The 71,425-nt window shown below is 38.2% G+C and overlaps 5 protein-coding genes across 15 annotated transcripts in view; 4 read left to right on the top strand and 1 right to left on the bottom strand.

Annotated features, from left to right (window-relative positions):
• The window catches only part of LOC140951355 (DNA repair protein XRCC1-like), a 16,758-nt gene extending 16,511 nt beyond the window's left edge, over positions 1-247 (top strand). Inside the window, exon 20 of the mRNA XM_073400621.1 lies at positions 1-247. This exon is cut by the window's left edge and continues 1,543 nt beyond it. The gene's annotated coding sequence lies outside the window, so the exon portion shown is untranslated.
• A 4,400-nt stretch (positions 248-4,647) lies between these two features.
• LOC140951332 (uncharacterized) lies at positions 4,648-15,106 on the top strand. 2 transcript variants are annotated; one of them, XM_073400598.1, is made up of 2 exons: positions 4,648-7,461; positions 12,005-15,102. In XM_073400598.1, exons 1-2 carry the CDS (start codon positions 7,362-7,364, stop codon positions 13,129-13,131), a joined length of 1,227 nt encoding a protein of 408 aa, XP_073256699.1. In that variant the 5' UTR covers positions 4,648-7,361; the 3' UTR covers positions 13,132-15,102. The 2 variants fall into 2 exon arrangements, with proteins under 2 accessions (XP_073256699.1, XP_073256700.1); XM_073400599.1 differs by lacking the exon at positions 4,648-7,461 and adding an exon at positions 10,643-11,826 and having other exon boundaries at positions 12,005-15,106.
• A 12,709-nt stretch (positions 15,107-27,815) lies between these two features.
• LOC140951322 (uncharacterized) lies at positions 27,816-34,873 on the top strand. The gene is made up of 2 exons (XM_073400575.1): positions 27,816-28,966; positions 31,521-34,873. The coding sequence occupies exons 1-2, from the start codon at positions 28,891-28,893 to the stop codon at positions 34,385-34,387; spliced, it is 2,943 nt and encodes a 980-aa protein (XP_073256676.1). The 5' UTR covers positions 27,816-28,890; the 3' UTR covers positions 34,388-34,873.
• Positions 34,874-40,226: 5,353 nt separating this feature from the next.
• Positions 40,227-55,323, bottom strand: LOC140951326 (probable ubiquitin carboxyl-terminal hydrolase MINDY-4). Of its 4 annotated transcripts, none has more exons than XM_073400583.1 (20): positions 55,131-55,323; positions 53,270-53,349; positions 52,521-52,545; positions 52,070-52,130; positions 51,426-51,667; positions 50,622-50,688; positions 49,041-49,204; positions 48,670-48,780; positions 48,131-48,219; positions 47,590-47,691; positions 46,851-46,914; positions 46,113-46,178; positions 45,891-45,961; positions 45,170-45,233; positions 44,312-44,398; positions 43,536-43,619; positions 42,894-42,997; positions 42,710-42,798; positions 42,417-42,492; positions 40,227-41,765 (listed from the first exon to the last, which is right to left on the bottom strand). In XM_073400583.1, the coding sequence occupies exons 2-20, from the start codon at positions 53,335-53,337 to the stop codon at positions 41,723-41,725; spliced, it is 1,677 nt and encodes a 558-aa protein (XP_073256684.1). In that variant the 5' UTR covers positions 53,338-53,349; positions 55,131-55,323; the 3' UTR covers positions 40,227-41,722. The 4 variants fall into 4 exon arrangements, with proteins under 4 accessions (XP_073256684.1, XP_073256683.1, XP_073256682.1 ...); XM_073400582.1 differs by having other exon boundaries at positions 52,070-52,142; positions 53,270-53,353; XM_073400581.1 differs by having other exon boundaries at positions 52,070-52,142; positions 55,131-55,322.
• Positions 55,324-59,567: 4,244 nt separating this feature from the next.
• Positions 59,568-71,425, top strand: part of LOC140951330 (muscleblind-like protein 3) — a 27,716-nt gene continuing 15,858 nt past the window's right edge. The window contains exons 1-3 of one of the 7 annotated variants that reach the window (XM_073400590.1): positions 59,568-59,707; positions 66,481-66,697; positions 71,007-71,177. In XM_073400590.1, coding sequence (XP_073256691.1) covers positions 59,640-59,707; positions 66,481-66,697; positions 71,007-71,177 — 456 coding nt within the window. In that variant the 5' untranslated portion in view covers positions 59,568-59,639. Of the gene's footprint in view, positions 59,708-61,286; positions 61,455-62,833; positions 63,018-64,650; positions 64,670-65,003; positions 65,158-66,480; positions 66,698-71,006; positions 71,178-71,425 lie in introns of those variants that run through there. The other 6 variants (XM_073400593.1, XM_073400591.1, XM_073400595.1 and 3 more) reach the window with 6 other exon arrangements.

Genomic DNA, 71,425 nt, shown 5'->3' on the forward strand with positions numbered 1-71,425 from the left:
CTGTATTAAACAGTCCTTTCTCGCTTGGCTGTTCCTTCTTAGTGTTGTATACAAGACAATGTTACAAGGTGGTCCTCTCTAGTTTGGATGCATGCAACGTGATCATTTAATTGAAAGCTTTCTAAGTGGTACTTCCTTTTGACATCGTTCAGTTTATTGTACTGTACAAGATGGTTCTGAAAGTTAAGTTGATGGAATAAATTCTAAAACGTTTAATGGCAGCCTAATAAAAGCTACCGTTTGTTTCCGTTGTTTTGCTGTGGTCAGTGTTTGGTATGTTTAGTCGAGATGAAACCGTAAAACAACCGAAATACAAAGAAAAATGCATTTTAATAGCATTAATGTAAAAGCTGCTGTTTTGTAATTTTGCTTTATGTCATTTTAATGTAATGACCGTCTGATCATCAACCGAAGTGACCTTGGATATTTTTTTTTGTAGCAGAGCCACTCTCAGCGATTTTGAGGGTATTTTGTTTATTATGCTGCAGTTGAAGGTGGCTATTAGAAGCTGTGCACTGTACTAGTGAAATACTAAACTGTAAACAGCCAAGTAAAAGGTTTTTGAGCATTGCTTTTTATTCTGATGCTTCTGAGTGTGGTTTTGTCTTCTAACTGTGGGTGGAATCGTAAATTGGGATCTTTTATAATTTGATGCTATTAAGAAAAAGAAGAGAAAAAACTGTCTGTCAGCAGTAACAATAAGTTTCAGTTATCAGAGTTTGCCTGTAACCTAATCTCCAACACATCCCACTCTTGTCATCAAGTGTTTTATTTCGTGTTTTTGAAAAGTTAAACTATTATTCAGGATCACGACACAATGGCGAGACCATCAGGCCGGGTATGTTAATAGCCCACAAAATGGCAACGATCTCAGCCATGCTACGACATCTCACGCAATCCATTTATCTTTCTTCTTCCTCGTTTTCAAATCTCCTGTCATTTACTATCATGATTCTAGTCTCGTCTTTTTGCTTTGCTTTTAAATTAAGAATATCGCGCAAGTCTCGCCATTTTTAACGACCCTTTGCCGATAAATGTAGTACAACTTGCCGGCCTTATCTTCTTGCTTATCAGGAAACAATCACCCGTATCTCACTGTTAGGGGTTTCCTTAATCTCTGCAACAGCTTATAGATTAAATATCCCAGCGACGTGTGGTGGACTGTTAACAAAATGGCCGAACGTTATCACCTCTGCTACTCGGGTTACTTCCTGTAACTGAAACACGCGAAATCTTCGCCTTAATGTCATTTACTGCAATCTTCAGCTATTAATTTGTAGTTCCTAAAATATGGTGCCATTTATATCCACTTCCGCGGTGAATTTTATTTAATCGGAATTTGTAAATGTCAAGAAAGAAACGTGATTAGACTGGGGCGCTCCTAATTAAATGGCAGTACTGTTGACTTCCTAGAATATGTTAGTAAAACTTAACTTTTTATCATGGGCTTACTTTATACAGAATTATCGGGAATTCAGATTTATATATTAGAAGATTAAAAAAAATAAACTTCAATGGGATGGCTTATTTCTTCAATGTGCTTTCAAAACGCTTATAAATTTTTTTACGTCATAGCTTTCTTTAGCGTCAAAGAATTTCTATATTTTTATCACCTTACAAAAAAAAGAAATACTTTATTCTCAAACTCTCTTCCATTATTTAGAATACTCAATTCTGGGAATGATTATAACTCGGTTTATGGTGGTAATTGAATAATGCATTATAGAGTCAAGAATATCACACATCCTTTGTTATATTATTTAAGTAGATTTTTGCCCAGAAAATGTGTTTTCCCTTCAGGCCAGTCACGGAGTTCACTGAGTTCCAATATTGTCATGGCTTTAATATTAAACATTTGGTTATGGAATAGGCTGCGAATACAGCCGCCTCTCCTTGCTCCTCACCGCTAAGGACGTTTCGCCTCTCCCTGTTTCTGGCCGCTCAGAGGAGAGACGGCTGTATTCGCAGGTAGTAGGGGAAAGCCATTGTTTAAACATTTGATGCGATTTTCCGGCACAGACTCCAAATTTTAGGATCACTTTAATTACATTGTGGTGAATTATCCCACCAGCAGGCATTAAGAGCTAGAAAAACAGTGAGGAACGTAGTTTTAAAGTGTTAGAAATAAACAGTGCCACTGAAAAAATTGTGCTTTGAATGTTCAGGTTAAGGTTTTCATTCGTAGCCATTCGAGCACCTTGAACATTGTAATTAGCAACCCACGGCAAAAAGAGACACTGCTCCTATTTCAGTAAATTTCATCCAAAAACGTTAAAAAATACAATGTGCATAATACATAAAATGATAGATAAATGTACCTCCATCGCAAAAGCTTTTGCTCACTGGCTTTTATTCAAAATGCCTTATCTTTAACTCGTTACTTTTCAGTAAAAATTTAGAGTGATGAACTTGTCTTGTACAACATAACATATGCAGGACGAAAAAGTTATTTTTTTTGTATTGTTCCATAGACCGCCTTCAGAGGCCCGGCGTGTTATATATAAAGCCACTGTTTCCGCGCTCGGCCCGCCTCAAGCAGACTGCATAAGCCGGCCGGACCACCTTGTACATGCTGTACAACATTACGTTGAGAGGGACTGCTTAGTGGCTTTCATCTTAAATGTCGGTTTCGTGTTTGGGTCGGAAAGACTGCGAAACTCTGCATCATAAGAAAGCTGTTACATATTAAACTGATTTGAATAACTCAGTACTGCGTTGAAAATTAAACTGGAAAAAATCTTGCTTGAACAATTTTTTGAGGCGAAAATTCATATATAAAAAAAACAGACAGCTGTGTTTAGATAGGGAAGATAAAAACTACAAGGCAAGCCAAATGAAACTTACGAAAACTGACGACATCATCGTCTTAATTTTTCTTATGCTTTTCCCATTGTAAATATAATACTGTAGGTTCGTGAATTTGGGAAGTTCTCTTTTCTGCGATCAAGAAATATCGGGTTGGGCTATTTTTGCGATAATAATCAGATATATGATGTTTAAAGCCGATTTGGCGCTCGGGGCAATAAAATGTTTTCTAATTTTTAATCTGAAAATTACGCAGAATATGTTTTGGGTAGTAATGTAGATTTTTGTCCTCCTGAACGATCTAACTTCCACTCTGAGTCCTGTTGAGTACGTAGGTTCGACTTTTATTAAGGAGGTTGAAAATCTAAATACTACCCATTTGATAAAAGTAGTAGTTTTCTATACTTACTATATGGTACTATTAATTTCTCATTATTTCACAGGATCAGTGAGATTTTTATTTTTCCTGGGGAGTCGAATGGTTAAAAAATACATTTTATTGGTATTTTCGCCCCTTAACATACCAAAAAATATTTCTCTATGCTTAAGTTGTATTACACCCTTTTTATGTCAACAAAAGGTGGGGCTTAGCTTTTCTCTCGTTTTTTTCGACATAAAAACATTTGTCGGTTTCGGTACTCAACGACTTTGTTGATTGATACGGATGATTGCAAGTTTCGTTGCGGTCTTTGACAGACTTTGAGGGGGAAATTCCATATCCTTATTACACTAATCAGGTGGAGAAATAGCGTTTTTAAAAATATGGATTCGAAGTAAATTGTCATTGCAAACAGTTGCTTTTTCTTCCCGCTTTGTTTTTCAGATGTTTCAAGTTGAGTTACGTTGTTTTCTTAGACGCTCTTATCAATGCGGAATTTTTAGCGCTCGAACCATCTTGACCTTAAATAAGATTACCAAAGAGAGATTACAGTTAGAAGGTTAAAAGCATCCAAAAACCGTTAAAAGAAAGCCTTTGTTGAGAAATATGGAGACCGCAGTAAAGGTCGAAGATTACGGCCTTGAAAAAGCACCGTTTAACACTTTACGCGACGACTATTTAGGCGACATTTTAACGCATCGCGAGCGTGTTTGTAGTCTTTGTTCCTCGTTGTAAAAACAGCCACTTAAACTGTTCTATTTAGCAAGGTCGGGTTTTTCCGTTTACTTCTCGTTTGAGAACTAGTCTCATGTTACAGCGCTAGGAAAGTGCACGCTAACTGAAAAAAGTGAATGCATTTTCGATTTTATTTTCGTGTCTTACCAGAAAAATTAGTCGCAGTTTCTCTTATAATTTGTGCTGAAGTTTGAAAGCCTTTTTGCCTGAAATTTTGGATCTGACATTATTATAGCAGTTATACTTGCGTGCATTGTGAAGAACATGAGGGTCTTTTCGTTGACAAGGCGGCGAAATAGCTAAACATTGGTTATCGCAAAAATCTGACAGCCCTCATCATAATTGTCAACGCGTTTTACCCAGCTCACGCGAGGAAAACGCGAATAATATGACTTTAACACGCGAGCGGATGTCTAAAGCTTGTTTACATCTATTCAATACACCATTAAACCAAGCTGCTAGTCGTGAAGTAAGTAGCTAATATTTGCAGCTGCCATCTTAAGCATATACATCGGACGACATCCTGGTTTAGTTAAGAAGAACCTGTATCAACTAACTCTGTATTATTGGCTGCACTGTTTGCACTGTGTGTGCAAATCCAAAATATATTTATATTTATATATATCTTGATCAAAAGCGTTATGCTTCTGATCTCGAAATTTCTTACAATTGTAAAGATCCGAGCGCGCTATTTTTTATTTTCTATTTTTTCGCCTGTGGGAAAATTCAACATATTTCTTGCTTAACTCATTCTCTATTAACATGTGAAGTTATTTTCGCTTGTCGGCGGTCTTTCTTGAATCGCACTGAGCAAATTAAATGGGTAATATATCTTGTGATTAGTTTTGTATTGGTTTGCTTGTAGTTTCGCAGGGGAAATTGTTGGTATTAGGCATGTGGATTTTTTTTCTAGTGGTTCGTATGATGCTGATATCATACAAAGCTAACACGAACTCTATGTTATTCTTTATATCTAGGTCTATTTGTTTTATTATTTGGCATTTTCTGTCGTCACTGAATCGATTTGAAGAGTTTTTATTCTCAATCCATTGAATTAAATATTCAGTTGCTTTATAGAGAGCGTGCCGAGGCAAATTTGGCATGAGTCTCAGAATAATTGAAATGAATCCAGCCGCAAAATTAAAAAACGCCTTGAGATCTTTTCATTACAGCTGGAAGCGAGAGGTATAATGACATCGTGGAGACTAAATAATTTGTCGGTAATAAAGCTACACCAGTGAGACAGAAAACCTTCGTGTTTTGAAAAAAACATAAACATTTGGCTTACTCCAAATTTTACGCCACGCCTCTAGAAATTAAGCTATTGAATTTTTTATCGCATAACATTCAGTGTTTCTAAAATTATTAATGCTGGGTCTCGTTCAAACCCAAAGCTTTTGTTTGTTATAAAACGGTTGTACCGGTTGCCGTAAGGAAAACATTCATTTAGAAATCTTTTAGTCCTTTCTTGGTATTGACAACAATCACTGCATGACGCGACTGCTAAAGAATAGAAAAACATTTAGCCTTTAAAAACGTAGCTGAATTTCCCTGTGTCTATTATTCCAAAATGAGCATGCTATATTTTGTTATTTTGATTGTTTCCCCATTTTCTTTGTTTCAAGATGTGTGGTTATTTTTTCACCATGGGGGCCTTCCATGGAATCACTTGTTCTTGCTTGGAAACCTCCTGCTTCACAATAAGAATTTAATTCAACGGGCCGTTTTCTCTGCTGCCCCAAGAAACAGAAAAACACCTTCGAATGTACCCCCAAAATAAATTTGAAAAAGTGAAACGTTAAAAAACCCTTTTTCAATTAAAATATATACTTCCCGTTTTATTTTACTGCATAAATAAAGGTCGTAAAATTTTCAGCCCTGCTGTTATTAAAGAAATTAACATTTGTCAAAGCCGGCGCGTCCATTTTCTTTTCGCGAAATGTAATAAAATTGCTTTTATGTCGTCTATTATTGTGAATATTTTCCACAGCGCAGAAACCGCATAGTAATATATTCTCGCAGAAAGCGTGAAAGTCAATCATTTTCTACAAATGTGTAATTCCTTGTGAATGGTTGCAGTAAGCAGTTTTTAATCGTGTAATATGCTTAGAGAAAATTAAATTAACTTCAGTGGCCAGTGAGATAAATTTTCTGGACGTGGTTTAGGTTTTTTTTTTATCTTAAAATCTGCTAAATATTGCTAGCAACAGGAGGCCCGACGCATCTATTTGCATAAACCGTCTTGTTCTCGCTTACATTTTAATGAAACTCCTGCTCGAGAAAATCAAGCCAATAGATATTAGCCGTTACGTTAGCGTTGTTAGAGGTACCACCGTTACTAAGAACAGTAAAGATATCAAAGACAGAAATGAATTAAGGGAAGATAAATTGCTTTTTAGTGGCGCCTTAGCGCTCGTATGAAGGCATATTTGAATCGGGCAGGACAATCGCCTTACGCGAATTAAAAACACTGTTCATATTCTCCTTTAAAAATTAAACCTAACAAACATGAAATACAAACAGTAAATGAATCCCAACTGCCAAGTCAAATTTCATCTCTTCTTGTTTCCTTTGTTGCGCCGTTCGTGCTAAGTGAATTTAAAATTCTTCGTGTTACCCATAAAAAGTAAAAAAAGAAAAACTCCTGGCTATTTTTTCATTGCAAATGTAATTGTAATGACTCGATGGACACCCAAGCTCGCAGAAACAAAAGATTTAACAGGGTCCTCTGTCGTTTACGAATTACAATTCCATTATCAGAAAAAATACTACTACGTTTTGTTTGCTGACTGAAATAATTGGCTTTCGCATTTTAGCTCCTCCTCTAACACAACTTGCGAGTCCGAAACATCGAAAGTGGTAAAAAATATCATGCGTGGGATATCCTGACGAATACAACGGCAAAAGTGTTTTGTTTCAACGCGGTTTGGACACGCAAATGACTTTTCTCAAATCCGCAGGATGAAGGAAAATTTTAATTGGGGGGTTCAGCGTAAATTAAACGTGATTCTTTTCTTTGTTAATGTTTGTTGTTTTTTGATTTTTCTATTGTTAAACTGTGTTTCTGACTCAACGTTGGGCCATCGGATGATTGATAGGTGCTGTACATTATAAATTAATTAACATTGTTTGGAGCGTAACAATATATCAGATGATCACACCCGCGCTTGGGAAAGAGAATAAGCTTGCAAACAACGTAACGGTTCTCTCGCGGCCAACGACGGGCAACCAACGACAGAGCTGGCAAAGCGCGCTGCGGTTAAACGGGCTCTGGCAAACCGTTTCCTAAACACGCGGAGTGTCAAGCGTGTTTTTCCTCTGTCTAGCGATTCGCTTTTACAGTTTCTGCCCCGTTATATGTGAGCCAGCTTTAAATAGAAGTTAAAAGAAGTGGCTTCAGTGGTTTGAAGTTGAACGACGCGATCTCCGCGCAGTGTTGAAGATGCCCAAGTCATTTTTGGTGAAGAACAAGAAAGCACGTCGCATTGAAGAAGAAACTCAAGATGGCACGAAACCCGCAAGATGCGAGGAGAAAATCGTAGGTAAGAAAAACCTTCACATTTCCCTTTAGGGTAAAATATTTTTAGTTCCTAGGTCTACTTGACCCTTTGACAAACGATTTTGTTCGCAGTTTCTTCGTAACATTTCCTGTGCGTTGTTTCACCGTTATAAAGTGTCACAGTATTATTAACGCAGATGTTGGCGGACGAATATAAACGGTGCGATAACGGAATATTACTTTTTCCCCGCTCGTGCAAAGAAAATTGCCGTTTTAAGCTCGCAGATCGGTGCCTAGGGCTTTATGATTCCCTCGAAATGGGACTTTTAAAGGAACGAACTGTTGTCCTCGCGGGGTGCACTGAAAGCAACTCTAAGAACAATAGGTGTATGTTACTACAAATAGTAAACCGATGCTTATCGATCAAAATCACGGCTTTGCCAATTGTTTTCCGTTTAAGAGCTTTTTACGATCACAGGAGAAAAAAGAGTGTTTTGACGAACTTGGTTTGATTTTTTGAGGTCGAGCAAGAGGATGCGTATTGGTTTGGACGCGCACATAATCTATTCCGCTTTCATTGGCTTTAGAAATGGAGTTAAATGAAACGGATATTCGATAGGGGACTTGTTAGGCCGCAGCCTATTACACAGTAATGTTTGTAGTGTGTGTGCACGTAAAAACACACGCTGCCTAGTCACGAAAAGTAATTCGAAAGCTTTCAGTGATTACATTGTGTACTTTGAAGTCTAAAATACAAAGCCCCTGACACGGCGCGTCGAATTGATTTCTACCGCTAAGGTGGCTAAATATCGTCCCTGAATTACAGATAAGTGTTTTGGTCTCGTTGCAAAGATAATCAACGAAAAGGAATTCAACAATGCAGATCATTGATTCATTCATATTCAAATTTTGCTCTGTGTAGTGATAAACGCCATCTCACAAAAGCCCTAATGGATACATCAATTGATATACAATAAAGATTTTGTATAGCGTTTGGGAAGCCTCGCGAGCCTTTCCGTTAAACAAAATTATTCTCCTTGTATAAATCTTTTTCAAGAGAGTTGCTTCAACGTTAGGTTTTTTCAAGGCTGTAGTAAACATTTACCTCGCCTTGGCAAGAAAATTTACGTGAAAATTAGTGCTGGAAATCGATCAGTTCAGTCGTAACAATTATGGTTAATTTAAATTTATGTAAATTCCCATCACTTAAAATGCGAGACCTTTCAAATGCTGTCCATTTTTCGTGGTTTGCCAAATGACGTGTAAACCGATTCTCCACTTGTCAATTTTGCCATGTTTAGACGCATTATTTTCAAAAACAAAAACTTCGTCGGCACTTTTGTTGTTTCCCCTGTGCATTTTCCACGCCTTTTTAAGCAGCTTTTCAGAGTCTTCAAGACAAGACCCCAAAACACTTAACGAAACGGCAAAAATTTTAGGTCCAAAAAAAGCCGCCGTCTCGGTCAGAGCGGAGTGCATTTGAGGTGACGAGAACTGAGCAGATGTTCCGTGTTTTAATTCGTACTTTCCTTGGTCTCGATCTTGACAGAAGCTCTACTTAACCCCTCACATTAAATGCCTTTCGATCAAAGGCTTTCTGCAAAGTAAAACACTTAAGTGCCTTTAAAGGTTCCGCGTTATAATATCGCTGACTCTAATACCAAACTACATTTATAGTAAGATGTTTCAGTTTCTAAAATGAAAAGCGAGAGTCGTGGTTTCGTAGAAACAGATCAAATATAGTCAAACTTTTTGCGCGCACATTTGTAGATTTTAGAACGTTTTGACTCGCGTTTATTTTGAGGCTAGAGGCTAATAGAATTTTAATTTTCGCCAGTGTGTTTGTAAAGATTCGCACTAGGTGAGAGATTGCTTTTAATAAACCACTTTTTGATTGAGAACATCGCTGGGCTTTTAATTCAATAAATTTGTCTTTCTGCGAGGTGTCTGAATTAATGAAATTACTGCGAGGCAGGCCAGCTTTAATTGCATAGAAGAGAATTGAAAGTTAGATGGAAACGCCCGGGCTATCACTGAACAAGTTTGTTCAACGAAATGCAAGATTACAAAATTACCGTGAACCGAGCGGAAAATTCTCTTCCTGTGTTGTCACAACTTAAGATAATCACTGTCAATGAGATAAAGAAGTGAGCACAATATGATTTTATGGCTTTATTGTGTGAGCAAAACTCGTGCTCTCCATAAAATAAAATCTTTGTCTAAGATGTTAGAAAACTCGACATTTCATATTTTTTGCCCCGGTTGTTTACTCTGTTTGAAAAGCTGTCGAGTAAGCTACTTAAGAACCACGCGTAATTTTGTCAGTTTCCTTGACTGAATTCTGTTTATTACCATTTTGTAGACTTTTCTTTTAACTGTAATCATACATTTCCTTTTAACTTACTCTTTGAACAGTCGATAAGGACTCAGACTCGTTAGGAGTATCGAGTTTATCTACGGCGAAAAGTTAATTTGCGAAGAACAAGATGTAATCTTTTATCACCTGAAATATGGCACAGAATCGAAATCTTTTCCGCGAAAGTTGATCGTAGAAAGTAAAACCATGCAGTGTTTATTACATGAAAAATAAATCCACGTACTTAAGGAGTGTTTGCTTTGCTTCTGTAGTTTTATGGGAAAACGATATATATGTATATTCATTTATGTGTTTTGTTTTCACCCTCAAAATGAAGTTGGAAGCAGCCGATTTTCTTTTTGCACCAACTATGAAAATCAGAATATCGATGATTATTTTGGTCTCGTTTTAACTGTGCCTTTCACTCTCGGTAAAATTTCTCTACAACGAAAAAGAAACAAGATGACAATTTCCTTTCGCACCTGTAATAGTTATTAGAAGTGGCAGGAATAAGTACTTCTAAATTACTTAGCTTGCCGAAATTCCGATTCCTCGCCCTGTTCGTGCTTATGAATATTGTTCAAGTTTGCCGGGAAAACAATTCTAGACCAAAAAGTACTACTTTTTGCCTTGGATAAACTTACGTTTCAGCTTTCCACTTTCGCTTCTATTGTTACTCGGGATTGAAGTACAAACTTGTGCCTTTAATGTAACACGATCGTAACTTGGCAGAAGTGGCCGATACCCAGCTTTTAAAACTTGTCAGTAAAGTTGAATTTTTGTCTTGAAATTTATATATATATATATTTTTTATTGCCAAAAGGTGAAGACCTTCTTGAAAAGTTTAGTGGAAAATTTTGCGTCATGTTTGAACTAGTAAAAAACAATGCAATCGGTACAAAATGGATGGGAACGTTTTGTGGTCTGATCCTGATGAAAGAAATTAACGTTCCCTCTTACGATAAAACTAGAAGTTTCGAAAGCAACTTTGATAAGATAACAGATAATTGGGAATTAAGAAACAAGGTTGAAATTCTGAGAGACCCAGTCACTCAATGCTTTGTGATTAACAAGAAGGTTCGTACTTTACAATTCGATAGATTTCTTTCTAACCGCAAAATATGATATTCTAAAAACGTGGCACCGAAACATGATACAAGTCAGCAAGCAGTTTGTCCTTCTGTTTCTCTTAATTTGCGTCTTAGATTCATAAGAAGCTTTAAAATTAGTTTCTTTTACTGTCAACATTTGAAAAGTGTAAAGTGTTTCGCGGGTAGCTTGTGTAAAAGTAATAACGCAAAGTGAACGGAACGCGACAGAATGGTTCACCTTTACTGGTTGTTTTATTGTGCCCTTTTAATCACAGAACACGTGCGGATTGTATGCGATTGCAAACTGAAAATAAATGAAACATAATCATTTCTCCTCCTTTCCTGTGCAGGTTGCCCTATATTCATTTTCAGTATTTAACAATCAGCAAAGAAGGCAAAATTATCAAAGTAGTTTTTGTAGTTACATTTATTCTCTTTCCTTCCTTTGCTTTCGTTATTTTTTTCTTTGATAAAGCAGATGTCCTACACTTCTTTTTTCTTCCTTCAAGATTTCTTTTCGATAAATTGCAGTTGGCGCCTGTTCATGATATATTTCATTTGCCCAGAAATATCTTTAAAACTATTGAAAAAAACTACCCGTCGAAGCGAGTTTGAACTGTGAGCTTATTAAAACCATAGGGACAAAACACTCGGCCGGTCAATTTGTCATACAGGTTATCACGCTTGCTTGAATATTGTCATTTTTATTCCTTCCACGGGCGACACCCTAAACTCTTGTTTGCTCAGCAACTTGTCCCGGTGAATTTTTTACGAACCCCAATTTTTTTTTTCCTTTTTTGTTTATGAGTAGTCCTCAGTTTTTTCAATGATTTTTAAGACACTGTTTCTCGAAGTCTTCAATGGCTTCTTTCTTTCTTTATGATAAAAATCAGTTTAGTTTAGTGAGCCATATTTCTTGAAGACGAGACCAGACCAAACCTGTTTGACGTAATGAAGAAAAGTAGGCTATTAAATAACTGCTTTTTCGAGTTTATTCATGATTCATAAACTTCTATTCTAAGGCTTTGGAATGCTACAAAAATTCTGCCCTTATTTAGTTCACTTCCGAGATGCAGTTAGTATTTGTCTGGATTTCACAAACGCCAAATTAAAAAATGATTTTCTTCTCGCCTTTTTAGATGGAACTCTTACGTCGTCAGAAGAATCAGACGGGGAAAACTCAACTACAAAGGAAGAAGAGGAAAGAAACGTTGATTTTAACAGTGGCATTTTACAGAGCAAGGAGTTAGACCAGGAGATGATTTCTGTTCCCAGTTTACAGAGTGAAAGTGAGAGAATTTTCAGAGAAGCTGATGCAAAGCGAGACAAAGTAATTGATCGCTCAGAAGCGCTCGACGATTTGTGTTGGTGGCAGGGAATAAGCTCGCGATATAAACTTCAAAACCTTCCTCCACCCCCCAAACTCATCAGCTCAGGAAGGAATGGTCTATCAAAGATGCACAATTCTCGATCACCCGAACATCATGCCGTCATTACTATGAGCCAAAGACACCATTTTCCATTGACCGCCAATGGGTATGGCGTTGTAAACTTTCATGATCATCGACTTTCTGCCATTGCTGATTCGATACCCGTTCGTGCATCGTTGGACGGGCTTCGTGAAGTATCGTTAAATCTTCGACATGCTTCGGAAATTCATCATCGAGAGTCGTCCTTGTGCCCAAACATTCCACAGCCAACGCCCAGTCCGCAGTTCAATAACAATCATTTTTTTATTCACGGTCATCCGTTTTTAACGGCTCACCAACAGCAGGAGTGCCTTTCAAACCTTCAGAGCAAGGAACAGGACAAGGCCAGTGAAGGTGAAGAAACCAAGTACAAATGTGAAATTTGCAACAGTTCTTTTACACTGCAGCGGCTTCTGAATCGTCATATGAAGACTCATTCTTTCTACAAGCGCTATCACTGCCAGTTCTGCACCAAAGGTTTCAATGACACTTTTGATCTGAAGCGACATATAAGAACACACACGGGAATAAAGCCATTTAAGTGCAACCGATGCGACAAGTCATTCACACAGCGCTGCTCTCTTGAAGCGCACCTCACTCGCGTGCATGGCATCGTGCACAAGTTTGGCTTCCGCGAAAGACGATCGAAACTGTTTGTCTGTGAAGACTGTGGAAGCACTTTTACAGAAAACGCAGATTTCATGAAGCATCTTCATGAATTTCACCCAGAGACTGAGAAAATAATAAGGGCGAGGCGAAATGGAGGCTTCCCTCCAAAATTAAAAGCTGGTAGTTAGATAACACTTGTTAAGGTAATTCTGTTTAAGGTAATACTGATTCCTTGTTTAAGAGTTACTTTGTAAATTTAAAGAAATGTAAGAAAACGTCGCATAATCTAGAATCGAAAGTTAATATCAATATTTTTTTTTGATATAAAGAGAAAATCCCTTTCCGAGAGACGCGTGCTTCTCGCGCGAGTAGAGTAACTCTTCATAAAACGTGTAATTTCCCATGGTGGCGACAAAATTTCCCAACAGAAGCTTTCATGTGGCTTTAGTTTTTCAGTTTTCGAAAGACCATTCAAATGAAAGCTACTAGGCAGTACTTTCCTGTAGTAGTGTTTATTACGCTGTACAAGGTGATTCTATGGTTTGAGTCTGTGGATGAAAACATAACGTGTGACCATTCAAATGAAAGGCCACGTTGAGTGGTAGTGAAGATGTTGCTCTGAAAGGGATCACAAAATAATTCCAGATCACAGCAAAGATCACAAAAGTCTCAAATTTAAAGAAACAACCGGAGTACCAGTGAATAAGAAAAAATCACTAGAAAGTGAAAAATCCCTTGAAACTGATATATGTGACTGTGTAGCTCGATGGAATAATTGAAAAGCTCGTTATTTTATTCCGCTTTTTAGTGTCGTCTAGCTGGTCTTTATCACCCAAGGTAAGCTTAAAGTCGTATATATTATAGTGCTTAATCTTCTTGGTCTTCTCAATGAGTGACCGCTGCTTTTCAGTGTTCGTTTTCTGTTTGGTACTGTTTGTTTTCCGTTTTTCTCAGGTGAAAGTAGCAGGGCTTGTTCGATTTCCAGCGAGATTTTTTCTGTCGTAGTTTCAAGGCAAATATGATAATCTACATTCGAAACTGAGAAATTGTAGTCATTGAGAAATAAGTGGGGGAGTGGACGATTTAGGCACTGTTGGTTGTTAAATTCCTTATACGATCGAGTTTCGAGCAATAATAAAATTAGTAAGACTGAGCTGGTACAAAATCAAAATTGTACAAATTTCCGTTAAAGTTTTTAAAGCCGGCAAAGTTCCCCTTACTGTTTATAGTGAAGATGAAGAATTACGTTTTCACACAGTTACCCACTCTCAAAATATTTTGTCTTCTTTTCCGTAGCAGACAAGACTAAATAATCTTAATATTGAATATTTTATCGCAGAGCTATTTATCATATTTAATGAGCTTGGTGTTATGTTCTGTGTTTTTGTTACATAACAAAAGAGATTCAATTAAAATAAAATATATAGTTATACCAGAAACTCATAAGGGGTTGAACAACCCCTTATGAGTTTTAAGTTATACTGAACAGCATATTCGACAGATTTTCGCCCCGCAACTCTCGCAGACATATTTGTTACACCGATGTAGTTTCCACGCATCCGATTTTATCTCGTCCCTCAACGCTCCTGCACGGGTTGTGTGACAAGACGAAAACGGCTGCGTGGGAAACTAAACCGGTTTTGGATCTTAAAGATAACTTTTGGTCACACACCTTCAAAATGTGATATAAATAAATGAATAAAATTTAAGCTTGGCTTATGGCTTAACAGAAAGGGTTCTTGTTTGTCTCTTTATAGAGCGTTTTAATATCGGTAGACTGTAGGCTGCGATCATTTCTGTCTTTTACTTTATATATCAGTATGTAAGTTCTCCTGCCTCTACAGATATGTCACATGGTACTAATAAGAAACTGTGTATACATCACCACCTATGGCGATCATTTCCTCTTTTTTTGAAGGCCTTTATATTGAAAACGTGGTGGTATAAATTTATAAGGACAGTAAGTGTTGTGTCCAGGATCGAACGCGAGTGAGATGTAGTTTACTTATCATAACCATCACAAAGTGATGCCATGATGCAGCAGATGCGCACATACATGAAGTGTTTACCAAATAATACCCTTGTTCAATCCTGGACAGGTGCGTAATGGAGAAGTGGCTAGTGATCATTAATAGGCAAGTTTACTGTTTACTGTAAATACAATCAAGTGCAAGAGTCTTGGAAAAAATTTGAATCTGTGGGGCTCATTTCAATCACCCTAGCCCAGCGCCAGCCCCACCCCCACCCTACAACTAACGTTGAACGGAAGTATCCAGGAATTTTTCAGAGTTTCAACATTGAATATAGCCTGTGTACAGACCACCCTTCCCCTCAGTAAAAATCGGAGAAGAGGCGTCTGTGATTCCCCGTTGCTAATCGTGTATGGAGGCCACGTGGTTTTTCCCGGTATGGGAAAGGAAAGGGGTGGGGGGTCTGTACGCAGGCTACATTGAATAGGGTGGGAGGAGGGAGAACTGCAAGATAGTTTCGAAAAAGTTGCACTGCTCTACGAGGACACCCAGAAATTACAGAAATTATGAATAATGCTTCACTGTCCTAGGGACTTTTGTCCAGGGGTCAATATTATAAAATATTTACTAGTGTAATTTACAAGTGTAGCCATTGTTTTAGAGTTTGAAAACAACGCAAATCACTTGTACACAAGTTTTATTAAATTGACCCTGGGATTGTAGATCTCCTCCTCGGTATCTCGGGGTTAATTTTTTTGAAAGCGTTTATTGCTGATTGTGGTCTACATGAGCGTCTATATATAAAAAAGTTCGTTCTCAAGATTGATATCAACAACTGGAAGGGAGTGGGTCGCGTCCTCTCATGATCCCAGCTCTCTTCCGTTTTTAGGGCTTGCTTTCCTTTAAGAGCGGTTTTCATTTGAGTGTCGAAAAGTAATTGGTTTTGCACTTTCTACACGATGCGATTGGCTTAAAAGATTCGCGCCACCTTTTCATCCAATCAGAAGTAAAACCAAAGCCAATTGTGACGCGCTCGCATGCATTTTCCCGCGCTTTGCGTCAGCCACATGTAATTACTTCGAGTTTTGATTGGTTCAATGTATTGTCTGTGTCCTATGTGATTGGCCAGAGTAATTACTTTGGTTTTGGTTTTACGACACTCAAACGAAAACCACTTTAGCTCTGAACTCCAGTTATGCTGACATCCGAGCTTACTGCTAACATGTTAATATATAATGTTGTCCTCTCATCTACGACATTTCATTTCATTCATTCATGAATACTGGCAAATTATTGGTCAAAGATACTGTGCCGCGTTGTTAAGAATTTGGTGAAGAAAATAATAGCACAATATAATATAGAAAGTCTGTTTCGAGACTTCTCGAAGTCCGCCTTTTCACCTGAAGCACCGCTAGATAGGACGGGGTGTGGTTTTTACCCTCTTTGCCCTGACATTTTGTATCATTGTACCGCGGTTCCAAAGATCACAGTCTTGATGTAAAGAGAGTTTACTGAAATAATGTGACGTTTAAAGTTACTTTGGTAAGATGAAAGAGAAATCGTCAAGGTCTGTCTTCTTTTCTTGTTTACGTCCGGTTTAAAAATAATAGACACCTCACTGACCTATTGTTTTCAGTCCGTCGTAACCGTCTACTTTATTATACCTCTGTTGCGATTCTTGTTTATTCATATTGAAATAAATCTGTGAAAATGTTCGTTGTTGTAAGAAACGTTATCAGTAATATCAGGAGCCTATAGGCTCCAGGTAATAAGAAAATGGCATGACTTTACTTTGGTTAACGCCAAGGATCAAAACGCTAAGATAAGGTCCCATCGCGCCGGCTAATGTACCGTTTGCAACGACTTATGTTTGGAACTTAAAACATGACAAGCTAATTTCAAAATTTAATAATTCGCGAAAAAGGTGTCAAATAGTCACTTTCGGAGAAGTGGAGGTCGGAAACCTAACAACATTATGGCTACACCATAACAAACAGTTTCCACTGTAATTGCGGAAGTCCTCTTCGAAACAAACGTGACATATTTAGGTCTATTGTCAAGGATGATCACGTACATAGACTATCCTTGGCAAGAAAATGTCATTTTAATTTTGTCTTATTTCCTATTGTTCTTTTGTTCTTTGTTACTAATATTAATTTTAAGGACGATCAAACTGAACCTACTTTTGAAATGACTCCTGGGTTCAAACCTTTCACATTAATTTTGAGGCTGACGTTTATCTCAATATATATATAGAATATTTCATAGACAGTGCGCGCGTACGTTATTTACGCAAAAGTTGATTACGTATCCGGAAATCTCACTCTTTCCCTGCGATCACTTGTTCCTTTTCTGATAAACGAGTTTTAAATACCGTGCGTGCGCACTTCCCGTGTGGTATTGTGTTTATTCACCATTCTGCCCCATAAAATTTTATCAGTTTCGAAAATACTAAAGTGATAAAAACGACGTAAGCTTTTGAAAACTATTGTTAAAAATTATAATGAGGTTAAGGCGTATATTAAGGTAATACCATTGTCTACAGTTAAAAAAATGATATCAAAATCAGAGGCAATTTGAGTGAAATGATGAGGTTTGAATAGCTAAAGCCGACAAAATAAACCCAGTTGTAAGTACGACTTAAGCTTACGCCTGGTCTGTTTTGTTTTTTATTTATTTTTTTTCTTTTCATTTCTACTGTTGTTTTGTAAGCTCTAAGATGTCTACAATTTTCTTGCTCTGTTCTTCACTTTTCTATGAAAAAAAAGACTCTCCTTCTCTCAAAAAATTATCGTTGAATGACCTAGACAAGACAAGAACGTTTATTTATATCACGCACGGAAAAAAAGACAAGGCTACTCACGTAAGGTACAAGCCACCTAGAAAATATCTAAAAAGCTAATCTATCTAGTATGATCGCCCATCTGGGGCTAAGAAACAGGCGCGAAACTCAAGCACCGCGCGCGGTGCCTTTGCATTGGACAACTGTTTTTCTCGCCGTTGAATAACGTCGTTCGCTCATTTGATTGGATAGAGCCCATTTGCGCATGAAAGTTTACGACATAGCTTTTCAGTGAGTATAGCTGTCCTAAAGCGTGACCAACTGATCTGAAAGCAGCAGTACGTTGAGCAATAATGTTACTGAACTGACTGCAGTATAAACTGACTCAGCTTGTTTTAAAAGACGTAATGTGTGTAGTGCAATTAATACTTTGCACCCCCTCTTGGGCTTTTTTTCCTTAATCCCTTCTCTGTTCCTAGCCTGTTAAAACAGCCGTCTCTCCTCCCTTGTCGCCGCTAGTGACCGCTTTTTTTACAGGCTCCTCTATTCTCTTTTCTCTACAGGAAAGAGTAGCTTGTGTATCTGTCGAGCCGCGAAAGCGGGTGCAAAGCGCATGAACGAACAGCGAAACTGTGAGGGGCGGTTTTAGTCCCTTCGCCGCTCGCTGCCCCTCCTCTACAAAACCAGCAGCTGCCCAGGCTAAGGAAAGAGCAAAACCTTACAGTATGTGCACAGTATCGGATATCGCTTTTCAACATGCTCCTAAGGCCTAAAGCTTAAGTAACATTCACACTGTTTTGCTCATTCCAAACACTTTTTAAAAAAGCTTAAAAGCTCTTGGTGAGTTTGAAATAGGCACCTCTCCCTCGCTTGATCTGAAACTAAATAAATGCTCTCACAACGGCTCTAATTATATCGTGTAAGGTATGTTATAGAGCGTCTATAGACATGATTCAAACCTTGATTAAAACTGCCATACGCGTTTTTTTTAGTGATACTATCTATGGTAGTGCTCTTTTTGTGTTGTACAGAATAATTTTACCACATATATGTCAGTTTGCTAACGAAGTTGCGGAATAAAAGCTAAAATACTAGGTTTTGTGCTGTAATTTGTTTTCGGGTTGTTATATATACTTTTTCTTTTATTATTTAGTTTTATTAATGGTTAAATAAACACTAAAATGTTCCATTTTTATGTTCCATCAGTTTAAAGTGTAAGAGTTTAAACGGCTGACACGGCTGTCACCACACAAGAATTTTTTTTTACGAAACAGCTGCTAGGTTTGTTTAACCAGTTGCAAAATATCGAAGTGTTACCCGGCAATGACCTTCGTAGAGTTTTCTGATTGCGTTTAGTTGAAAAATTGTTCAAACAACGCCTAAAAAAGTGATGCATTATGTTACCTTTATTCCTGCCATTCCGATAACAGTTATTCACCGAAATCACATGAAGCCTGCTACTATAATAACTACAGAGACTTCATGCGGTTTTACAGTTAAAATCTAGTGGAGTTTTACCTTTAAAAATATGAATATGCCAGATTTGTATTAGCCTAAATTTCACCCGATTACTTCGAGTCGTTATTGCTCCCTCAGTTGTTGAGAGGAGAAAACGACTCGAAACAATCGGATGAATTTCAGGCTAAGATTTGTATAAACAATAAAAGAATAACGAAGAGATTTACAAGAATACTAACTCAGTTCGCTACAACTTAACTGTTTCTTGTTGTTTGTTGTTTTACTGATGTAACTCATCCTGCATCCGTGAACGGCTCTTGGAGTAACATAACAGCCTAGGCCCACCATAACGCTAGCGATAAAGCTATCACAGACAAGCGCTAATAAAATAATGCAAAGGAAACTGGAATAGAATTACCAATGGAAAAGCCGTCCCAAGTCAGTGAATTAGCTAAATATCAAACCCAACACTCGAGTCAAATCAAGACTAAATCAAAACTTCTTGACACAATGCGGATCACCAAAAGCGGAACACATGCAAGTAGAAACCAAAACTTGTTAATTAAAAGAGATTAGCCCTTGAAGAATCCGAAAGAACAATTGTATACAAACGAAAATTTCATTGCTACTGTCGGATTAGGGCCCTTTCTAACACCAGCAGTAAGAGGCGGGTTATATTGCTATGACTCCGTCACGAGATTCGTATGTTTTGAGTTCTGCTTCGTAATTGCTTCGATCATAAACCGATTACTATGCTGTTCAGCAAAATGGAATCGCTCAATCATTGCTGACTATTCGTGCATGCTTGTTGTTTTCTTATTATTTTGCGTCAATCAATTCTACCGAAAACGTACTGAGTAATTAGCATGTTATATTGACCTAGCAGTTATATTTTGAACAGAGAGAAATAAAAAATAACAACAAAGACTATCCATCAGAAGCAATCTATTAGCTGTTTGTACCAAGGTGTTTTTCAGTGTTACCTGACGTAACTGGTATGTTATGTTAGCCTTAGAGGTATACTCTGTTTGCCATACGCACATGACGTCACTTCATCGTCATATCATGGACGTTATGACGTTGCCAGAAATAAGATCACCATTATTCATAACAAGACATCGGCGCTTGTTTTACATAGTCGGGTTATATGATATTTTGAACATATAACTTTTCTGGGCTCAAAATATCGCAGCGTTATTTTGAGTTGTTTGTGAACAATGATTGAAAGACTGCTGGGCGCTACGCTAATTAGTTGCTAAATACGGAATTGGGATCAGAATTTTGAGCTCTTGCAAACTGGTGCTTGTACGATCTTAAGAAAAATAACAGATACGAAACGGCAATAGTGTATCAGTTAAAGGAAACTTTGTTTTCCGTATCTTGAAGGTATAATCTGAATTTGAAAAGATGTTCTAGTAACAGATTTTAAATTGATCCTTTTGTGACAATTTCATAGTTGGTGGTACTTTTAAGCTTCGTCTATTGGGCATGTAGAAAACCCAATACCCTTTGGTTTTCGGGAATAAATTTGTGAATGAAAAACTTTAAAAACTTTAAAAATAAGAATATTGGGAATTAAGGCAGAATTTTTTTAAAGAAGAATGGGGCTGTTAACTTGGAGAAATAATGTCCTTTTCTCATAGATTTCCTCCCGCCGAAGTATTCAGCTACAATATCTGGCAAGATTAAACGGTATTGGTTTTCATATGATCTTCTGTCCTAGTCCTAAACTAAAAAGTGGAATAAACAGCAGACTGTCATCTTAAGTGTTTCCCTGCACATTTTGCGATAGATATGCTTGGTTTTGCCAGTGGGCGAATGAAAAGTTAAATGCCCTAAGCAGGTGTTTGCTTCACACAGAGGCTCCATTCTCGATCCACTTCAAACAGGAACCCCCGTACAGTTGCCTTTTCTTCTTTTTGTTCAGCGACGTTATAACTTAGAATACCCGGTCTGCTTCTCAATAAAGGTGCTTATTTTGTTTTCACAAGGAGCTGAAAGACTGAGACTCTTAGGATAGATCGCTAGTCGGTCTACTATCATTACTTTCGACTTCCCTTTCGTGAGGGAAACCATTATATTAGTAACCTAGACCACTAGGGCCCTACTCAAACTGACTCAGTGTTGGAGTACCGCGCATGTAAAATGACCTAAAACACTGAAACTGATTTACAATTTACGTGGTTGGTGTTTATTTAAGATCAATCTGGCCTTATACTTTCTGAAAGCCGGCTTGTTTTTTTGTACCGTCTTGTTACACGTTTTCAGCTGTTATTTACAGCAAGGCTAAGAGACCGTAAATGCCGTGTAATAGACAACTTTATCGTAAAGAAAAAAAAAACATAAACAACATTGAAGTGAGCAAGTGATTAGACTGTTTTTCAACTCGTTTTGACGTACTCATTAACTAACTCTTCCTCATTACGTGCGTATAATGAGTGAGTTCGTAATTGATCACTTAGAAAGATTTTATATTAAGTATTGAATCTACACACAGCCCAGGCCAGTTAATATTGATCCTGCCGATAGCTACGGTAGCTGCTTGCATTTACATAACATGACGAGGTTGAATCTTCTGGGCCATGGATAACAACTAACACTAAAAAAATATAAAGTATGTTTGTCTTATTTAGGTTGATACATACTTCACTTTATTTTTGATACTTTTTGTTATTTATCTTACAGTCTACGAAGTGGCTCGTGCGGTATGAACCCTTGCTTTAAATTCACGTGTTACGGTTTACATTGATTTCATAACACGAGACGCGAATAACCGTGCATGTGAGGTCTACTTACGAGATTTTAAACACTTGTTAGCGTCTAAAAAAAACTTAATCGGAAGTTATTTTTAAAATTAATACTACTAAACATTTATTTGGTAATATTTCTGCAGTTGTTACGTATCACGGACCAAGTGAATATAGAATCGTGATCACAAATTAGCAAAACTCTTGAGCAAATTTAGTAAATAACCAATACAAATATTGGATTTTAGGTGATGGCGCCACTGAGGCACTAGTAGATAAAAGACAGTCATGTTTCATGAATGAAGCGAGTTTTGAGGTTGCTATGGGTAACGAACCAGCTCTGGAATTGAATTAACCTTTTTGTTAAAATTGCAGTTCTTTTGTCTTACGATTGTCATACTAGAAATTTGCTTCACACGATGAATATTTCTCTGTTTCTTCCCAATTTGTATCAAAGATTAAAAAAGACTCAACTCCATTTAAATTCAGCTGATCGTACAAAAAACGTTTGTACAAACCAAAACTAAAATATGTCTGCCTCTAAATAGTCTCCCTTTTTTTGTTTTACAACTAGTTAGAGTTTTTTGTTAGATGATTTTCGTTACTCATTTTTGGATTTTCAAGTATCAAAGCAATATGTTTTGTTGTGGTAAACTGCTGTTGAACAGAATGAATTTGTAAAAGTGACGATTCAGGAGGCCTGTTAAATTTGCTTTTAAAGGTTTTCTTCCTTACACATCTAGTTCCCTCTTCAAAAAAAGTTTTACATTCCAAAACCTGGGTGAAAAGTTTCCTGTGTTTAACGATAATGAAGAATTACATGCATGGGTTGATAGATTACTCATCATCTGCATTCAATTGATTCCATGTAAAGTGATTTAAACGATCAAAATTCCCTTTATGCTGAAACGTGGGGCATTTTTAAACCGTTACTTTGTCCGTTTAGTTTATATTTTCCTCATTCTACTCCTTTTGTCGGACTCTTTTTCCTATTTAAAACTATTAAATCAGGTTTTAACCAAACTCAAGGCCAAAACTTTGAAAAAGAGATTTATTGGCTTAGTCAGGCTACACGTCTAACAACAACTCGGGTGCATACAAACAACTTCAGTGCGTAGGATTATTTTTGTACAGTTTCTGAGTTGTTTGCCAACAAAGTTGCAATTCTAAATTTAACTTTAAGAAAGAAATAGCATGAGGAGTTCGGAATATATAAATATATAAATAACAGAATATTGTTTTCCTTACGTTTGAAACTGTTTTAGTGTTTTCGTCTGCAAAACTGTTTTTAAAGGTTTTCTCACTTCTCTTTTCAAAAAAATGTTACATTCCAAAACCTTGTAGCACTAATCCGGATGAAACGTTTCCTTTGTTTAACGATAATGAAGAATTACATGCATGGGTTGATAGATTACTCATCATCTGCATCCAATTGATTTCATGTAAAGTGTTTTAAACGATCAAAATTCCCTTTGTGCTGAAACTTGGGGCTTGTTTAAACCGTTACTTTGTCCGTGTAATAAATATTTTCCTCATTCTACTCCTTTTGTCGAATTCTTTTTCCTATTTAAAACTAATAAATCAAGTTTTAACCAAACTCAAGGCCAAAAATTTAAAAAAGCGATTTATTTGCCGAGTCAAGCTACACGTCTGACAACACCTCAGGGGCATACAAACAACTTCAATGCGTAGGATTATTTTTCTACAGTTTCTGAGTTGTTTGCCAACAAAGTTGCAATTCTAAATTTAGCTTTATGAAAGAAATAGCATGAGGAGTTCGGAATATGTAATTATGTAAATAACAGAATATTGTTTTCCTAACTTTGAAACCGTTTCAGTGTTTTTGTCTTCTAAACTGTTTTAAATATGCCTGTAACTCTTGATTTACTGTGTCTGTAATGTATTAATAAAAGAGACAGAGTCAACTAAGTCAGTTCACTCAGTTGTGCGTACTGTCACGCCAAGCTCAATGTACTCGCAATATACAGTCTTGTGGTTTTGATCGTTAATAATATCAAGGAAAGAAGTTTAAGTGCGTGAAGTAGTTTAAGTGCATAACCGTTTGGGAGTGGCTCCGTGATTTGGACTCAGGATTTCCTAAGATGTTGTTTACATCTTACTAATGCAAAGTATACGCTCCTTGATTTAACTCGTTCAAATGAAAGCTATACCAGTATTATTTTTGGTACTCTATGGACAATTTAGTGATGAAGTGTTACAAATCGAAGCTCTTTCAAACATTAACATGACGATGACAAGTCAAATTTAAGCTCGTCTCCAGTCTTAGTTCGCAAGGTCATGACTACACTGAAGTGACGTCATATTGGTGACATAATAATTAGCGATTGGTCATTAATGATTGGGGTTTTTTTGTCTTGTATTTTTAACTTTCAACAATAGATGCAACTCGTGTAAGAAATTATAAATACTTGGTGGTTAATACTGCAACTTATCTTTAAATCTCTTCATCGTAAGCTCTTTTTGCGTATTCACTTCAGTAACTACTTCCGAAATTAGGTGGGGGTCGCTGAAGTGGCAAATACGTGATCGGAAATTAAGTTTCATTGTAGCAAATTTAGAAACCTGTGACGGTTTTACTCAACAACACTGCATTACGATGCAAAAAGCAGAACTTATACAGTTATGTTGCCTTTTTTAAAGTTTTCAATTTTCGTTTGCTTAATTTAATTTTTATACTGATAAAAGGTGATTAAAATGGTATCAGAGGAGGGTAATGGTATAAGGTTTATTAAAAATATTTCTGCGAAATGCTGTGGACAACAGAAGAAAAAGAGTTTGTAAAGAAGGAATTCAGAGCAGATAGTTTGGTCAACTGAGAGCGTCTTTGAAGCATTGCCAATGTCTGCAATAGCGCAATCCTTCTTAAACTTCTTTTCTCACTATTGTTGCGAACGACGAAGTCTGGAGTTCAAAAAAGTCTGGTTGTGAAAGTTCCTCTTTTTCTCTTTATTCTCAGCTCTTTATCCTTTGTTAAAAAAAATCGACAAAACCCCCTTTAACAAAGCATCTGTCCGAGTCGTTTATTTAAACGGTCACAGTTAGGAGTTTTGTCCATAGACTGTAATTGTTGCCCGCTGGCCTAGCCTTTAGGCTAGGCGCCGCGTTAAATCGGTCTGCGGTCTATAACTAATGCTGAAGGTCGCTTTTATTCAAAATGTCTCTGGTAGATGTTTACTGTCGTGTCCTCATTTGTCATCTTCAACGCAGATACAAACTTAGATACACTACAAGCTCGAGCATTATGCTTCTAAACATCATGGCGGACGAATTTTTCACCGTTTGCTTTGTCCCGGTTCACCCTTGTTACTAATACATGTAGAGGTGTCTTATGGTGCCTGCGTTTTTCACCTTACTCCATTTTATTTAACCCTGATACACTTAAAAAACTTCCAACTTCCAACTCTAGCAGGAAAAGTTTAAAAAAAACATTGATTACGTACGATTAAACCACCAACTTTAATATTAACGGGAAGAAAAATGCCATTACAAATCAAACGAAATTGTTTTCTCATCTGCATTTGATGGAAACCGTTTGAAAATAATACAAAGCAAAAGGTAAAAAATCGAAAAACGAACGAAAAATGAAATGGGACAAAAATTGAGTGCAAATTAACGGGCAATGTGACTATCAAAGGTTCAATACCTTAAATCGTTTCTTTGGCAATTTAACCACGGTAGATATACAGCATACGGCCGTGTTAGCGGCGAAATGAAGGATTGATTAATATCAGCGAAAGTACATTTAAAGCTAATTTAAACCTCCATTTTAAGTCCAGGGTACAAGGCCGGAAAGCGACCTATCTATGATAGATTTTTCCACTTTAAAACAGGCGGTACAGGACACGTTTCTGTTGTTTGCGGATTGTAGTCAAGATATTGCTGTTTCGTGATTTCTTCCTCTTCTTTAGGAAAATCATCGGAAATTCCAAGCTTTCAGCCTCTCGTGAAATTTTGAATTTATTTAGTGAAGGACCTGAGGAACTCCTTTTTGTGGACCGGGAGTAGGATGTAAATAGTAGGACTTTGCTTGGAATTCTGAATGTCAGAAGATGCACGACGCGATGATGCACCGCATTGAACTGATCATTTTCTTCATCTCGTGGAATCTTTAAGTCTTAGCGGAAAAATAACCTCTGCAATTCTTCTGCATCTTCGTTCAATAAATGAACGCGTTCTTTTATTTCCAAAGAATTTCCAGTTACTTCTGAGACCTTGACACTCCGCCATATTTTAACATGGCGGCGCTGTAATTCGGCGAGTGCTTCACTGGTGTTTCGTTAATCAAAAACCTTATACTGCAACTGAACGTTCTGGGTTATTTCACTTTAGGAACTCCGAGAACTTTCTTGAAAACGTTTTTTTTTTTTTTTTACCATCTTCAACTGGTTTAAATCCTCTCTTGAAACTTTTTCTAGTCTATTTAGCTTCTCCGTCGGCTTTCGAAAAGGCGTTTTCCATTTCTTCCGACAACGCATCTTAAAACGCAGAGTCTTATGTGACCTTTGAACTCAACAAAATCTAGCCTGTGTATGGGATTATAATAAAAGATTTCTGCTAGTATTACTGAGCAGGTGTCTCCTTACAAATGATAACAAGGAAGCACGTTAACTCTTGCATGCGTCAGTACAATTTTCTAATGTAACTTAAGATTTCATTACGGCTATATTATAGGAAAGTACTCTTTTAATAAAACTTTCACAATACAATGAAAGATTGGCCCCCACAATCCCGAGGTGTAACCGGTAGATACTAAATTTCCTTTCGTGTCTTTTCCTCGGCGTTATATTAACACTAAATACGTTGGGTTGGGCGTTTTCCGGACTGAAACCTGCCGAATTGAATTACCCTAAAAAGCATACTTCTCGCACGTGGAATTTGATGTAACCAGAAAAACAAAGTTCACTCTTTATATGTTACTTTGTAGCAAGTTTTATCAGATTTTGTGTCTTACAAACAATGAGAGATTTTTTTACTCGTATCTTGCGGGATACGGTAAGTCGAACGCGCAGTCTTGTAGAAAAACACGTTATGTACAACAATCACCCAAATATAGCAAAGTTCATCGATATAAACAGCCCAAGGGCGTACTCCACCATCGAAGTACATTTATCATTTTATCATTTAGGGATCTAAACGATGGAAGGAAAGACGTTTTTTGGCTCATGTTTTCAGTCAGTGACGCTGCTGAACATTTTGTCATTTGAAAGATTAACTTTTTTCAGAAGTTTGCTATTTGATGTGGGAAAATTTTGGTGAGTAAAATGTTTTACCAGAAGCCAATCGCTGCTCTAAAATGTAAAATATACCTCCCGCCTAGAGTAGCGTTTGCTTATAAAAACTACTCTAATATTTCACGTCATTAACACATTGTGTAGATTTTAATTCTGACAAAGAAACAAAAATAATATGAAAAAACGCTTACAAATATTACTTCCGATAACTTTAAGCCCCGAGGTATTCTTTCCGGAGATATTTTCCAATAAACTTCTATTCACCGTTTACTGCATAAGTGCAAAAGTTGATTGAGTTTACTGAAAGGTATTTACGATTGGGCTGTACAAATAGTCCCTTAACATGCAGTCTTTTTTTTCTCATGAAAATCACCACAGCCTTGTTAGGGTTGAAACACTCTAACTGAACCCCTTTGGTTGCTTCCGCCCGCCAGGAAACTTTTCATATGCGATTGTTCCTTGCCGACTTAGAGGGAAAATCAACTTAGGCAATTGTATACATTAATCAATTTGAATATAACTTATGAAGCTTAGAAATTTTATTGATCCTGAATAATTAAACTAACGTTGGTTTCTAAATTTATATTTTTACTTGTTAAACAATCTTTTATATTGAGTGTATTTATTTATAAACTCCGACGAAAAGTTTGGTTTTACTTGTTTAATTTTTAGGTCTGGCAAATATTGGTTCGCCAGCAGTTCAAACTCTCTCAATTGAAACCATTTCTTGAAATTTAATTCTCGTTTATAGCTTTTTCTCGTCAGACATGCAATCGATACTTCCAGATAAATTTTAAAAACCCTGGTAGCAACTATTACAAATAAGTTTCGAACCGTCTGCCAAAACACAGCTAGAATTGCAATATTCAAATCGCTCATAGAATAATGTGCGATAGTTAAAATTTAGCGCGATACCTTGTCGATAAGCCACTAAGTGCTGAAACTAAATATACTAACAGGTCCTATATCAGAAATATTTTTAAATAAGAGAATCTTGCTCGGTTGAACGAGTGGGCGATTTGACGTAAGACCTTCGTCTAGCTTGCGAAATATCGTCATTATCAGCGCTGCCAAAACACCAAGTTCGCCAATAAAGTTGAATTTGTTTCCTGTCGTTGTCATAGCAAAGAAATCAGTCCTTTGCCTGTTTTAGCTGCCCTTTTGAATGTATAGGATAATTTATCAAGCAGGTAGGTCACATGAACCACCGTCAGCGAACAGTAAACGCCGTTTGAATTGTAAAATACTTCCTACAAAAACAACAAGTTGACGCCGGCTTTGAAGTTTTCTTCGCTTCATCTCGAGCGTAAGCGCCTACTTTTCCCAAAATAAAACTTCTATTTACGGCCTTAACAAGTGCTCAATTGGACTGCCAAATTAAATGACAACACCAATATAAAAGCCTCTCCAAGAGACGTCCATTGTGTATTGTGTTTGTTGACTTCTTGTGCTATTGTTCTACATGAGTGCGAACAAAGACGTAATCAAACGCTGCTATGATATCGGGGTAATTGGTCGTAATCCGGTATCACATCATCCAATGAACGCTAGCCAAAACGAATCACCTATAAATTCGCATCACACCTCTAACGGTCCCCAATGGTTTAGACCAGTTGATCTGCGACGCACGTGTTTTGGGTACTCGCGTGTTAAGAGAGCACACCAAAGTTTCATCTTCGACTAAAAAGTCGGGAACGTTCTGTAGTTCTTTGATTTTGTGGTTAGTAAAAAAGACAACATGCCTAAATCCTTTCTCGTGAAAAAGGCGAAGCTTCGAGACGGTCAAAGTGAAGATGCAAACACCGCAAAATCAGGTAGGTTAAAGAGATACGCTTTCCTGATTTTCTTACTTAGTAATTAGACATTACGTTTGGTCGACTGTTCATTGCTTGCACATGTATATAAACAGTCATATCTTTAGCTATTCGTACCGTTATGAGTTTGGTTTATCCGATCTACTTTCTGTAATCACAACGAGGAATATTTGCGCAGCGATTATTCAATCGTTAAAACATTTCTTTTGACGATGCTATTACCCAGCGGAAAGTATTCCAGAAAATATTTATGCTGAGTTCATATTTTTCCTTGAGGGCATAGAGGTCACGAAAAACTGAACTCGAACAATAGCGTTTAGTATATTTTCCTCGACTGTCTCGATTTAATGTATACATATCAGACGTAGATTTTTCAATTGCAAATATTCAAGTTTCTTCCGACAGAATCTCCCAAAGCACTATCGTAACAGCGTTGTATCTTTTCTGGTATTTGTTTCTAGGAACGGTGTGGAAATAAATTAGAATCAGCCATAATGCGGTACCAAAAGTTATTAACAGGTTGTGCTAACACGATCCCTTTTTGTTCTGTGACCAGAAAACAAAGGGCGAGCGCTTGCCAAAGAACACAACGGAGACGCACCACCCCAGGGGTTATATTCTGTTGGATATAAGTCACTCGTCACGGAAATTTTCTGTTTTGATTCGCGCTATGTAACTCGTGAGGCAGTTTAAAGGGAAATTTAAGAACCTTCTGCTCTGGAGATATTTCGTTTTGGTCGGGTCCGGCGATGGATTGTAAGCTTTTGTAAATGAGCAGGACAAAAGTGCAAATTGGAAAACCTTTCTTCAAGTTAATTGACAAACGAAACTTAATAGTTCTTTTCAATGGGCTTTCATATTCAAATGTGAAGTAAAGTTAGTTACATAAAAAAGCTAATGGAAATTGCTATTGACATCTCCAAGCTTGTTTTGTTTGCTCACGGATATAACACGAGTTTTCAAAGAGTTCAAAACGAGAAAAATCGAGCCGGAAACCACACAGCCTTTGTCTTGGTCGAAAACTGTAATTTATACTAAAGTAGAGTAATTTTCGTTTCGCTACTAAGACCCAAACCGGAACTTATGACGGTATTGAACTCGCCATTCAATTACAATTTTGAACTGCAATTAAAAACAATTGATTAAAGTGTTTAAAATCTACGGACAATTTCAAATTAATAAACTTTGAAAAATCGTTGCGTGCGACCATATTTTAAGCGACAGTTTATTCCGAAAAATTATTCCTTGACGCTGCTAAAAGAATTTTTAAAATGCTAGACATTCGCGTGTTTTCTGAACAAAGAAAAAAACGGGCGGTCGTAGATAATCCCTCTTTGCGACCTTGTTTTTCAAGGTGTTATCTGGCAACACAAGATTTTAGTTCATTTAGGGTCAAAAGGGGCAAACTAACACTAAAACTGGTCACGAAAATTGGTACGTAGGACACGAAAACCTAGCGTCAACTCTGTCCACAGCTGGTTTCATCGACAACAACCTGAACAGCGCTTTGTTTAGATGGAAAACGCGTATTAGGCAACATTAATAAAGCCAAATAGCCTTTCATTAGTAAAAATTTGTTAGGCTCATACATCGACCAGACAGTTTCAAATCCAATTGAAACCTTTTTTCTCGAAACCAGTGTGATAAAATTCGTCAAAACATCAAATACTTTCAGGCAAAATTCACGGCATAATCGGCTTAAGGGTGAAACTGTTTTGTCCGAAGTTTTTTTAGAACGATGCCAACTCATGTATGCATGTCTATTACACTTTGTGCTCGGTAAAAGTTGAGGAATAGGTGAGTTGATGAGCCTTAACTGATTTGGCTTTCAAATCTTTTGCATGAGTTGTGTTGTTTGTTAATTTCACCACCAAAACTGGTTTTCTAGCACAAGGTCTTCGGGTGGATGTTTTTGTCAATAACTTTATGATTCCGTTATACTTGAGACATGCCGCGTCATGTTTAATGAAAATCTCAGGGATCAGTAAGTGCTATTTATTGATAACTGTACTAGTGGGTATGACTAACAACATTTTGCGCTGATACGAGACTGCTAAGTTCTGAAGTAAACCTCTGTTCGTTGCTATACTACAGTAGTTAAGTTTTGGGTTGGGCTTATTCGGTCTCGACACATACATATGGCACTGCTGAACTCTACAGGGCTGTCTTTTTACATTTGTGGAATGTTGATTTATTTGTAATATTTAATAGTAAAATGAATGACAACAAAGGCATGCATTTGAATAATCACCTTAAGGGTTCAACCGAAATCAATGTGAATATGCTTTTATACTTTTGAGTAATCGGATGAAATTCTACAGTGTTAAGATCCAAAACAGTAGTTTTGAGAGGCAATTTTAGTGTTCGATGCCTAATTTTTTAATTTTGCTAACAAATATGTGACAAAAAAATCATTCTTTTATTGGCAGTTTTAAGTGCTCTGGTTAAGCATGCCTGATCCTTACGTGTTAGCTGATTAGCATTTCCTTCCGTGTTTTTTTAACATTAGTCCATTCTTGTCTCATTCTAAAAGTAGTTATCTTATTTTATTCAGATGTGAACAATGAAACTCCTTTCTCGGAAGACGCCATTCTGGAGGATAAATGTCAAGACACATCAGGGCGTTTACATGACATTTCTGGTGAAGGCACACTGGCTAGTGCTGCGCAGGACGAAAGGGATGCGAGAAAAGAACAGATGCTTGACGCTGACCGCAAAAATACTGTAACAAAGCAGGTTACAAGAAATGAATTTTTGCCTCGCCATATGTGGGTTTTCCCACCGTTACTACTTCGAGGAGCGGGGAATCCTTATGGTCAACTTTTTATTCCCGCGTCCAAATTTCAAGCATCAATTTCACCACAAGACAACTATGTGACACCAGTTTTAACGAAAGAGGAGCGTCAAAAAAGAGAAAATGTATTTAGATTCAGCCCTGAACGACGGATTTCAGAAAATAACGAACTGAGAGAACTACCTGCATCAAGTCCGAATAAACATGGGTTCTCCCTGCATCCAAATGCATCTTTTACCAATTACGTTTTTCCAAGCGCGGAACGCCCCACTGTTCCCGATCTATTATTTGCCCAAAAAGGGAAGAAAGGAGAGCGCTGTGGGATCCATCCGCTTAATCTTCACTTTTCAGAAAACGATTTTGAGTTAATGAAAAGAAAAACAATGGAGGGTGAAAGAGAACAAGTGCTGGTTGATCCCAAACAAGGTTTCCACGTTGTCGACAAATCACACTTGTCAAATGCCAAAAAGCGGAGGCTAAGTGAAACTGAGACTCTTATAAGCCAAAGTTCAAAGCGTTTTTGCCATTCAGTAGGCAAGTGGGATCATGAAGAACAGAAAACCTCCGTTGTTAAAGACAACGTCTTTGTTCTTGAAAACTCGCAGATTTCAAAAACTTCAGAAGCAATGTGGAAGGCTGGAAAAGTTAGTACAAGTCCCGACCACTTACACGATTCTGTAAGACGCCCTGATGACAATGAAGAACAAAGCCCCTCTATAACTAAAAAAGGCAATGTTCTTGTTCTTGAAAACTCTCCATCTTTAGATACGTTGAAGAGGACAAGCGAAAGCTCAGAGTATGTTCGCAGTCCAGCTGATGGTGACAATAAACCGTCCCGATATATTCTCTGGGACCGAGAAATTCCTCAGAAGTCGGATGAAAGCAAAACAGATCAAGGTGAAGCCACTATGAAAGAGCTTTTTACCAAGCACGTTCGGAAACAAAACGATTCAAGTCCAGCGGGAAACGAAGCAAAACGAGATCATTTAAAGAACAATTACTACCACCAGTACTACCATCCCGATTGGTTTGTTCCGGTGCCGCCATATTTGAACTCGATTAGAGCAACAGAGAGTAATGGATTTTTTAGCTATTGCGATCGTTCAGTGAGAGCCAAGAGTAAGGCGGAATTAAGTTCTGTATGGTTTCCTTTTCAACTGACACCAAAAGCGGAACAGCCAAAGGTAGTAACGAAAGATGCAAACAGAAACCACATTTGGAACCCCGAATTTAAGAGTGCTACTAGTCACCTGAGTAACAGTGAGAGAAAAAGGATTTTCTTCACTAATCAGGAAGGTATAAACTCCATAGACACAAGGTGGAATCTAAAAAATTCTAAGTTAACAGATGAAACATCACTCAGTCCAATTCGTGGCAAGGAATTCTCCAGTGAGAAGACGCGTGTGGATATGTCTCGGGCTGCCGAGGAACGTATTCGAGGTCTTTCGAGGAAGTTAGAAGAAATGTGTGCAACAGCTGATGAACACGACTCAATGAGTTCCTTGCCAGATCACAGCACTGTCAACACCGCTGAGAGTCCCAGTAAAACTAAGAAAGACGAAACAGTTCAGTCATTTGAATATCACGACCTTCGGATCCCTCGTAACTACAGCCCACCAGGGAGCGTACAAATCAGGTGCAGATCTGATGGCTCTCTGATATCTCCAAGAGAACAGCAAACAAGCTTAAAACTATCATTTGAGGCAAAACGGAATGAAGGGAAATCTCTGAGTATTGTTGACCTTTCTGAGAACTCAAGTGATTTCAAGAAAGAGAACGCATTTAAGGCATTTGATTTTCGGAGTGCGCCTGTGGAAAAAACCGTTAGCTCTTCCGGAAAGAAAGATTCTGGCAGACTGGTTAGTCCAGTCAGATCCCCTGAGCAGAACTGGACAAATGTAGCAGTGATAGACAACAATGAACGCCTTGAATCTTCTCGACTTCAACAAGACGAGAAAAAATGTGCTGTTAAAAATCCAGGCGGAAAGGTGTTTTCTAACCACCCAACTGTTTGGCTACTTAACAAGGAAACTAAAACATCTAACGTTCATTCCAAGCTCTCTGCTGTAACCCGCTCCAGTCCACCGCGGTTTTGGACATTGTCGGATGACTTGGCTGTTGCAAGTCACCTCAGAAGCATGGCTGACAAATCTCAAGTAAGCTCGTCGAAGGCCAAAGAAACCTTTAACTCAACCCATCACCACAGATGTGAGGTCTGTAATAGCACGTTTGCACTTCGGCGCCACCTTAACCGTCATCTTAAAAGCCATTCATTTTACAAGCGCTACTCATGCTCCTATTGTGAGAAAGGCTTTAATGACACTTTTGACTTAAAGCGTCATGTAAGAACACACACTGGTATAAAGCCCTTTAAATGTGACCAATGTGACAAGTCATTCACACAACGTTGCTCATTGGAGGCTCACCAGTCACGTGTCCATGGCATTGTTCACAAATTTGGCTTCCGTGAAAGGCGCGCCAAAATGTTCGTGTGTGAGCAATGTGGCGCCACGTTTAAAGACAACCAATCAGAATACATGAACCACGTGGCCAATGAACACCCGGACAATGACAAAGCTTCATGGGTCAAGAAAAGCAATAGACTTTCACAAATAATGACATTTTAAAGCCAAAACTTAGCGATTTAACTATCTGGTAAATAAAATAGTTACTTTTTCACTTCATATTGTACATAGGAGATCGTTAACATATTGCCTGCAAAGGAAACTATTTGGCATTTTTTTTAGTTTGAATTATTGAGTGATCACAGTTGTGGAATGAACTGCCCTGCAAAACACGGCAAACAAGACATCTGACAAGGATCTGTGTACACATAACTGTCATTTCAAACTATCAGTTGAAAATATATTACACAACATTTGTTAAGTTTTACGCCCAGAGAAAAATATATTATTACACTCATACCCTTCAGAGTTTGATATTTTAAAACATGTTTATTCCATTATAAGGCAAAATGTTCCAGGCGTTCTGATAGTGGCGAGAAGCGAGTAGTGATGGACGGAACGAAAGAAAAGAAACATAAATAGCCTATATCACAGTAAACAACTGCTTCAGTTTGTTTAGTCTCCATTAAAAAACGTTTATTCAGCTCATTGTTTTAAGTTTGTTCATTGCTTTATTAAGTGTCCGTCTCCTTAGTAGCCAAGAAATGAGGAGTTTTTGGTTGCAAAATTATTTTGGCGTGTGATCGACAGAAAAAAATCCTTGTGAAGCTGTCAACCAATCACAATTAAACGTAATCCTGAACAGTGGGTAACCTGTTTTTCCCCCAAGAGTGACCAACATCAATTCTCTCCTGATGGTATTTTAAATCACTCTTCTATTAATACATCATCAAGAAAAAAGGAAATGAGAATAAATAAAATGACCAGCAAAGAGAGAATGCTTCGATCTTTACTTTTCTCAAATAATTCTTAAAGGAAATGTATGGAGATCAGTAGGAAGAAGTTGTATATGCATCGACTAACGGTCTGTTAGCAGCTGCAATGGGTTCTGTCATCAGTTTGTTAAAATTATAACCAAGTATCCTGATTCTTACACGAATCTTTCTACTTATATGTTCATCGAGTAAAAAACCTGGAGGCGATTGCCAAGACACAACGACAAAAGTTTAGCTGACAAGAAAAAGAAAAAATTGCCCCTTGTGTGTATTCCTTTAGTCATGTTTATGAAAACTTTGATCAAAACCGGGGTATAAAAGCTGCAGCGCTGCCTGTGTTTTGGCATGCATTTCTAAGCTAGTGATTGGAAATGCCTTGTTCTTAGAATAAGCTTTACGTGATGTTGCTCGCATGTCAAAACCCTGCCACACGCTGAAGTGTCGTTTAACTGGTGACAGTTAATAGAAGAACTTTCAGCCAAGTGTGTGATGTATCAGCAGGTCAGTCAAGACAGAAAACTCCCAGCCCTCTCGCGTTTTTTTTTTTGTAAATTGTAAATTGTAATTTGTTTACCCACGGATCACTAAGGAGTTCATAAGAACTCGTTGAAACGAGTCCGTGCTTTCCAGATCGAATTGGAATTTGAAAGTGATGGTTTTTTAAGGAGAGGGGAAAACCGGAGTACCCGGAGAAAAACCTCTCGGAACAAGGGAGAGAACCAACTGAATCAAATAAAAGATAAGATAAGCTCTTGAGTCCGCCTTGTATTCTCTTTAGACGCTAATGCAGGTGCACATGTGACGTCGCGTCCGCCATATTGGTGAAACGGCGGCCATTTTGGTGTCGTCCCAATCCAGCCGTATCCAAAAACTTTCTTTTGTTCTAATAAATTTGCATAGCTACAGGCCACGTAAGTTAAGCCATAAAAGTGATCAGCATCAAATTTCTCCTTGTAATATCAATGCTTTGTAAAACAGAGTGGTCATGAGAATTATGGACATGATCACACAAGATGAATTTGCTAGATAATTTATCAAGTTCTCGCCACTACTCTATAGGAAATGAATAGGGTCAACAAATGAGAATTCAAATTTTGATCTTAGGGTTTAAAGGGTTAAAGACCTCCATGCCCCACAGCTGTGTGAGTTCATTTGTTATTAGAGATAGTCATCGTGTAAATTCCTACATTGTGTTGCTAACCATCAAATAGAGAACTAAATTAAATGGGAAGATACTTAACAACACTTTTACGTGAAAGGGGTACCGTTTTTCAATAGAAGGTATACGAAAGGGGTACCTTTTTCGTGAAAAATGGTATATAAAAGGATAAGGGGGGTTGGACCTCGGGGCGGAGCCTCCCCGTTTAAACATTTGTTGAGTACCCCACGCCCCCGGGGACGTAGGTTGGGAAAAGTAGACCCGTAGACTTGAAGTGGGATTACAGTTCCCCCAAATTTGGACAGCATTTCGAAGGCACTCCAAGAATCAAATTTAATTAACCTCGTGGTTAATTAAACGTTTAGTGGTCCCGTAAATGATTTTTTAGGTTTTTCACACGAGCATTTCAAAATAAAAATGGCAACTCATGTGGATATTTCGTAAGAGACATTTCAGAGTGGAAAAGGCGTCTAAATAAACGTAAAGCAAGGAAAGTGATATCAAAAAGCTCATCAAAAATTTAAAATCCAAAAGCTTTTACCACGTTTCAAGTATTTCTGAAAATGCATGTTTACTCAGGAACCAGACTTTTGACAGTGAGTTGGCCAACCCACTAGCCTCGTGGTTTCAACATGTGTTCCGTGAAATTTGTGTCAGTTTTACCCGTTTAACTGTTATGAAAGCACGCGCCACTTAATGTGCTGTTCAAATGTTTCATTCCAAGAAAATGTTGTAATCGCACTTTTCCTTTCGTCCATTAAATATTCAGTCGGCTTATTCATCTTAAAACTAGTTTAGCCTGTTCAGTAACAGGCTAAGCTAGTAATAATAGTAATAGTGTCACAAAAAATATTTTGTCAGATAGCTGTACTAAACTAGTTTTCTACTCTACGGCAGCGTAATAGCCTTGCTTTCACGCGGATTTGTGTAAAATCTTTAAAATTCTTTTCCGACAACTTCGGTGATTCTATTCGTAGTTTCTTGAGGCTGATCCGAGTTTTACCTTGAAAAGTTTCGATCTATTTAGGTACAAACAATGGCTAACCTGTTACCATGAATTACCCGCGTCTGAGCCTGGCTCGGCTCGCTGTCAAACTTAATGGCTAGATACTGAACTCATCATGGCACAGGTAAAATCTTTGAAGAAAAACACATATCCGGTGAAAATAGCATCTTTGATTATGGCAGTTTAGTTACACCGGCGACCTAAAAGCTAACCTTATTTCATTTATATATCATGTTCCAATATCTATTAATACTCTTTCATTACTAACTGATCATGAAAAGTACTTTCTATCATATGGATTCATGGAAGGTACATGTTCAGTAGAATCTCATTATCTAAACCCTCGCTCGTGTTATAGTTTCCCTGGTGGGCGGGGTGGGGGGGGAGGGGATCAGGAAATCATCCACTTCACCTCTGCCGCACTTGTTTTTGCATTAACTGCCACCCTCCTCTTTTCAAACGGTTATGACGTACTGCAGACAATTTTGCGCAATCGACTAGATGAACGTTCATTGTTTGAATTTGTTGCATCAATATTGCTATTAAACGTTAATTTTCATTTGGATCTATATGTCTTGAAATTAAGAAAGCAAAATTACAAGCTATAAATGGGGTAGAATAATTCAACAGTAAAAAAACGGTTACTCCGAAATACTACCCACCTACCCCTCCCCTAAGCTAACATTAACACTTACCTCTCACTTTGAGCAAAATGATGGCTTAGGGCAGGGGTAGGTGGGCAGTTTTCCAGAAACCTAAGTAGATCCCAGTTTGTCTGGCGGCTGTGGATGAGCTCTCTTAGTGCCGTATTAGAAAAGACCACGCGTGTTTCACAGTGCACCACGCGAGATCCTTTATACCTTACTCCACGGGTTGAATTAAAATTATCCCGCCTCTCATCTGTCGCGTTAACCGAAATAAGTTCTAGTGGCTACAGGTATCGTGATTCGTGTTGGAAGCTTTCACTTTCACTAACAGGTTTTGCCAAGGAAACGTTTTCTTTGCAGGCCAATATCACGGGAAGCAGGTTGAACTTCGATGTCCTTTGCGTTGCTTAGTATCAAAACAGGAACAGAGAAAATTCATAGCAGGTTACGGACCACGTAAGCCAACAAAACCGTCGTTATTTATTTTGTTACGTTTATAGCAAGAGAGAATGTAGTTCATCTGCCTCTCTTGGATTCAGATTCTAAAATTCCCTTTTTACTTGTCAAATTCAATGTTCTCAATATGTTGAGATCATAGCTGACCGCACCCAATGGCTGCAGGCGCTGGCAACTGACAGGCCACCAAAAGGATCAGCGTGAACGAGATGAAGATTCATATCCGCGAAGGTATTGAAAATTGTTTGGTTAAGCAGCGGAGATTTTCTCTCAGCACGCCTGACACATGATTAAATTGCCTGGGGTTCGCTTGAATCGATTTCACCCGTTGTATCGTCGTTTTCCTTAAAATTGGGCGATTTCTTTAAAGAAAAGAAGATGAATACTTTTTCAATTCTTTAATTCAAACCCCTTTCGGTCATTTCTAACCTGTACCTTTTAACCTTAGTACTTAGAAAGACCACATGTTTCTTTTTTATAGCGCTACATTTATAACTAACCTCTCTTGAAACTTAATCTGATTCGAAGCCTGACAAAAAATTTTGTAAGACACCAACTGTTTATATCATAAAAAAGTGTCATGTATTTCTATCAAAGGAAACCAGGAGTTTACTTTTGTGGAATGACCAAAACGTTTATAATAACAGCTGCCCGTACCTACGTATTAGCAGGGAAAATAGCAAACTACAAAGCATTACAACCTGAAAAGTTTCCTCTTATGATGTTCATTGACTTGTTCTCCGTGAACACCCATGTTACCTTTGAAACGAGTTCCTGATGTTTGAATTAAGTACTTTCCAATCATTTAATTAGACACCGTTTTGACAACTACCGGTAACCCAAATGTTTACCTATGCTCGGCTACTTTCTGATAAGTATAAGTTTGGACCCGGACTGTTCGCGTATCGTTTTCGATGCGACGAAGGCATATTAAGAAGACGGATGAGGTGCACTAGAGGATCTCAAATAGGAGTTTCTCTTAAGGTCACTTTAATGTTCGCGAATCTTCGAGGAAATTTAAGATAAATAAAGCTTACCTAAATTAACAGTGCTAACTGCCCGGCATTGTTTGGGATTTTCGTTACATTTCAGGGCAATTACAACAGAATACCATCGCGGCATAAATCGTGTTATGACTACTCCCAGTAACTTGGAAATACAAATGCACAAAAGAGTTCATATTATGCGGACACGAACGACAGTGAATCACAAACGTTTCCTTCCAATTTCTGTTACTGACAACTGAATGAAGATGTACTATATATTTAGCGGACCGCTTGTTTCACTGATGGCATTGTAATCCTCAATAAACTAATCCGACGGGAACTGCCGAATCATCTCATGGCTGGAACACAGCTCATCCTACACTACACTCTCACTGTTCCCTGTATTTCTGAACCACGTTACTTAAAGGCGGGGTTACTGGTCGTTTCGATACAAGTTAATTCCTTCGAAGTGTAAATAGTTTTCTTACCAGGCTTAAAGAACGAAGAATATTTACCCAAAATGTTTTTCTTGTTCAACTGCAAACTTTACTTGAAGTGATGGAAATTCTTGTGCAATTTCACTGCATGAGTTCGTATCCAAACGACTTGTATCGAAACGACCGGTTTCCAAAGGCAGAGTTTAATCTCCACCTTATGGCAAACGGCTAAGATGTTCCGGCGGCGTACGATTACTTAGATATCCGAGGACGATCTCTCTCACGGCTTCCCGATACTTGCGTTGGTTATAAATAGGTCTCAAGCCGAGCCCAGGGTAAAACGATCAGAGTATCTTCTTTAAAGACGGCCAGCGATTCAAAACTGAACTTTTATTTCTCACTTTTTGTACAAATTTTGCACAAGCCGGCTATGCTTGTTAAGTAAGGGTAAACTTTTTGCCTCTTTGAGAAACATGACATTTTTCGTTAAGAAATACAAATTTGGATGCCAAAAAAAATATACTGTGTTACTAAAAGTTCTTGCTCTCAAGTTTTTCTACAACAAATATTTAGTACTACTGCCAAAAAACTAGCAAGTGCGGACTACTTGTTACATTTCTTAATACCCACCATTCGTATGTCTTGGTCAGTTACAAATGTTGGCCTTTTCAAACATGTTCGGAAAGTCAGTAGTCAAGTCAAATCAAAACAAAGTTATCTCCGATTCTCATTAAAATATCGGCCTGTTTCAGAAAACTAGGCTTTGTTTATTTGACAGACACACAAGTTAACTCAATCTTTATTAAACCTTGTTAGATAATATGAACATGTCAAAAGAGTTCGTTAGTTTAAGTTTCATGTTTGTTTGCAGTTAAGAGCCATATCAGATTGGCCAACATCAACCACGTGGGTTTTACGTGCGGCCAACTAAAACTGAATTACATGTCCATCGTGAAACAAGTGAAATCTATAACAGCCAAAATTTGACAAAGAGGGACGGTTGTCGTTACGATCTGAAATCACCCCTGTGTTCGTTTAAACTACAGACATCGCATAAAAATTTGCACACTAACTGGCTTCAGTGATTTCAAGAACTCAGAACGTCCTGAAATTTATTCCAAGACCAGCTTTATACTTAACACACTTTCTCCCCAATCCGCTAAAATTGCGGGCATACATCCGGGAAGCGGGTTAGCCGTTAGGGTTGATTTCCACTGTTGCATAATTTAGGTGCTTACGCGCGTAAATTTTACGTGCGGAAACAAAATAGAGGCAATGTATATAGCGGCGCGCATAAACGTAAAACTTGAACCTCGCTAAACCTTTACGACCTTTCATTACATACTTTGCCTCTATTTTATTTACGCACGTAAATTTTACGCGCGAAAGCACCTAAAAATTACGCTACAGTGGAAATCCACCCTTAGGGCTGATTTCCAGTGTCCTGCCAGAGGTTTCAGCCGTGACAACAACTGAACCGGCTCACAAACTTGTTATTGGCTTCCCTATTTGCTTATGCCTTGGTCCAAAAGACCAGTTATTTTAAATCTCACAAAAACGCAGGTACCCGCTGACTTTTGCTGTTAATTTTCCAATTGTCAAAGGCAAACGCTACAAAATGTAAATAATTATGTGCAATTATAAAAATAAAAATAGCACCCGCAGAGCGAACAATTTCATTATTTTGCCTCATTTCCAGGTTTTCTTTGCAAGAAGAGAAACCTGTTGAACGTTGTTCTTAGCGCCATTTCCAGGCCCTCTCTGCCAAACGGAGAAACGCTGGGAAAGAGCGGGTTATAATTTACGAGAATCGCAGTTTCATTAACGTCCCTGAATCCAGATTCCCAGTCCTTGTTCGTTATTTTCCATTGTCAGCTCTTCTCTTCTTTTAACTCAGTCAACGCTCCTGGCCACCTACGTAGAAGGAATGACAGCAAAAAAAAATCCACATTACTGTATTTCATGACAACGAAATTATTGTCAGTAAATTGCACTGCGTCAGAGTTCATAACCATTCCGGCTTTTTGACAGAAAAGGGTGCGAGAACTGCAATATAAGAAGATTTATTTATGCTTTACTCACCTAACGTAGATTTTAACAGTGCTTCATAAAACAGGAATCAGAGCGCAAACAAGACAGGGAAAGAGAGATGAGCAATTTTAATGATATTCCTCTGGCCGTTCTTCCGAAATATGATATATCCCCTGTCTCTTGAAAGTATTCGAATCTACCCTATTATAGAAAATTGTAAATTCTCCACGACATTAAGATATTGGAAATTAACGCGACTTAAATTAATACTTATATCCACTGAATTTATCCTGTGGAAAGCGCTATCCAACTATTAAACAATCGGGGCCAGAAGTGTATTGAGAATTTGGGGCCAAAATAATGGAATTAAGGTCCCGGAAATTAACTCTCCACTTAATTAACGGCGCGGTAATTCAACGTTAAAATTTTAAAATTCGCTTTTATTTTATGAAGAGTTAATTTCCTATAATAAGGTATTCCCTTTACAACTCTACAAATACTTTTTCCGTAATAGCAGAGGGCTAGTTAACTCACTTTGTTTTTATACAATATTCCGCATCACTTGGTTCTTCACCGAACTCCTCATCAGGATTGAACAAGTCTCTTGTATCTGAGAGGAAAATAAGCGACTAAACGTTACTTAAAAAGTAAATTTGCATCCTTTTCGACTTCAGTGCGATGATTATTTCAACTCCCTCTATTAGTTAAACGTTTGTCTGGGAATCATGAATACCTTTACATCCCGGCCGCTCGTATTTTACGCCCTCTATTTCTCAAACGAGGCAGCGGATCAGCTTTAGGTTCAAGAACAAAAAAAGTTGTCTTACCAACAACGAATACACATGATTCATCTGCAGTACTGTTTCGCTTGGAAGAACCAGTGCAGTGAAATAAGTCAAATCTTCTCTCTAGCCTCCTGCAAAGAAAAAGCACAAAAACAGTCAACCATGGCGGCTGAAGTAGGACCCGAGAAAGACAAAGAATAGGATATAATATATAAACATTACTGACCAATCGTTGACGAGGTCCTTGTTGAGAGAGAACATTACTCCATATCGTTCACCAGTTTTTACAACCCATACTGGAAACTTGGGAGTCTTGAGCATGCTACCAACCTATTCAACCAGCGGTCAATACAAAAAGCTGTTACTAAAGTGCAATGATTAATAACTAATGAACATTTTCCGCCCGTCAACAGTGTAAATTTGATGACCGCATTTAGTTTTTGCTATTATTCCATAAAAAAGAACGTTGTTTCCTGACAAAATGGGAGCCAATGACGTCACATGAACTCAAAATGGCGAGTCATGAAAACTTAAACAGTGAAACAGGCCGATTTCGACTTCCAATATTTCGTGTATTTTTTTATTATTATTATTTTTTAACAGTTGATTTGTTATGTCAGTTGTTTCCTTAGAGGGCCACAGATTAATCAGTTCAAGGAACTATCAAGAGTCCCCCTTTTTGACTGATGATGTTAGTTTGTTCAAATTTCGCAGGGAACGGTTAAGAAATGTACATGTATCAAGATGTCAAACGCACGAGCGGGGGGCTTTGTTTTACTAATACATCCTTATCTTCTTTTTGCCGTTCTTGCTGCTGGCGCAGTGGCAACTTCTTTTTAAATCTTAGAGTTTACCCGACTTTCATTACCTGGAACGATCTAGGATCGTGATACTCTTCAGTGGACAAGAAACCAATTTCATTTCGATCTTTGATGCCAGTTAATGGATGAGACTAATGAAGAAAAAAACAATATAAATAAATAAATAAAAACGCCACCATTCAAAAGTTTAACACCTTCAGTGAGGTACCATTTTAATGAAGGAAAAAAAAGTCGCACCTTTACTTTTTACGTCGAGTTTTGACTGCTTCGAAAAATTCACTTGTCCACCCATTATATTCGCGTGCGATATTATTCAAAAACGCTGGAACAATTTCTCACTTATAGAGACCTTAGGATTTAAGACAGGGACGAATACAAGGACGACATTTTGTAAGTACTAAGTAGTGCGCGCGCGTGAACCAGCATCATTTTGGCGGGAAAACATACTAGTCGCTGTCATTCTGTTAAGGGGTTAACCGTGCTAACTTTTCTGGTTAAAAAGATAAAATGAAACCTTCGGGGGAAGAGGGGGGGGGGGGGTATTTTTTGACAATACGCGAAAATAGCTTTAGTAAAATCTCGTCCTCGAATCTAAAGGTCTCTATGTTGAAGATGAGCATCGACACTGGTTCGGTTTGAATCAGACTGCACTACCGTATAAGACTGTTCTCGTAATGCTATCGCTCCTTTGGTTGCACAGGAAACTTGATCCAAATTGGCGTACTACAGAACAGTCCCATGGTGCAATTCGACACAACACCGACCCAGTTTCAAACGCGACTTCTAACTGGCCAATGACAAAGTAAATGAAAAAGTAACCTACCATCTTTCGACCATTTTTGTGGTACTCAATATCACCATTGAATACGTTTGGTACAGCTCTGCCTGTGAGCAGCAGGTTTATCATCGCCTGTGTAAAACAAGGCATAATTTACGATTACCTTAGTTGAGTCACCACGCCCATCGACGGCAAGGGAAATAAGCACCCTTTTCTCTACCAAACAGGTCTTCATCGCACCAATCTCTTGGCTACGAAAACCGCACTTTATTTGAAAGTCAGTAGGTATTGAGGACACTATTCATTCGATTCCTACTCGATAAGGGACCACCACGGGAAGGTCTACCCGTTTGCAGGGCAAAGGACGTACTTTTATTTCTCATTTATTTTAGGACCTGAGTGTTGGCCCGGCTCTTCGCATCGAAACCGCGACCTCTGCAGTCGAGCGCTCTAACGATTGAGCTAGTCTTGCCGCCGACCTGCATGCTACGTGTTTCTATGTAAACGGTACTCCCGCTACAACTTTCTACTTCGAATTTTGATAATTTAAATCAATGCCTCGTATTATCTGCATTCGCTGTAAGAGCGCGAAATCTACCTAGGTTTCACGCACGTGACCTTAACGAAGAAAAATAATGAAGCAAAATTTATCTTATTTGATCTGCGTTTGTTTCCACGTTCAGAGAAGGGAATTATTGCTCCAGTGGTAAAAAAAATCCACCGATTGATATGCGATCGAATACAATTGTCAGCATTGCATGTCGGCAGGAACTTATAAATGAACACGAGATGTTCTGTGAGTGCACGGCTCTTCATTTTATGGGGAAGTTCAAATCCTGTACCTGGTTAGAGCCCAAATGGCCTGTAAAGAGTTTTTTTACGAAAAAAAGGCTAAACACGTACCTGTGTACATGTATCATGAAGTCCTATGAGAGTTGCTTTTGGGTCACCAAGATCCTCTCTCACTCTACAAAAATAATTTCCGTGTGTGAGCAGGTCTTTTCACAGACCGCCTTAGGCTGGTTACTGTTGTTGAAATATTGTTGTTAATTTCGTTGCAATCTTACGTCATTTTTACGACACAACACCAACCCAGTTTCGTGTAATACCATTCTCTTCCCCAGACCTTTTAGTCGGGCCACGGCTCCCGATCCGTTGCGCTGACCACAAGGATCGCAGCTTTGGGGACGAGAATGATGCCAATAGTGCGCATGTGTGGTCGAATCTCCGCTAACTAACGTACACCTCCGCCCCTAAGGAAGCCCTTAGTCATGGTCCCAGCCACAGATATAAGCATTAAATTTTTTAACCTCCATAAGGTGGACACATCTCCAATGCAAGTTTCCCAAAGACGTCTGCTCACTCGCAGTTTTTAAAACTGTATTGTTAAACCTCGATACGGACCGGTTTGTTTAAAATAGCTAGAATTTTCTTGCTTGGCTTTAAAAAACCGACATTTTGAATTTAATCTTCTCGGCCCGAACAAACACTACCGAGAAACGGACTCCTGGTCTAAATAATGGAAGCACAATTATAGCACTGTGTAAGCCGTCCATCCTTGTTGGTTCTCCTGTGCTAAAATTGCGTATGGGCAAGAAAAACGGATTATAAAATATGAGCTTACCGTTCGACGGTTCTTGATAAAATTACTGAATATAACAGCAGAATGCAGCCATTCCCGTTTGTGCTTTCAAACTAAAAGAGAGAATTGCCAGAGGGAAACAGTGGAAACAGAATTATTTGTTCAAATCAGTTACGGTCGGCGTTTACGATAGCTCGACTTCAGCTCGCCATTATAAACGCCCATACAAATCTAACGCTCGTAGTCTAGTTCTTATATACTTACAAAAGTTAATTGCTTCTTTATGAATTTTTCGAGGTCAGCTGAGTCAGTGAATCGAAACAGGTGAAGCTATAAGGGAACACATGGAAATGAATGGTCAAATAACCTGCTTTCTACAGAGATTATCACAGACTGCAATCAAATAGTATCACGCTTGCCATTTCAAAAAAACACAACGCACAAATCACAGCTGAGAGGAAAGCGTAAAATTAGTGCCGCCAAAGGGTGGGGGAAAGTCTAGACAGATGTCTCTGTTGTAACATTTTTGTGGTAAATGTTGCTTATCAGTACTGACTGCTGGGCCCGGATGATACATGTGTTGCATGTTAGGTCCCAAGCGAATTTCAATGGTTTGTCTGTACTCTAAATTCTCTCACCTCTATTACTAGATATGGTAAGATGATGCGTCACTCTAAATTTTGAGTCTGAGGAAAAAATCCTATGTTATTACCATTCAAATAAAACCTCTCTGTAAGGGCTTTTGCATGGTACTTTTTATTTCTTAGGATTTTACAAACGATGTTTGGAATTTTTTGAGAACTTCTTCACCTCGGCCAGTATTAGGAGTGAAAGGGTTTAACTAGAACGGCGGACACTGTTTTGAGATTCTAAGACCCTTCCATGATGCACAAATCGTCTGCGCAGTGAGCGCCGCCCTTAAATCGTTCTCCACACATCACGTTGGTACAAGACTCCTGCTTCCCTTTCCGTAGCGCCTATTACGAAGGTTTGATAACTTACCCTTTCAGTAAGCTGATCTTCTCTGTAATCATCCATTGTTATCCAGTTACATTCACCGCAAGGTCTACAAACCAAGATAACCATATTACAACGATGGTTTTCAAAAAAGCATCAATGGTAATTTGGTTTCTCGTGTGGGCGAATCAAAATTTGTATACCAACGTCTTCTTGCGAATGATATCAGCTACATGAATCTAATTCACGTGGGAATATTTGCACCTTGAATGCAGGAATGTGTTGTAAGGTTAAGTCCAAATTATTTTTGTTTCCTAGACAACCTATATAAAAGTAACCACGTTTTCGCAGCTATTCACTTACAGCGCGCAAGCTGTCTCGGCGCGTGGCTGAGGCGCCCCGTAGGGGAGAGAAACTGACAGAGACACCTTGATTCAAAGGTCTCTTATATCACAGTACCCTAACCCCAACCTTACCCTTTCTATCTCCCTGCCTACACCCGGGAGAGCCTCTGGCAGGCAGGCTACACACCAGTCTCGTAGTATAGTTAGTTCATCCTGGCAATAGGAACCGCGTTACAGAAGGCTTCATTAAGCCAAGCGCGAAGCCTGAGCTGTAACCGAGCGAACGAACCAAGAGATGAGCAATGAACGATACGCACGTAGGAAATGTTGGTTCTAGCGAGCAAGACTTTCTCTGTAAATTTACTGTCCTGTGTGACGCATGTAACAAAATGAGAGCTTTCTATCTAAACAGATAACGGTTTGGTTTTACGTGCACTCACAGGACTACTATTGCTTGTTCTTGTCCTCCAGCCTGCCAAAGCATTTTCGCGATAGCTGTGATCAGAGCCTTCTGTCGGTCGGATGACATGGGTGCCAACATGCTGCAAGGATGAACAAGAATGTCTCAAGTGAGGAGTCTATCGAAATATACTGGAAGAAAGATAACATTACAAAGTGTTTCACTGTTCTAACGAATAAGCTATGTAACGTTCTGGTGCTGTCATCGAGACACCAACTGTCGTCGTAAGCCTAAGTGATGGAGCCATGATATCTAAAAATGGCCCATCTAAGAATGGCCCAAAATAAACGCAGCCCCTTAGGCCTAGTAACATGCTGCCCTGTTTCGACGATTTAATTTCACGCTCTAACGCGCAAACGAGCCAGGAAAAAGACGTGCCTTGTGTTTACTTGACTATGAACAAGCTCTCCATTTGGGGGAGTCGCGAGGAGTCACGCGTGAGAGGCACGCGCAAGGAGACACAAGAGCGAGAGGCGGCATCGCGGCTCGCTCGCGCGCTCTCTCGCAGGCTATGTGCTTACCTCTTTACATGATCCAGGGTGGGTTGTTCGTATAGTAAGTATCTTAAGAGGTATCCCTGTAAACAAGCCATCACCCCATCAGGACCCGCCTGAGGTAGGTACAGTAACAACAACATAAAGTTAGTAAAATCAGATACAAATGATTTTCCAAAGGGGACACTCTTGCGCAATAGCCAGAAAATATTGCACATCTTGAAATAAAAGCAAATAAACCCGTGATTTCTTGCGTCTGTTTATTCCCTCTGAAATATACAACGAAAAAATCCGGCGATATGATTGGTTGATTAGTCCCACCGAGATGCATTTCGGACCGTGCCCAAACTCCTCCGCTAGTCTGCCTTTCTGAACAGTGAATGGCTTTTCTTATGAAGTTTGCGATTACCAGTACATACACATTTTTTAGCATGATCTGAGGTATCCGGGCTTAAACGAGCTGGGAAAACTGAAAACGTTTAATTGCTATCTCAGTCTTTTTAACCCGCACGTAAACACGAGCAAGGGTAAAAACAGCTCGAGAGCTAATTCCATATCAAATTTACCTTGTAAAAACTTAAAGCATAAGACATATTAGTAAAGAAGTTGATGTGCTGTTTTCTCCAGTCTGAATTGAAAGATGTGTACGGTGTACCGAACAACAGGACACGAAGAGCCTGAAAAAAAAAATCAAAAAGCGACAGTTAACAGAAAAAACTGAAACAAGGAAATTAACGAAGAAATAGATTTAGAATCACGTTTGCGGCAAACTGCGCCACTTGACCAAGATTTTTTCTTTCACTCGTCGTTTACTGTTCATTTAATATCTACAAGACAAAACTGAAGTAGCTTTCGAATGCTTGACACTTTAAGTGAGGAGTGTAAGGTAGCGAAAAGAACTCTCAGCATTCTTAGAATAAAGAAGATTTTACTTTACCCTAGCGAAATCCAGTGTGATTGGTTCTCCACCAGGAACGATGGGTTTAATTGGTTCTGAAGCCGATTCTATTGTACGCTCTCTTTCTAAACGTTGTCTGCATCGCGAGGAATTTTGCCTTTTTGAACGATTTGGAGACACATGAGTTAAAAGCGGACCAATGTCTGAAAGGAAAGTAGTTGACGTAAATTTAAAGGCTAAAAACGAATCGATCGACACGCCTGTACACTCTAATAATTAAAATAAGGAGACGTCGGTTTGAGGCACTTTCTAAGTAACTAGACATCTAATCTACTCTGTGCAAGATTTCCACTCCCAGAATAATAAAAGACAATTCGATAATAATTGTAGACCTAGATTGTGACAATCTGGTTTTATTTTTCCGGCCTGTTGTTGTTAGTATCGTTTGTACATAACCCTGAAATCCAGCATTCTTGTAGTGAAGGTAATTAAATCGTGATTAAACAGTTCAAATAAAAACTGAGGGGTAACTCAACGTGCGCGGTTCTAGCTCAGATTGAGTGTAACCAGTACTTCCACTCGCGTCTTTTTTTATATGTAATAGGTAGATAGTGTTGTTTATTGGGGCCTCAGTTTTGCAGCCTAGTGCTGAAATACAGGTAGATTAGGTTGTCAGTCAAATCACTGGCAAATATCCGTGTCTATAAGAACTGTTTACTACCCTGTACAAAGTGCATCTAAATATCAAGGGAAGATTATAGAAAGAGGAGAGGTTCGACTTTCAAACATTCTTGTACATTTTTTGGCTGTTTACCATTTTTGCTCCTTTTCTTCCACTCTAAGATACGGTAGCTCTATCGAAAGCGAAGGTATGAACATTCGAATGAACGCTGTTGGACGATATTTCTGTGGTACTATTTTATAAGATTTACAAGATGGTTCTAAATTGTCAACAAACTAACCAGAGTATCACAATTCGACTGTCCGAAACACAGGTAACCTGTGTAGCTGTATTAGCTAGAGGTACTGGAGTTGTTGTAAAGCTGTACTATTTGGCTCTAACATTGAAACACGAGAACTGATTTGAAATAATTGAATGAACATTTACATAAAAGTTGTCGAACTTTTCAGCAAGGCTTTGTTACAAAATAAAGAATGACTCCCGCTGTTTTGAACCCACTTAAAGAGGGAAACCAAGAGACTTGCTTCACGTAGGAGCATGAACTGTTGTTTAAGTGAAAACAGGTTTTCTTTTAAGGGAAGCAAGTGTTTCGAGAAAGTCAGTAATTGGTTGATGGTGAAAGCAGTAACCAAGGGAACTGGGTATTCCGGCACTAGGGTTAAAGGAAAAAGCTGGAATTATCAGGCTCTGATAGTTGGCAAAAGATTACTTAGGGACAAATAAAAAAAAACTGCTTACCTGATCCATACCACAAAAGTGTGTTCGGCATAATAAATATATGGGTTCAATTTCTCTCCAAACATGAACTCAAAATAGAAGATACTTTAGCCAAAATCACCACTCGTTAAGTATGGAAATACATGATTATTGTAAAGCGTGTAACAAGTCTGAAAGTGGGCAATTAATGCTATTTGACTGTAAGAATCTGTGTTAATTACTTGTTGATTGCTCTTGTGTCACTTCCTTGACAACTTCTTGTTGATAACTTGCAGATTTTGCAGCAACCTGCGATGAAAAGGAGACATCATCCGGGCATCTCAGGGTATTCGACCACAATTTCCCAAGTTTAACTCTAAGAGTTGCCATTACTTCATTGATATCGCGGAATTTAGTCATAGGAATTTGGCGAGACTGAGTTTTTCTGAAGGCAACTTAGATATGCGATTAGACAGAGTACAACTTTAACTGAGAACAAGATGGGAACACTGAACTGTTTCTGGGCTGAAAGTTTCGTGACTATAAAGAGAAAGTACGTGTATTTGCCACAATCCACAAAATTCGATGACCATCAACTTTCTAACACCGCCGGATATGAAGATAGCAGGTGGGTAGCCATAACTAGCCGTTTGCTTACATGCGCAAGGTCTTCTAGTAGTTAATTTATTTTGGCCTTAAATTACTGTCGGTGAGATCATGATCAGACATTGTATTTATATTTAGTCTAAGCTGGTTGGTAATACCCTAGGTTCCAGCGTTTTATTTCTCGCGTGTGGCGGGATGCTTTCGCGCATGAAAAGTCTCTGTTACCCAGGGCAGGCTTACATAATAGTCGTCAACTTAGAATTTAATTGCAGCTTCCAAACCAGAAAACGAAGCTTCAGTGAAAACATTGAACAAAATTATTGCTTTCTTGGGCCGGACTTTGGAGAAACAACCCCTTCCTTCTCTCGCCTTCAAAAATTAGTCTTCTTGCAACTCGAACCAGGACTACACGTTTGAACCAGGACTACACGTTTACTTACCAACTTTTCTGATATAGACTGTTGGGCTTCATTCTGTGGTTGAATGGTTTTATTGTCCAATGTTTCATATTTTCCCCTCGCTTGCCTTACAGGTTTGACTAGTTTAGGATGGATAGATCTGACTGGTTTGACCGGTTTATCTTCCAGAACTTTCCTCTGTTCTCTGTCATGGCGTGAGCAACCACGTGAAGCAGTCTTGAAATTATAAGCAGGCTTTGGAGGTGTAAGCACATGACCAATCTCTAGTAAAAACAAGCTGGGAACATAAGAGCTGGGTTTGCAGTTATATTCTCTGTATGTACAGCTGATAATGAGCTTTCCTGTTTAGCCTCAATTTCCTCAAGGAAGACAATGAATACCCAAGAATTTTCAAATAAACAGAGCTACAGGAAAGGTTTTGATTAATTTTCACCACAGGTTCATGATGTATCAAGCCCAGAAACAATCAGCTACACCCTGTGTTTTGAGCTTACCAAAACACTCTTACTGTTTGCTATTATTATTCTCATTATATTCACTATTATTATTATTATTATTATTATTATTATTATTATTATTATTATTATTATTATTATTATTATTATGATCATCATCATCAAAACTAATTATTAAAGCAAAGTGAACCTCAGAGACTTGTAGCTCACCCATATCAATGTCGTCACTGACATCTTCTTGTACATCTTCTAGTTCTAACGTGCTGGATCTCTTTAAGGCTAGCTGAAATGTAAGCAAGTTTTAATAGTGAATGCGAATACACTTACAGCTATGAAAAACACAGATAACTATTTCTGTAGATGATGTTATAAAACACAGAAGAAATCTGAGAAATGTGTATCTGGTTGGCTTTAATTAACTCAGTGGTGAGTTACCCCAGAGAAAGGCGGAAGAATCAACTACCAGACAAAATTCACAGGATATTTTTAGGTTTAGATTTACTAGATTTTCCAAAATACAGGAAAGTTCAATTTTTGAAGGTTTTCATAGCTTATTTAATACCTTAAAGCTGCCATGTTTGTAACTTTTAAGAGATCATGAGAAATCAACACAAAATAACATTATTAAAAGTTTATCACATTAAAGTTTTCAGTTACTTACAGTTGATGGCACAGGTGTTGCAAGGCTGCAAACAAAGAGACAGATTACACCAACATTAATTTAATTCAGAAATAGGAAATAACAAAAATGTTTACTGCTAGGCAAGAAAATGAAACTGCTAATGATCATAAGAGCATTACAGTGCAGCTCCATTAACCCCACACAGTCAACCCCCATGACCTTCCTAACATGTCACTTGATAATCTGGCTCCCTGATAATAAGGGCAACACCTGAATACCAGGCAAAACTCAAAGAGACATTTAACCAAAAATATGTTCCAATAATTTATATAATGGTTTCTCACTATTACAGATTTATTGGAAAATTTTTCTAGGTCCCTAAAAGCATTATTTAATCCTTGCCGCTACCAAATGAATGTAGATACCAAGTAACATTGTCAAAATTCAGACAATCGCAATAAAACAATTTTTTATCCATTTTTTTCATCATATTTGTCTCAGTATAGAAAATAAAAATTGTCTCTGATAAAGACATTCATAAATGTCAGAACAACTGCTCACCTCAACTAGCGAATTGCTTACTGTAGGCAGTGGATATTCTTTACTTGTAAAATTTGAAATAATTAATAATAAAACATTTGATATAAAACTGTAACTCAAGTGAGGGGTGTAGCTAAATTATCTGAATTTTCAAAGGTAGTGGCTTAGGGGGCTTAATGTGGGTCACACCTGCCAGTAGTAACTCTAACCTAATGCTAATGTTAACAATAATATTATTTAATTCTAACCTTTTGTCAAAAACTCTTGCCCATTTCTCCAGCATTGGTATGTTAGTATCCTTAGAATCCTTGGACATTCTTAACCATTTCTAACTCCATGGAAACAACAAAATCCAGAAATCATATAATCCATATAATCCATATACAGGGTTCATACAGAAAATTGCAAACATTTTTTAAGGATTTTTTAAGGAAAACATTCGATTTTAAAGGACACCTATCCTGAATGTATTTTCATGAGGCCCTGCCAGGAGGGGTCCCATGTCGCCCGTCTGAATTTTAAAACGTCTCATGTCGGTGTTTATAAATGCTTGTCGATTATTGTCGGCTTTACCGTCACTGTCGCAATTTGGCCGAGAGAAGTTGTCTCTTGTCGTGACTTCATTTTACGTGCTGTCGCTACTTTTTGGGCCATGTCACTTGTCAGAATTTACCCTGGCAGGGCCTCTTTCACAGATTGTACAAAAATGCACATTCCCAGTCCATTCGAAAAGGACTTTAAGACTTGAACTGTTTTTGCTTTACCACCTTCTCTACATTTTTCAGTTCACTTATCTTAAATTGATAGTTAACTGTCAAATAAAACAAAAACCATTTATGTAAATCACCTTTAACTTCTCTGAGCTCTGATTAATATTTTGTTTTAGACAACCAAAAAGCATTAAGACGGAATCCATCACGAAATTGGGTACTTTCAAGAAAATTTTATACAAATGTCCAGTGAAAATTAAAATTACTCAATTTCCTGATGGATTCTGTCTTAAAAACACTTTCCAGGCCACTACAATTATTTAAAGTTGTAGAAAATTTAAGGACTTTTCAAGGATTTCCCCCAAAATTCAAGGACTTTTCAAGATTGGCGAAAACCCTGCATATAATCATATCGACCTTTGTACATACATAACATGTCACAACCATGACAGCAACAATGCTGTTCCATAGATTACATTGATCATCCACAGGGAAAGAAAGGTAGCAAGCAATCTACAGTGGAACCTCGATATAACTAACCTCCATAATAAGTCCTAAGTATAACAAATTATTTTCTTTAACCCAGCAATAGTCAAATAATTATTGAAAAGAACCTGGATATAACAAAACCTCAGTATAGCAAACAAATTTTGCCAGTCCTTTGCCCCTTCATTATATTGAGGTGCATGCATGTTATGATAATAATCATAACTATAACAAAATTCTCAAATCTGATTGGCTATCAACTGCCCTGATTTCAGCCTTAATTGGACAATTTAATAGAACAGTACGTGTCATGCCTAAGTAATTGGACAGTACGCGCCATCACGTGCGCACTTGAATGGCTTTTTTTTCACTACTAGCAAAAAAAATTGGAATTTCTTCTCTTTTGATTTCAAAAAAGGGCTTTATATATCACAAATTTTGTTACAGTTATGATTAATTGGTAACAGAACTTCATGTCGTCCAATTCAGTCTGTAATCATACTTGTGATTAAACAAATCGGACTCGCGCTACACGGTCGTCCGATTTTGTTAATCACTTGTATGATTACAGACCGAATTGGACTCCACTCAGTCCTGTTACCATTACTAATAACAATAATTATATTATTATCATTAAGCTTATTATTGTTATGGTTATTGTTATTATTGTTATAACTTTTATTGTTACTATTATTTTTATTATTATTATTATTATTATTAACAAAATAACAACTCCCTTTAGATCCCAGTTGTCAGAGAGCGATATTACTTTTGATATTGATATTGGACCTATTGTTCTGGAAAAGAATAACACTGGAAAACAACTACAAAACAAAGCTTCCTTCTTTCAGCTTCTTTCCCCCAATTTACAACTAAGGCTAGAAAATGGGACTGTATATTTTCAATGCCTTACGTTTTACCGGAGTCAAACGCTCCCACTATAAATGCATTCCGCGTCAGTAATATCGACCTCCAAAATCTTTGTAGCGCAGCTAGTCAGGTGACTTTCATCAACTTGCGTAGGGATTTTTCCGTCAGCTCCAAGAGAATGAAAAAGTCTTGGAGTGTTCCGCACGAGTCATGACGCCAAATAGGAAGCCTATGTATGGAAGATCTTTTAGATGTCCGGCTGTCATTGCTTTTAAAGAAACTACTCAAAGTTGACTGATCGGCAAGACGCCATGTTGGTCTCTTAGTGATGCAGATAGATATGTCATATAAAGTACACGAGGTGTACTTTCTGTGGGGTTTGCATGACTTGATCACGTGACCAACTTTCGGTAAACACGAAAACAGTTTACTTTTGAAAAATTTTGTTAGCACAAGCTGAAAGGGCATATTAAAATTAACTAATATGAGCATTTTCAGCCGTGTATCACAAAAGTAGCGATTGTAACGGCCACCGAAAGTTAGAAACATTCACGAGAAAAACAACTTTTGCCACAGGCAGTCACGCTTGTATGGTTTCCCATACAAATCCTTGTAAATTGTAAAATTTTTAAACTGTCGTTAAATCTTTCCAGTACGAATTTAAGCGCTCAAATTGCGTTTATGAATTAAAAGGAGATTTGAGCCCGTAATGCTTAAGGAAATATTTCATGACAGTTTTGAAAATTTCGAAATTACAAGGCCATGCAATCGTGACTGGGTGCAAAAGTTGTTTTTCTCATACAAATGCTTCAACTTTCGGCGGCCGTTGCAATCGCTACTTTTGAGATACACGGCTGAAAATGCTCAGGTCACCTAATTTTAATATGCTCTTTCAGCTTGTGCTGACCAAATTTTTCGCAAGTGAACTATTTTCGTGCTTACCGAAAGTTGATCACGTGATCAAGTCATGCAAAGAGCCTATTGTCCGATAAAAGATTGCGGAAGTACATGTTTTTATTATTTGTCTATTTTTTCTTTCCTCGTCCACGAAGGAAGAGGTAAAAGATTGCAATTTCACCGAGTATAGCCCGCGAAAACAGTCGTTTCTCCTCGCTCTTCGCCGCTGAGGACGTTTCCCGAGGAATCACGTCCCCAGAGGCGAAGAGCGAGGAGAGTAACGGCTGTTTTCGCAGGCTACACCGAGTTAGGCTGACGTTTAAAGTTCTTACACGAATTAAAGTTTTATGCCCCAAAAAAGAAAAGCTGTGAATGTTTATTGTTTTTTTTGGCTTGGCTTGCGAGGGCGTCGTAAGTTCACAATCTAAGCTAATCTATCAATGTTATGGTTATTGAATTTTGTTTTGAACAGTTAAGAGCTTTATCCTCTCTTGTCAGCATAGATTAATTATCGTCGTGCGGAAAATCATGGCTCGTTTAAGATTGGTCGTTTTCGATAGGGTTCACCAGACAGTCATTCTACGGTAAACCTCACAGTGCCACAGATTCTGCTGTGTCATTTTAGTTTCCTTTAATTGTGCGAATAGTGGCGTCACTCAAGAACGTGCCTTGCACCGTGCCGTTTGTTGTTTTTCTACTAGGCGAATAAGCAGACTCCCGCAATCTTCACACCGAAACTAAAGCACGATTTAAACTTGTTTATTTGTTTGTTTGTTTTTTGGGGAAGAAAATTCATTAATTGATTAATCTAGTTTATTGCAAGCTGTCAACTGGCATTTGTCGACTACAAATTGAGCACCTGGGTAAGGCACAAGCTAAAGTTTCCTTGAATTTTCTTTGAACCTTAAAAGTTGCGGGTTTCTGTTGCTGATTTTCACTTTGTTAAAACTTGCAGTATTTTAAAATGCTTCGTTTGTGTAAGTGGGAATAAAGTTATTTAGGATGATTAATTTGCTCTCTGTGGTTATAAGAAATCTTTAAAAACCCAAATGGTACTCCTGGTCGAGTTATCAAAAGTTACAGAGTACTTGTATTGCTGTCAATAAAGAAATACAACGCGTCATCTCTCATCCTTGAAACAACAAAGAGTGTAAAAGTTGCATGAAAAAGAGGCTTGATAATAACAATAACCTTTATTTGACCCTCTGCAGTATTTATAGCACTAAGGCTATTGGAGGTCGAGCAAATATACGTGAAGCAATTCATGGACATGCAGTCCTTAAAGTAGCAAAATGGCGGACAAAGAAGACAAAGACAACAGAAAAAGAGATAGTTGTACCATGATGGGTCAAGAGCGCCTGTGTTTTTTTTTAAATGTCTGCTGCTGCACAGCATTTGGATATCGAAACATTTTCACAATGATTGGTCTTCATAAACTAGTGCAAGTCTCACTCTAATTAAAATTTTGGTAAATTTTTGTATGGTCTCCCATCACTCTCCGGTCAGCCTTTTTTGCAACAAGAACCCTTTTACGTTCATTGGTGGAATTTATAGAAGCAAAACCTGTCTTGCTGATTGGAATTTCGAGTCAAAGAAACATAGGGCGTTGCTGGACACGTGATGAATTTAAACTACTTTACAAAGGATCATATCCTCACCCCGCCTTTATATCACTGAAAACTCTATAAAGAACTAGGCTTTTATCTATTTGAGTAATTTTTCTTCATTGCTTGCTCCGATTAAGTGCGAGGGGAGGTGAAAGAAGCTTCAAACTCTTCCTTCATCTTTACTCGGTTCTGTCAAGTTTCGTGCCCAATCAATACCTAGAAACAGTACAAACCGAGTTACACGGGGCTATTAAACCTCTCATACATGCAAATTCGTTATTTTCTTTGCTAGTTTTCTTCTGGAATCGATATGAATCCTTCCACCTTCCTTTATAGATACCCAAACTCAAATCTTCGCTTTTTGCCCAAACCTTAGTTGTCTGATATTCACTCAAACTAGGAAACTGGTTCGTAGCATCAATATTTTCGAATTTGACCGTTAATTCACGAGTTCTCTAGAGACTTAGAATAAGGGCTACTTAGCCATCTTAGCCGATCAAGAGATATGATTTTTTTGCTGTTGAATCTGAAAATAGCTCAGTATGGCTTGAAAAGATATGCGTTTTAAAACAGGTGGGCTGATACTGGTTTTTAAATGAGTACTTGCGATGAGTTACTGCGGGTCAAAAACGACTGATTTACTGACACTTGGCAATATAAATTACTGACATTTAACGACTCTCGCAGGGACTGATCAAACTGAAAGTGAAAACACTGAAGGAATGAACGATATTTTCACAGGTCAATACCAATCTTTATCAGGTTTATTAGGACAAATCACAAATTTACAGGAATATATACGTTGCAAAACACTTATCGGAAGTTCAGTATATGTAGTATATAAAGTGGAACTGATTAGAAATCCCATGGTTCCTGACTGACTCTTACATTAATTCATGAGACCAAAATAAATATGATTTTCCGCCTAACCCTCCAGACATGAAACACTGTTCTTATGAGATGAATAATGAAAAGCCCTGTTTTCAGAGACCATATAAAAACTTTACTAAACCCTACCCTTACCCTGATCCTCTACGTCTTTATCATTTGCATCCTGATTCAGATTTATCTTTCTTGGTTTCTGATGTGTTAACATATTTCCTTCCTTTTCTTTTCCACTTTGCTGTATCATTTATTGTATATAACATCTATCTTTTACTTAATTAATTTGGCCTCGGCCACGACTAGCCTTTCAGTAAACAATTCGCGTGCCAAAAAGCTGAATAAAAACTAAACAACATCACAGTACCAGACTCGTGCCCAGTCGCTAATTATGTGTTTTGCGGGGTGAGAGAAGAATGGGGGATTAGGTTGAGGCGTGCGCGGGGTCTTTGTCACAGTACGTTATGACTGCTGTTGTTGTTGTTTCAGATCTTAACAGTCAACGGGATCATAAAACGTACTTCTTGGAGCGACACACATGATTTATATAGCTAAAGCTTAAAAAAAGAAACACAAACAGCGATGATCATGATAAGTATGTGAACTTTCGCATTTTACATTAACTAAACGTTTCCGATGCTTATCAATACATTTTCAAAAGTGATCAAAAGTGACCGTTGCAGATTATGTAGTAGCAGACCTATTTATACAAAAGTGACAAGGGGCCTGGAAATGAGATTAATTAGCATATACGAAACGTCAAGTTTATATAAAAATGCGAAAGTTCAAAGCGTTGTCACCGTTGTTTGTGGAACAAAAGTCTTCAGTTAAGATATAGGCTTCAATAACAGCTAAGGGAGTACCCACCCCACCCCCTTGGGGATGGTTTGGTACGACTCCGGCGAGAGCGTGCGTAATGTCAGATTGGGTCTTACATTCCATCAGAACGTGGATACGTGCAACAGCTGGGCGTTTTACTCTTTTATTGATTAACCACAGCCATGGAAGTGGTCATCATGCGCATATTTTGTCGTTTAACTTTTGTATGTGCATCACTAGTGGCGCAGTAAATCTTACCACGGTTAGTGAGATTATTCTCGCGCTTTCCGACGTAGTATTGTTCATCGAGTATACCGTAATTCCGCGGAGGAGAATTGTTGGTGTGCATGCATGGTAGGGCAAATCACTTCATGTGGAACAAGACGGCGCTATACACACCGATTGCATCCCCCAGGTTAGCTCTTTGCACTGATTCTGTTGTTTTGTCTGCCTCGTCATACCTTGATCAGTTAGGTTTCTTTCGCTAAAAAGAACTCATGATAACTTAAAGTATATTTGGTACTGTAAGTGTGGATCAGTGAATTTGTACCTGAGCTCTTCAACTGTTCTTCTGTAGTTTACTTCTAGTTGTAATTGTCTAATGTTCTCAAAGAAGTTCATTTTCGAAACCTTACAACTTGTGAAAATGTGAAAAGGCGTCATAAATAAAAGAAGAACAAGGTTCAGTTCACTGATTGAGATGAATTATGCTAAGCTCTGGACCTTGCCCTTGAAGAACAGACTTTACTGAACGTGCGTCATCCTGAGCGACGCGAATACCTACTTTTTGGGCAGGCGCGGATCTAGGATAAATACTGACCGATTTCCTAAACGAACCCCGAAGGCGCAATCTTCTAGTGGGGTGAGGGGGGCATACTCCTCCGTCGGATTTTTTCACGCTATTTTAACTCCCTAATGAAGCCTTGATTACATTTCTCGATTTCAACTTGGAGAGTTTAAAAATATATTTATCATGACAAATCTGTCCGATTTCTGTAATAGGAAAACGACCGGTGTGGATACGCGTCTATTTGGGCATTCAATGTTTCTCTATGGAGAGAGGCTTTAGATGTGACTCAAGTTGCATTCATTTTAGGGAAGTTAATTTGAAACCAAAAACCACGCAAGAAACGTTTTAGTCAGCCAGGCTATATCCTAAGATAATGAAGAATCCAGTTTAGCTTAGCTATCCGTCCTCGGTTGTTGCAGTAACTCGGTGTATACGGCACTAAATAATCAGGGAAAGTGTCTTTTTCAGTGTATTTACTTGCGACCTATACGACTCTAAATCAGTTTCATTCTGACTCGGCAGTCATTTAGTTGCCCAGTCGGCAATTACTGAACCGATCATCTCAATAAACAATTTATTGTTAAAAGTATGGAGCAACTATGGAGCAACTGGATCCGGAAATAACTTATATACAAAGTAAAGTTGCCCTTAGATGTGGCCGTGGCGCGTCAATTACGAGTACAGTCGGCCATCAGTACGTAACTGCAAACTGTTCTCTAACTTTCACTCTTGTTTTCTTTACGTGATGACTAGTTTCACTCTCTGTTCACTTTTCAGCAGCATTTTCCAAGTGTTTTCATATAAAAAAAAAACTTTATTCTTAGTGCGGAAGAGCGCTTGCAATGAAGCAACTGAGTTAGCAGTTATAATTGCACTTCTCTGTCAAGCTAACTGAGCACCCAGCTACAGGAACGCTTGCTGCCTATATGCTAGTGATGAGCCCATAAAAAAGTTATGTAACAAATTCCTCTTAATTTGCGACAAAATTATGACCGGCACGCTCTACATTACCAGCTGCCGCATGTAGCTACCACTCAAAATTCTCTGCTCTGCTTTTTCCGGATTTTTAGAAGGAATTAAATTGAATCGGAAAAGGTACTGGTAGGCGCAATCCTAAAAGGAAGCGCCGAAATGGCCAAAAGAAAACTTGTCGTCATATTTTGCTCATAACTACTTGTTTCAGAGCGATATGTGCATGATCTACATGTCCATTGTGATATTACTCCCGCCGGCCTGCCTGATTACAGTATACACCTTGAGGCACTAAATAGGGGACAAAACAATCATTGGGTCAAGACGAAAATGGAAAAAATGATCGTTAAAATGCAACACTGATTCCCTGTCGGAAAAAAAGATCACAATTAACCGGAAGGCATGTATGACTTGTATCGGACAGACACGTTCTGATTTGTTTTATAAGACTCTAGTTTCAATATGAGAGTTTTTGGAACTTTAAGTCTTCATACTTCATGTTTGATGCTTACGATTCATTACAGTGACAAAAAAAAAAGATTTTGGCAGTTTATAACGGCAAAACCGGGAAGCGAAAGAGCAGTTCAGCTTTCCCACGGCAGCAGAAGTGTTAGAAATGGCGGGGAATCTTGGTCTCAAGTGGTCGGGAAGGATTCACAGAGAGAGATTTTAGAGTGAACATTTTTGTATCACGAAGACGTTCTTTGAAGCAACGACAAGAGAATCACTATGTTGATGAAACCACTCCTATCGGCCCCACGAGAGTCAAAAATTTGATTTAAAATTACTTTCGTGACACTGACGAATTAACTTGTAGCCCTAAGCAACATAACCGGCATGCTTATTAGTTTATTTGGAATGCTATTTGGGATGCTGTGCAGTCCCTTGCACTGGAAAACAAACCAAGAAGAACTCAGTAACCAAAATAGGACTAAAATGATTTGAGTTTTGCACATTTTGCCATCCTCGGGAGTAAGCCGGTTCACTTCTTCGCCTGACTATAAAGTTTTGTTCAATTTACGGGTAAACCACTTTATCAGAACCAAACTCCTTTCTGACGATGGGCTAAGGTAAAAAAAATTTTAGCTTTTCAATCTCTATACGGCGGTGATAAAGTGACTCGCCTCCGGCAGTTGTTTTGTGTCAAACTATAGTTACTGCTGTCTACATATTGTCGACCTTAGCATTGTATTGTGAAAATATAGCGAAAAATAACTCTGGCCTGTTTACGTTCGGGTCAACGAAATTTCCTGCAGTTTATACTAATTTTCAGTCCTTGTTTGTAAATTTCCACTTATTGAAATCAGTCCCTATATTGCTTCTTAGTCAATACGCGCGGATTGAAGATTGTTGTTTCCGGTCGTCACGTCGGCCAAAGTCTTGTAAAGCCGCCAAGTGTTTACTGCTTTTTAGGCCTGGATTTTGGCTAATTTTACTGTCATTGTTCACCTATTCATGATAACGTAAAGAAAACAGAACAAAAACGGCTTTTTTATCATGGCTCCCCACGTTTCCGGCTGGTTCATTCCCGTCAAAAGAACGCGCCTTTTTTTTTTTTTGCATGTGTTTTTCTGTTTTGCCTGGTGTCGAGAGGTCAATGAAATGCGCGTGCTGATGCAGAAAGCATCATTTTCTAGGCCGACTCTCTCAAAACCGTCAATTACTAGTTTGGATTAAGAATTATTTACTCGTTTTAACTAAACTGAACTGTTTGGAAGCGATTTTTATGGAAAATAGGCGGGGCTTTTCCCTTAACCACAGTTATGTGCAACTCGCCTACGCATGCTCTGTCATAAACGTGAATAACTGGCGCAGTTTGCAAGTCATGCTTTCGCACTCAGAAAATAACGCTTAAAGAAACTGGCAAAAACTCCTCGCGAAACCTCTTCTTCGCTGCTTTGCTGTGTTAAATGGATGGCTCAATTTTAAAAGAAGCATTTTACACTCCCGCCGTAACTCACAGGTTTGGATTTAATTATGTCTTTTTGATTGAAGTAACCCACTGTCATCAAGCGTCTATCTGTGGAGTTCGGAAAGATGTCTCCGTCATCGATTTAGAGAACTTTGAACTTCAAATAGAGCTCCGACTGACCGTGGCATTTTGATAGAAAGCGTTGGCGTTGAAATTTAAATCACATCTCTGAAGCAGGGAATCGCAATAGCCTAAAATATATAAGTATAAAGAATCTTAGAAGTATGCGTGAATTTATAATGTGCGTCGGTGGCCAGTCACGTCTTTGCAAAGTTTGTTGCAAGACTCATTGAGCGATTCGTACCCGGCGCCCTGTAATCAAAACTCCAAAGATATTCACAGAAACTAGAGGCAGACAAAAAACCTGTTACAAACATAGAAATCAAAATTTGATTTATGTTTACTGAAATGAAACGACGTGATCTCTTGCACTGACTGTGTGTATCTCTGACTTGGTGACCATAGTGTTGCCCATTCTTGTTTTTCGCAACAAAATTTAAAAACACTTCAAATCAAAGTCTCAACGTAGAAACATATCGCACTGCAAGTATGTAATAAAAAAAAAAAAGAAAGAAAAAGGAAAACAAAGTGAAACCCATTTGGTTTTGGTTGACAGCGTGTTTAGAATAACGCGCACAGGTTCGCCATCGAGAGACAGGAAGTGGCTTACAAGTCTTTTGTAACGTCAAAGAAAAGGAATGAGTTTCCACCAACACACGTGCCAGTTTGAATGCTTGTAGAAGACTAAATATTTCTTAACAGCTTAACTATATTAACTACACTTCCTTGGGCAATTCCTTTGAGGATCAAAATATCTCGAACAAACAACAAGAAGGATTTAGTCAGGAAGGAAATGGAGGACGCCATTTCTGTACTGCTTTGTCAAAAGACGGATTCCTGAGATGCGGGGCGTTTAGTATTCTACGGCGCAATACTGACTTTTGCCAGTTTACAATGTATTTAAAATTATTAATCGAAAGAACCTTTTAGTATGTTGAAAGAAAAGTTTTCGTGACAAACACGGAATCATTGAACAAAAAGTAGTCTTTTTTGTTACAATGAACAATACCTGGAATCTTTCCTATTTAAATATGTTGACGCTTTACGATACGTTTACGATTCAAATCAGCCGTAAAGGAAAAGTGAGTTGATCCGCTATTGCTAGTCTAAACAGCGTAGTGCGAATCATAACTAACGTTTAGCTGAGACAAGAGAATGTATTTTTAACTTCCAATACATGGCCTGTTTCCGCTGGCGGCAGAAGTTAAAACTAAGGACCGATGAAAGCTGAAGAAAGTGTGAGTTCTGTTTGAAGAACAAAAAAGGAAAAACCTGTCTCGGTAACGTGCAGTGCATCCAATCCTCTGACTCTGGACTTACTTCGGCGTAAATAGTCGCCGACCCTTGGCATTTATTACATAGGCCACTCACTGAACAAGCTTTTCAACACTTTAAAATCGAGAAGAAGGAGAAGTTTTGTAGTTGGTCCGTGTTGTTTTTTCATTGTCCGAATAATGCCTATAAACGCACTTACGTGATTCAAGAAATCAGTAGATAAGGAAACAACACTATAGGCAAACCTTTTTTGCGATCACGCTGCTACCAAAAAAAACGCTCAAGAGAGGTTCTGGACTAAGTTCAAGGTTAGTCGTCATCGGTTTGGAGAGCCAGCCAGGAGATTTCAGCTTTTAATAGCCCTACTACCTTTATTGCCATGCAATTTTTTCATTTCTGGTTTGATCTAAAATTCAAGTTGTGGCCTTTCTTCGTGGACTCAATGTCTTTTTGTAACAAGACCAAATCTTTAATGGCGTTGAAGGCGAGTCGTAAGCGCTAATTTTTCGAGTAAACCACACTGGCGACTTTTGAGCTAATAAAAATGCTAAAATGGTTGTATTTAATTTTGTTTGGGCTTGCATGATCTTTAAGCTAGTTTTTGGTCACGAAAGGCGTTAACTTGGTTCGGCACGAGAATTGTCGTTTTTTCGTGCCGGATATGTGTATGAGTTTTAAACTCCACGCGGATATATAACCTGTCTAGAGATTGACTAAGTCATGGAACCTCCCGGCTCTGTTATATAAGATAGATTCGCGTGCAACACTTGCCAAACCGAACTTCAAGCTGACTGAGGTAAGTTGTTCTCTTTCAAATTTTTCGCTCGGCGAATCCGCGCCGGTTTTTAACTGATATCCGTGTTAGTGACAATTGTCGCAGAGATGTAATACATAGCCGCTTCGTCTAATCTCGAGAGGGGTTTAATTGTTTACAAAAGTTAAGTAAGCCTGCGACAACATGCTTGCGAATCAAATCGCCCGGTCGCCATGTTACCTTGTTTGGTATCGTCCTTGTCGAAGATTCAGCACTAATTTGTCAGATTTGTTCAGCGCAGGTGAGCGATTCTATCATTCCCGGAACTGCTTATTATCGGAAATTTGTTTGATTAGAATCATCGAAACTCACGAGCTAACATTTGCAAGATCTAGATTAAGCTGCCCCTCTAACGAAGCAAGCACCAAACGTGTTCATCACATAGGTTTTTAGTAACGGATAAAAGAAGGGGCAAACAATTCTGGGTTTCGTGAAGAACAAACACATGACCTCCCACGGCGGGGATCGCTTCGGGATCTTGCTTTATTTTTGCGAGAAATCTACAAAGATGAGATAATCACGCGAGATTTCTCTTCAGCAAAATTTAAATTTAAAGATGCCCACCTATCAACGAGAGACTATTTGCTTGATTATGATTGAATTATTTCCTTGATACATCAAAGAGACCTACGCTCTTTGCGAATGCGACTTCTGTTCCGACCGCTGTCACAAAATTGATCGCTCTCTCCTCATGCTTTTTTCCCAACAAAGCTTTTTATTTAAACACTTTACTTTCCTCGGGTCTCAGTTCTTTGGCAGAACAGCTGGAGTCCAAGAAGGCCGACCGTTTGATGCGGTTTTTGTGGCATTTGACCACTCGCGTTCACGATTTCTTCAAGGGGGAAAAAATGAACAAAAGCGCCTCTCTATTATAAATACTCTTGGTGATGACGTCACCTAGGGCTGAGGACAAGGTGCACGATCCATCACGTACTCGCGTGATGCGTCACAACTGACCAAGTCACGAGTCAAATATTATACGCAGAATCGCTACGATCATGCTGTTGATAGCGTTGGAGAAATAAACCTCAAACAGATTCGCCCTTTTATGCTATTTTCCGTGACTATTGCCTTACAGGAAAGAGAATTTTGCTTCGCCATTGACCCTGACCTCACGGAGTAATTGATGACTCATTGTTATGTAATTTGAGCCCGCGATGCTTAGTCTTATTGAGCATGCGTAGTGTTTTGTTGCCAAATACAAAATTCCCCAAACTTCTGGAAATATCGGGAAATACGCGTTCGCATCATCCGCTCTCTCGCAGAAAAAGTATTTCATTCATGATTTCCGCCTTTTCTCGTTAGGTACTTGTTTACCGAAAAGGAGACACAAGACAGAGTCCTTTCAAAGATGATAGTCCCAGTTATGGGCAAGGATCCAAGGTGGTTGCTTGTTGAAGTTTGCAGGGAATTTCAGCGTGGAAAATGTTCTCGGACAGAAGACGAATGTCGTTTCGCACATCCACCGGCTCATGTGGCCATCCAGAATGGAAAAGTCACGGCCTGTTTCGACTCGTTAAAGGTATCTGCGTTTTTGTCTTAACGGGAGTAATTGTATGGTATTATGGATTACTTGTGGTGACATTTTCGTTGATTTTTGGTCGCAACTACGAACTTCGTATAAATTCTTTTGTTGGCACCGGTTTTTGAGAACTTGTTGCGTCGTTTTCTGCGACACAGGTTTTTCGCGGGCGATTCAAGTATTAAGCGATTTTGAATACGTGGTATGACTTGGCATTTTGAAAACTGCGTTTTGTTATTTCCCTTCTTTGGGAAATTTTTATACAGTGGTTTCAGTGGCTTTGACAAAGCGATATTTTTAATGTCACAAAGAAGTACAGTGACTATATAGGCAGAGGGCACTGAAACATGCAACCTCAGCACGCAGTTCAATATTTGGAGGAAACACGTTATGTTTCTCTCAAAACTACTTAAAACTTTGATTGTGAGTCGTCTAAGTGGTTATGGTTGGGGTTCTAAACGATGTTTGTGGCTCTTTTGTCTAAGCTATCCAATATTCGCCGTTAAGTTGGGTAAACTAGTGAGAATATTATGTGACAGGTTCACTGTTCTGTAGCCTACATGTCAGAAAAAAATCGACAGTTGCCCTTTGTGTGTCATAATACAAAATACTGCTTTGCGTTTCTGCGTTTCGTGAACAATGTGTTGACACGATACATGAAAGAAGTCAAGAGAGATCTTTCGTGACGCATGAACTTGTTGGTAATTTTTCTGTGCACGAACCATGTTATTAGCTTTGTATACTAAACGTTTTAGTATAAATCGAATTTTCCGTTTGCTCACTGAGAAGGAAATCCAGGTTATGTCAAGTCAAAATCGAAGTGCACGTTCTGAGGAAAAACTTCTTCAACCAAAGGCATTTCGTGCACGTAGGGGCGAAAAACTCAGGAGGGGATTTCAACGTCAACATATGGCAAAGTATAATGTCTTTGTTCTATCTTCTGAGGCAGATCTTACCTCACGGAATCAAAATTCCTCTAAATTTTCGTAACTGTCAATTTAAGTCGCAAAATAGCAGATTTTAAATTTTGATCTTTTACACCCGATTACTACGCGAAAAGAATATCCGTGGATTTCTCCTGCTGAAACGGGGAAATAATTGCGTGCCGGAGTGAAAATTTGTTTTGGAATAATTCTCACGCGATTGTTTAATTTACTCGGTCATTAAATACTTTGGTTTGAGTATTTTCAGCATCCGCTTTTTCTTCACGGTTTTGCGTGACATAAGTTGAAATTTGCAATTATAAAATTATAGTTCTTGGTCCGCATTCAGACAAAAGAAATCAAAGTGTTGGCCAAGACTTCCGCTGGCCCTATTTCTTTTCTTCGCTAAGTTGTTGAACAATTTCCGCATATTGTTTTTTGGGATACTTTGATTCTTTTTCTCAACGCATACTAGAAATAGGCAATATCAGAATTTCTATACTTTTTTTTTTATTCTAATTTAAATGTTACGGTGAATCATTTGTTTTATTTCATAGACATTTTAATGCAACGTCCTTTTAATTTTCTATTATTTGTTGAAATTTAGCCTCCCTTTCTTTACTGCAAATAAAGTTTTTTCATTCTGCCTTTGTACACTTCCCTACACTTCATGTGGCCTTGAAAATTTGACCTTGAAGAGAAAACGGCTCACTGCCCTCTTTTGATAACACATGTTGTGGTTTCAAAGTTTAAGCAAGATCTCTTTTAAACAACCTGTTATGCTGGTTTAAATGACAATAGTGTCAATTTGCCAGCATTTTAAAGTGCCCTGAGTTGTCAAACGTGATCTTCTTAGGATGTCAATCGTAACATCAAACTTCCTCATGTATCTTTTTTGCAAAGCATATTTTTCTTGTATTTTGTGAATCAGATGACTATTAAATTTGCCATTCAGGCTTTTGATGTAGACAGAAAAATAAGTGAGGAACTAGAATATAAATTTACTGTAACGTAATATCAGTTTGAATGTTTTACTTTTCTTCAAAGGTAGCCTTAGTGAGAAAGGACCAGTCGTAAAAGTGATAATATTTGCTATATTCAGGCAGGTTCTCAGTTAAACCCTAATGCAACCACAATTATCAGTACTATAGGGTGTCACCAGCGTCCTCTTTTGTCTTGAAAATTTTTAAGCAATTTTTTGACTTGGAATTAGTTTTCCTTATGGTTATGTATAGAGTTTTTCTCTTAAACAAAATTAAGCTCTTGAATTTTAAAAACAGAAAGAGATTGAGAAAGTCATCCCTCAGAGTGGTAAACCTTTCAGACATATTTTGTTTGCATGTGCCCTAGCCGGTGTGAAACGTTAATCCTGTCTTACATGGTCTGTAGCCATAAGTATGCTTGTGGAATCATAAGCAGTTTAGTCTGTCTTTTGAAAGTTTAACATCATAATTTTGTAGTCAGGTGTCTACAGTCTATGACCTGTACCCAGAAAGTGTCAAAGAATGATTTGTTCCTTTCCTAGGTCAGGCATGGGCAAACACAGGGCAAAAGCAAAGACAATAAAAAAGACTTTTCTGTCTTTTGGTTTGCCAGCAGGGGTTTAGTCTTGCTACTCAGACATAATTTGTCTGTGATATTAATATTGAAATTCTTACAAATTTGCAGTAGACTGGATCAAAATGCTAAGATGGTTAGGTGATTTAGGTTTTCACGTAGATCAATGGCATTCTGTATATGCTGTTCTACTTCCTTCTGTTTTGGTTTGCACCTAGAACAGTAGAAGCTGAACCTGTTTGCAAAATTCTCAGTCAAAGAAGCTACTTGTAAAAAATGCCTGTTAGTTTATGAACTTGGTGACATGTGTTATCAGTTTCTGAGCTTATCTGATTATCCTTGTTATGAAATAAGCTTTCTCAAGGGTTGTTTTAGATATAAAATAAGCTGATTAATTTTAATGCTACTATTTAATCAGTTTGTGGGGTCAAAGTTAGCAGGTTGATGTTTCAGCAGAAAGAGCGTACATTTTGTTAATAATACGTCACAAGACAAGAGAGTTTTTAAATGGAGATTATTCTTAAATGATGACAGCCAAGTACTATTTCTGGAATGTGGGTTTTTTATTAATAAGTATATTAGATTCAGTGCACAATGACATATATGCTAAGGAGCCTGCTGACAAACTGTCTAGACTTGTGCCTGGTTTATTTGAATCATTTAGAAATTTTATCCTTCCTCTTAGGTTTTGTAAGGAATAGGATTAAAACCAGCCCTTCTTCCAACTTTTTAGGTATTAAATTTTAAACGTATGGCTCTCTCTATGTAGCTGATATTTCAGATCCATGACAAGGTCGGTCTTTTGCTCGGCACATTACTTTGACCCCTCAATTTGAAACAGTGCATTCTGATTGCTGGCACCTGTTGATTTTGTCTCTTTTCTCTTGAAATCAGTAGGAATCTGTGCTGAAATAACCACCTGTTTTGTTTAACTTTTGGTGGTACCTCAGCCATTATGAACAGGTCCTGTCAAAACTTTAAACTTCATACGGGGCAAAATTCTACATTATATATTGATATTATGCTTTGTAAAGATGTTAAGCATCAATAATGACATGTCTAGATCATCTAGAGGGCTTTCAATAGACAGTCAAATCTATTTTTAGCAACCCTTTGATAGATGCTTGTCCAACGGTGGCAGATAAGGATAGTGACCAATATTACAGGAGACAACTATTCTAGCACAGGGGAACTAAAACGTTTCTTTGTCATTGATGGCTGCTGTTGAAATGAATACTGTCTTGGTAAAGTTTCCCTCAAAATTCTGTTGTACATGTTATATTTAGTACTAGCACTAGGCTTTGTTTTATGCTATTATGGGTCTAGAGTAACAGTTCTTTTCTGAACACAAAAGTGTGTTTCTGATATGTTTTGAGATTGTATGATGGAGCTAGTTTTAAGGTCCTCATTTTCTAACATTTTTATCAACGAGAAAAATCATTAACAATAGTTTTGATGATAAATTATTGAGATAATGGGGTTTGTATTAAGTTTAATAATAGAAGCAATAATAATAATAATAACACTTTCATTGCAAAGGTCAAACTGAGGGATTTTATGCCCAGAATAGGAACGTAGACTTGCATGTATCTGGTAGTACATGAGGCTACTATGTTTTGAGGTTTTATCGGTCTTTTTTTTTTCCATTAAAGAGTGTGTGAGATAATATTGAATTTGGACTTTGTTCTTCAGACTAGGCATATCAAAAGTAACATACGTACTGTTTGTCGTAGCCATAAGGTCTTGCTAGGATATTCTAATGATCCTTTCCTTTTCACAATATTTACTTATAAGTGAACAAAAATGTTGAATACATGCTTTGTTTTTAGGGTCGGTGTCGCAGAGACAACTGCAAATATTTACATCCTCCAAAACACATCAAGGCTCAGATGGAAAATAATGGCCGTCTGCTACAGCAACAGCAGCAACAGCAGCAGCTTGCTTTTCAGCAACAAGCTTTTGCACCTTTGGCGCAGCAGATGCTAGCAAATCCTTCTTTTGTAAGTTTGTTTGCCTTCACCTTGCTTTCTGTATTAAATTGATTATGAACTGTAAGGACAAGTTAAAACACTAGTAGTAAGTCACAGATACACTTAATGCAGCAGCACTACTCTCTCTGCTCTTGATATTTTACCTTCTTCTTACTGTGGCTTTAAGGCATTTACAAGGCCAAGTTAAGATAATTATGGTAAATTTTGTCTTGGAGGAAAAAAGGGTTTCATGTGGGAGTGCCACCTTGCTTTTCAGT

This window comes from Porites lutea, chromosome 10 (genome assembly GCF_958299795.1).
Source record: "Porites lutea chromosome 10, jaPorLute2.1, whole genome shotgun sequence".
Lineage (NCBI taxonomy): Eukaryota > Metazoa > Cnidaria > Anthozoa > Scleractinia > Poritidae > Porites > Porites lutea.

Excerpts from the sequence above, each read along its gene's own strand:
- LOC140951332 (XM_073400598.1), top strand. The coding sequence starts at position 7,362 with ATGCCCAAGTCATTTTTGGTGAAGAACAAGAAAGCACGTCGCATTGAA. Across the intron at positions 7,462-12,004 it reads ATGCGAGGAGAAAATCGTAG|ATGGAACTCTTACGTCGTCA; the intron begins GTAAGAAAAACC and ends TCGCCTTTTTAG.
- LOC140951322 (XM_073400575.1), top strand. The coding sequence starts at position 28,891 with ATGCCTAAATCCTTTCTCGTGAAAAAGGCGAAGCTTCGAGACGGTCAA. Across the intron at positions 28,967-31,520 it reads TGCAAACACCGCAAAATCAG|ATGTGAACAATGAAACTCCT; the intron begins GTAGGTTAAAGA and ends TATTTTATTCAG.
- LOC140951326 (XM_073400582.1), bottom strand. The coding sequence starts at position 53,337 with ATGTCCAAGGATTCTAAGGATACTAACATACCAATGCTGGAGAAATGG. Across the intron at positions 45,234-45,890 it reads TTATCAAGAACCGTCGAACG|AGTGAGAGAGGATCTTGGTG; the intron begins GTAAGCTCATAT and ends TTATTTTTGTAG. Across the intron at positions 43,620-44,311 it reads ACAAAAATGGTCGAAAGATG|TCTCATCCATTAACTGGCAT; the intron begins GTAGGTTACTTT and ends TTTCTTCATTAG.